The following is a 70,549-nucleotide window of genomic DNA, read 5'->3' as shown; positions in this document are numbered from 1 at the left end:
AAGATAAACTTAATTTTCAATCTTTTTTTTTTTTTTTTTTTTTCTGAGATGGAGTCTTGCTCTGTCGCCCAGGCTGGAGTGCAGTGGCGTGATCTCAGCTCACTGCAATCTCCGCCTCCCAGGTTCGAGTGATTCTCCTGCCTCAGCCTCCTGAGTAGCTGGGATTACAGGTGTCTGCCACCATGCCCGGCTAATTTTTGTATTTTTAGTAGAGATGAGGTTTCACAATGTTGGTCAGGCTGGTCTTGAACTCCTGACCTCAGGTAATCCACCCGCCTCGGCCTCCCAAAGTGCTGGAATTACAGGCATGAGCCACTGTGCCTGGTCTCAATCTCATAAGGAATTCAAAAGAATAGAGAAAAGCCCACAAGCATATGAGAAATCTCATTATGGCACAGCACAAATTTGATAAGTGATAAATCAAACCAAAGTATCCTTATAACAATTTTTTATTTTTTGAGACAAGGTCTCACTCTATTGCCCAAGCAGGGCCCTGATCTCAGCCTCTCGAGTACCTGGGACCACAGGTGCACACCACCACACCCGGCTAATTTTTTTATTATTTGTAAAGATGAGGTCTAGCTATGTTGCCCAGGCTGGCCTTAAACTCCTGGGCTCAAGTGATCCTCTCGCCTCAGCCTCCCAAAGTGCTGGGACAGCAGACATAAGAAACTGTGCCCAGCCTATTTTTAATTTATTTTTAGAGAAGGGGCCTCACTATGTTGCCCAGGCTGCAGTGCAGCAGCTATTCACAGTGTGATCATAGGGTACTACAGCCTCGAACTCCTGGCCTCAAATGATCCTCCCTCCTCAGCTCAGGAGTAGCTGGGACTACAGGTTTATGTCACCTTGCCCGGCCTAATAATATTTTAAATTAATAAAGTCTCAAAAACTTGAAAAAGAAGAACAAAGTTGGAGGACTCACACTTCCTGATTTCAAAATGTACCACAGAGCAAGAGTAACCAAGACAGTGTGATATTGCATAAAAACAAACATATAGATCAGGCCGGGTGAGGTGGATCATGCCTGTAATCCCAGCACTTTGGGATGCCAAGGTGAGCGGATGGCCTGAGATCAGGAGATCAAGACCAGCCTGGCCAACATGGTGAAACCCAGTCTCTACTAAAAATACAAAAATTAGCCCGGCGTGATGGCACATACCTGTAGTCCCAGCTACTCGGGAGGCTGAGGCAGGAGATCGCTTGAACCCAGGAGATGGAGGTTGCAGTGAGCCAAGATCGCACCACTGCACTCCAGCCTGGGCGACAGAGCAAGACTTCATCTCAATAAATAAATAAATAAACAAACAAATGTATAGATCGATGTAATAAGCAAATTCAAAAATAAACATTCCCATTAATAGTCAATTGATTATTAACAACTCAATAGGGAAAAATGGTCTTTTCAACACATGTTGCTTGGACAGCTAGATAACCATATGCAAAAGAATTAAGTAGGACCCCTATCTAACATCATATAGAAAAATGTGTATATATTTTTTAAGTCACAGAAACTTTTATTGGAAAGGAATGAGCTGCAGTAAAGTGACAACCAGTGCATGCGAACAAATGGGTGAGGTGGGGGTACAGGTGGGCACCAAGGGCTGGTCCAAGACCAGAGCTGGTGACCGCTGGGGCCTGATGGTGGGGCCTTGAGCCATAGGCCCTTTGGGCTGGAGTGCGTGGGCCAGTAGAAATACAAAAATAAACTCTGGGCCGGGCGTGGTGCCCCCGCTGGGATTACACCTGTAATCCCAGCACTTTGGATTAGTACAGACGGGGTTTCACCATGTTGGCCAGGCTGAGGCGGGCACATTGCCTGAGGTCAGGAGTTCCAGATCAGCCCGGCCAATGTGGTGAAACCCCATCTCTACTAAAAATACAAAAATTAGCTAGGCGAGGTGGCAGGCGCCTGTAATCCCAGCTACTCGGGAGGCTGAGGCAGGAGAATCACTTGAACCCAGGAGGCGGAGGTTGCAGTGAGCCAAGATTGCACCGTTGCACTACAGCCTGGGCCACAAGAGTGAAACTCTGCCTCAAAATAAATAAATAAATAAATAAGTTGCCTTTTGAACCCCTGGGGTCCTCTAGCCCATTTTCTCCCTTCCTATCCCTTCCTACCCCTTCCCCACTTCCTATCCCTTCCACATCTTCCCCCTGGCCCCCAACACTACACCTGGCTAATTTATTTTTTATTGTTTGTAGAGACTAGGATCTCACTATGTTGCCCAGGCTAGTCTCGAACTCCTGGCCTCAAGCAAACCTCTGGCCTCAGCCACCAAAAGTGCTGAGATTATAGGCATAAGTCACCACATCTGGCAATAAATTTCTTGAATTTCATCCTTCTACTGTGGTTATATAAGTCAATATTCTTGTTCTAAGAAAACACAAACTATTTGGGGATGAAGTGTTATAATATCTGAAATTTACTCTCAAATATCTGTTTAAAAAGAGAAAATATAGAATGTTAAATGAAATGTGGCTAATGCTAACAATTGTTGTATCTAGGTAAAATGTACACACAGGTTTATGAGCTTACGCTTGCAACTTTATGTAGTTTGAAATTTTTTTTTTAAAAGGTTAAAGTAAAACAAAAAATGTTGAGTGAACAGCAAATATAGAAATCAACAGCGTTAGCCTGGGCAACATGGTGAAACTCTGTCTCCTCAAACAATACAAAAAATTAGCCGGGCATTGTGGCTCATGCCTGTAGTTCTAGCTACTCGGAAGGCTGAGGTGGGAGGATTGCTTCAGCCCGGGAGGTGGAGTTTGCAGTGAGCCAAGCCTCACTACACTCCCAGCCTGGGCAACTGAGCGAGACCCTGGCTCATAGAAAAAAAAAAAAAACAACTTTCATATATTACAACCAGTTGAAAAATGTAATGGCAATATTTTAACACACCATAAAATAATCTGAAGAGGAAGATATCTGTAGAAAGTACGACTTGGGCCAGGCGCAGTGGCTTACGCCTGTAATCCCAGCACTTTGGGAAGCAGACGTGGGGAGATCACCTGAGGTCAGGAGTTCGAGACCAGCCTGGCCAATGTGGTGAAACCCCGTCTCTACTAAAAATACAAAAATTAGCTGGGCATGGTGGCAGGCACCTGTAATCCCAGCTACTTGAGAGGCTGAGGCAGGAGAATTGCTTGAACCCAAGAGATGGAGGTTGCAGTGAGCCGAGATTGCGCCATTGCATTACAGCCTGGGCTACAAGAGCAAAACTCTATCTCAAAAAAAAAAAAAAGAAGAAAGTACCGACTTGGTTTAGCTGACTTCCATCTCAGATAAGCCACTTCTTATGTAACTTTGAGCAAGTTCATTACTTTTGTGCTTTTTTTTTTGGAAAATGAAGACACCGAAGGTGACCTATCTCAGAAGTTGAGGTTTAAATAAGCTAATGCACGTAAAGTCCTTAGAATAATGCCTAGCACTCAATAAATGTAAACTGGGTGCATAAAGATTCAGGGCGACTTGAATTGATGCTCTCGGCAGGAAATACATGAAAGGAAGGTATTATTATAGAAAGGTTTAAAAATATACCTAAATACTAGCCAGGCGCGGTGTCTCATGCCTATAATCCCAGTACTTTGGGAGGCCAAGGCAGGCAGATTGCCTGAGGTCAGGAGTTCGAGACCAGTCTGGCTAACATGGTGAAACCCTGTCTCTACTAAAAATACAAAAATTAGCTGGGCATGGTGGCACGCGCCTGTAGTCCCAGCTACTTGGGAGTCTGAGGCAGGAGAATCGCTTGAACCTGGGAGGTAGAGGTTACGGTGAGCAGAGATGGCATCACTGCACTTCAGCCTTGGTGACAGAGCGAGACTGCATCTCAAAAGAATACTAAAAGACATGTGATATGTAGAATTAATGTTTTCATTAATTTACAAATTTAACATGATTGCAATAAAAATAAGTTGCCTTTTTTAACTAGTCAGTGATTTTCAAGCTCATACAGAAAAATAATAAAAGTTAGCTTTGCTACTAGGAACGATTTGTAAGTTATAACAAATGCTCCGCCGGGCATGGTGGCTCATGCCTGTAATCCCAGCACTTTGGGAGGCTGAGGTGGGTGAATCATCTGAGGTCAGGAGTTCAATACCAGCCTGACGAACATGGTTAGACCCTATCTGTACTAAAAAATACAAAATTATCTGGGCGTGTTGGCACATGCCTGTAATCCCAGCTACTCCGGAAGCTGAGGCAGGAGAATCGCTTGAATATGGGAGGCAGAGGTTGCAGTGAACTGATATTGTGCCACTGCACTCCAGCCTGGGCAACAAGAGCGAAACTCCATCTCAAAAAAAAAAAAAAAAAGAAATATAACCAATGCTCAAGTCTGCCCCACATTTGTCCTTGCTGGTAGACCATGTTAAATTTAGTTCTTCAGTGGGGTAACTTCTGATGACCAAACTTGGCAGTGTGGTCCTGCACTCCAGCCTGGGCAACAAAGTGAGACCCCATCTCAAAAAACAAAAAAACCACAAAGAAATCACTGGATAGCATCTTCTTGGGTTATTACATATCATGCAGATATCCTTTCCAATTCTCCCTGTGATATTATGAAATATATTTGTCCTTAAGTTACCATTTCCTGTCACATAGCTCCTAAAATCTTCAAAATCTCTGGAGTGATAACTTTCGCATGCTAATGGTGACTGCTTTGCTGGGGGCTCCAAGATAGCCTCAGCATGTGGGCTGGTTGCCAGGAGAAACCACCAGGTGATTGGAGGGTTGAAAGTTTCACTCCCATTCCGGGACCTCCAGGGGAAGGGACAGGGGCTGAAGGTTGAGTTGATAAACCAATGGCCAGTGATGTCATCAATCATGCCTACCTAATGAAGCTTCCCTAAAAACACAAAAGGAGTGAGTTGAGGGCTCCTGAATAGCTGCACACATGGGGACTCCTTAAGGGTGGTTCACCCTGCTTGTCTTTTCTCCTATACCTCGCCCTATGCATCTCTTCCATCTGGTTGTTCATCTATATCCTTTGTAATATCCTTCACAACAAATAAGGTGTTTCCCTGAGTTCCATGAGCCACTAGAGCAAATTAATCAAACTCAAGCAAGGGGTCAAGGGAACCCTGATTTGTAGCTGGTCAGTCAAAAGCACAGGTAAGACAACCTGAAGCTTGTGATTGGCATTAGAAGTGCAGGCAGTCTTGTGGGACTGAGCCTTCAACCTGTAAGATCTGGAGCTATTTCCAGGTAGACAGTGCTGGAATTGAATTAGACACCCAGCTGATATCTATGGCAGAATTGCTTGCTTGGAGGCCAGGTGCCGTGGCTTACACCTGTAATCCCAGCACTTTGGGAGGCCAAGGTGGGCAGATCATCTGAAGTCAGGAGTTCCAGACCAGCCTGGCCAGTATGGTGAAACCCTGTCTCTACTAAAAATACACAAATTAGCCAGGCGTGGTGGCAGGTGCTTGTAATCCCCGCTACTCAGGAGGCTGAGGCAAGAGAATCGCTTGAACTCAGGAGGTGGAGGTTGCAGTGAGCTGAGATAGTGCCATTGCACTCCAGCCTGGGCTACAAGAGTGAAACTGTGTCTCAGAAAAAAACAAACAAAAAAGAATTGCTTGCCTGGTGTGAGGACTCCTGCATATTTCCTATCAACAACGTAGTAAGCTCCACTTCTGTTCTACCTCCTTCCGATTTCCACATCTCTAATGGGAAGTTGATATTTGCAAATATCTGTGCCTGTGTTTTCCAATCTCACCCAAATGTGGGAAGATATAAAATATTAGAATGCCAGATATTTACATTCTAGGAATGTAATAAAACTATTGTTCATCTAATTGTTAGCAAGAACAAGAATCAAATCAAGAACAATTTTTAAAAGGTACTCAAATGTCAACTTTATTGTTTCTATATAAACACCTTTTTGTACTGAAAACTGTAAAAATAAAGTTTGCTGTGATTGCAATTCAAATTTTTGAAAGCCAGAAAATCTAATTATGCTATAGCCAAACTACCTAATGCTTTCTTTATCCACAAGTAATTTTGCTTCAATTTCTTGATGTTGGGTTTCATCTCACTGACTTTGGGCTTCTAAGACACATGGGAATACTTGTATCATCTTGGCTTCTTTGGGTCAAATCAAACAGTAGAGCTAAAGTTATTCAAATACATTCAGATTACACAGATCCTTTATGAATTACTAGTATCATAGTAGGAAGAAAAAGATACAAGAAGAAAAATACATCCTAGAACTCATTACCAAAATTATTGGTGTATAGTCTATACTAGCACAGAGTAGCTTTCTCAACCTGCTATATAAAATTACCAGCAAGAAAAAAAGGTTCAAGAATAAGATTTATGGCTGAAGTGGCTTGGTGTCTTGATTCCCTATTCTAGCATTCTCAGAAGGATCCCATCCGTTAGACACGCAGAAACTGCAGGGACATTTGAATGGTCTTGATTCCTTCTGAAAAAAAAATGATGAAATGGATTAATTGGAATATTGTACCCGAGACAAATGTAATAAACCCTCAACTATGTTGTTTATTTAGGTAAGTGTTGGAACGGGGAATACACACAAAAAGGCCATATGGGCCAAAAGCAAAACATTTTAGGAGAAAAAAAGAGGATCAAAATATGGGTACCACAGAATGGCAGCTTGTGGGTCATTTTGTAATGGTAACAAGTGCAGATTGTCAATAAAACATTCTAGTCTCAGTTCTCTGAATGCCTTAAATGTAACTCATTCTGCTGCTAGACACTCTGCTGAAGTGTTTGTCCTCTTACTATAGAGTGCTACTGTGAAGATATTTGTGACAGCACGTGAAAGTATCAACCTAACACCAAGAGTGACCCCTAGTGTAAACTATGAACTCTGGATGATAATCCTGTCAGGGTAAATTCGTCAGCTGCAAAATGTGCAATTCTGGTGTGTGATGTCAATTCTGGTGTGTGACGTTGACAGTAGAGGCGGCATGTGTGGGGTGTGGGGGAAGGGCTATGAACATAAAACTTCTCTGAAAAATAAAGAATAAAGAATATATTTTTAAAAACTACAAACATGAACTGACTTATCCAGAGTTCCCGGGGATTCAGAAAGTCCAAGCAAATTCCCTAATTCCCTATTCCGACAAAAGGAAATAAACCAGATACCCATCCACATGTATAGCCAAAAAAAAAAAAAAAAGGAAAATAAAAATAAAAAAAATTATACTTACCTTAACTCCCTTAGGCCCCTTGTTTGTTGGTATTCTTTCATGCTTCATGGGAAGAAAAAAATATATGTTTATTGAAAACTCTATCAAGAAAAAGATTACTAATATTACACATCTATATAAGGGAGAGAAGCTAGGGAATTTGTTATTGAGACAGGGTCTTTCTCTGTTGCCCAGGCTGGATTGCAGTGGAGCAATCATGGCTCACTGCAGCCTTAACCCCCCAGGCTCAAGTGATCCAGCTGCCTCAGCCCTCAGCCACCCACCCCACAGCAGCTGGGACTTACAGGCATGCACCACTACACCCAGCTAATTAATTTTTTGTAGAGATGGCTGATTTTATTAATTTTTTATATTGCCTAGGCTGGTCTGGAACTCCTTGAGCTCCAGTGATCCTCCCACCTCAGCCTTCCAAAGTGCAGGGATTACAGACGTGAACTGGGAGTCTTTTTTTGAGACTGAGTTTTGCTCTTGTTGCCCAGGCTGGAGGGCAATGGCACAACCTTGGCTCACTGCAACCTCTGCCTCCAGGATTCAAGTGATTCTCTAGCCTCAGCCTCCCGAGTAGCTGAGATTCCAGGTGCCTGCCACCAGGCCCAGCTACCTTTTTGTATTTTTAGTAGAGACAGGGTTTCACCATGTTGGCCAGGCTAGTTTCGATCTCCTGCCCTCAGGTGATCCACCCGCCTCAGCCTCCCAAAGTGCTGAGATTATAGACCTCAGCCACCGCACCGGGCCTAGAGCTAGGGAGTCTTAATTAGGTCTTAATTTATGTGTGTCACTCCCCGGAATTGGGCAGCCCCGGCCACATCACATCAACACATACCGTACGAACTCTGCCGAGTAACATGTATCTCAATCTTGCCATCTTTTCTCTCTGCACAGACAGCAATGTTCTTACTCCTCTCCCGCTGTAAAGCCACTCATCTTCGATTTCCTTGAGGACTGCTGCTCTTGCAGACTGTCGACGGAGTAAAGCTTCCGATAGAGGGGAAGCAGTTTGGCTACTAGCGTTGATAGTCAAGTTACTAAGGTGCTTTATCAATGTCTCGGAGCAGATTTGAGAGGCCCCTGAAAGACAAGGTTAAAAACCATTACATTAAGGGGATCTTCAACATTCACACTTCAACTAGGTCTGCCCTTAAGCAGGGTAACAGGGCGCTGTGTGGGAATTCCTCAGGGTGGAAGGTCACAGCAAACAACGCACAACCTCTAGTCTTTTCTCAAAAACCGTAAAGTTAGCCCAGCGCGGTGGCTCACGCCTGTAATCCCAGCACTTTGGGAGGCCGAGGCGGGCGGATCACAAGGTCAGGAGATCGAGACCATCCTGGCTAATACGGTGAAACCCCGTCTCTACTAAAAATACAAAAATTTAGCCGGGTGTTGTGGTGGGCACCTGTAGTCCCCGCTACTTGGGAGGCTGAGGCAGGAGAATGGCGTGAATCCGGGAGGTGGAGCTTGCAGTGAGCCAAGATCGCACCACTGCACTCTAGTCTGGGCGACAGAGCGAGACTCCGTCTCAAAAAAATAAATAAATAAATAAATAAATAAATAAAAATAAAAATACAAAATTAGCCAGGCGTGGTGGTGCATGCCTGTAATCCCAGCTACTCGGGAGGCTGAGGCAGGAGAATCGCTTGAATCCGGGAGGCGGAGGTTGCAGTGACCCCAGATTGCGCCACTGCACTCCAGCCTGGGCAACAAGAGCGAAACTCTGTCTCAAAAAAAAAGGAAAGTCAAGGCAGGAAGAAATCACTTGTACAGGGGCACATGATAACACAGTTGACCCTTGAACAACACGGGTTTAAACTTTGGGTCCCACTTACACGAGAATTTTTTCCAACCAATCACAAAATTCGAAATCCCCACACACAGTTAACCTTTATCGAAGGTTTCGCAGGGCCCACTGTGGCACTTGATCACTTACAGATTTTGGGGATGTCCTGGAACTAATTCCCAGAGTATAACTGAGGGATGACTGTAATCCCTTGTTCTCTAGACTGTTATTATTATTATTATTGTTATTAAGACGGAGTCTCGCTCTGTCGCCCAGGCTGGAGTGCAGTGGCGAGATCTCGGCTCACTGCAAGCTCCGCCTCCCGGGTTCACGCCATTCTCCTGTCTCAGCCTCCCGAGTAGCTGGGACTGCAGGCACCCGCCACCACGCCCAGCTAATTTTTTTCTATTTTTTAGTAGAGAAGGGGTTTCACCGTGTTAGCCAGGATGGTAGACTGTTATTTTTTGAGACAGGGTCTTGCTCTGTCACCCGGGCTGGAGTGCAGTGGCACTATCATGGCTCATTGCAGCCTCTACCTCCCAGGCTCAAGCAGTCCTCCCACCTCAGCGTCCAGAGTAGCTGGCGCTACAAGCGTGTCCCACACGCTGCCCTGAGCTAGCTTTTATTGTTCACTTACACTTAGAGATCTACTGAGTATCTCACAAGCATTACCTACCGTACATTCTGCGGAATCTTGTGAAACAGACAAGAAAAACCCATATACTATTTTCTCCCAGAATCCTCATCCTTAAGCAAAACTGGGCAGTCGAAGTAAGTGGCTGTTACCCTCTCCAGTTAGCCCTAATTTAGTTGCCCAGCTCCTTCATGGTATTAGATCTCTTCACTCAAACTCAATTATTTTGGGAAATCAACCACTCATTCTTGTCTCTCCCATCCGAACTGTGAGGCGTATCCCATACATACGCATATCTCATACAATAAGGTTATCGTTAACTGCCCCCTGTATGAGTATTTTGTTTTGTTTTCTTGCCCCCATATGTGAAAGTATTAAACAATATCAAAGTTCGAGATCGATTCTCAAAGTCTGGGGACCTGTGCACATAGAAACGAGGATCCTTTGTGGAACTGTGAGGTACTAAGGCAGACGCAAGAAAAGAGAGAGATTGGGGATTCATTCATTTTTCTTTCCCACTCGGATATATGGACCAGCATTCTTTCTTCTGGACCCAGGGGACACAGCTAAGACCAGGCGCAGAGGGCGTCAGCGCGCCAGCGGCCCAGTTCCCAGACCTCCCGGCGTCAGGGAGTCGCAGGTGTTGGCTCCAGGGTTTCCGCCGCCACCACCCTAGACACCCAGCCCCGCTGTCAGGGTCGTAAACAAGACTTCAAACCACGTGGAGGGCCTCTGTGGCCAAGCCCGCCCTTGGGTGCTGCTGTAAGAAAGGAGTTCTCCACCGGAAGACCCGGCCTATCAGGGAGCAGAATTACCCAGGCAGTTTCTAGATAAGCCGCCCTCCGGTGTAGGTCCTGCTACTAATTTACATTACGGAGCACGTTTACGGCCTCTCCCTTCCATTTTCCCAGTAAAGCTGTTAGTCTGTTTATTAACATTCCTGAAGGGTACATTTTAGCTGGAAAGCCAGTCTCGAAAATGTTGGCTTAGAGCCCGGACTCGGTGGCGCACGCCTGCAGTCCCAGCTACGCATGAGGATGGCCTGAACCCAAGTGTTCGATACCAGCCTGGGCAACATGGAGAGACCCACTGTCAAAAATAAAAATAAAAAATAAAAATAGGCTGGGCGCGGTGGCTCACGCCTGTAATCCCAGCACTTTGGGAGGCAGAGGTGGGCGGATCACGACGTCAGGAGATCGAGACCAGTCTGGCCAACATAGTGAAACCCTGTCTCTACTAAAAACACAAAAAATTAGCCGGGCGTGGTGGCACATGCCTGTAATCCAGCTACTTTGGAGGCTGAGGCAGGAGAATTGCTTGAACCCGAGAGGCGGAGGTTGCAATGAGCCGACATCGCGCCACTGCACTCCAGCCTGGGCGACAGAGTGAGACTCCGTCTCAAAAAAATAAATATAAATAAAAATAATGCTGGCGAGAGATTAAGAAAAACTTTAGGTTCAACTGAAGTTAAAGTTTCTCATATTCTTTCATTTTTTCTTTTCCTATCTTTTGTTTATTTGGTCTCTGTATTTGTTCCTTTTTACCGTTCCTGACATGTATTGCTGTTGCGGAAGATACTGATGCAACGACGCTATGAGCCGAGTTCTCTGATTCCAATTATTTCTCCCCAGAAACTGGTCTTAGAAATCTGAAATACTGGCCGGGCGCGGTGGCTCAAGCCTGTAATCCCAGCACTTCGGGAGGCCAAGGCGGGCGGATCACGAGGTCAGGAGATCAAGACCATCCTGGCTAACACGGTGAAACCCCGTCTCTACCAAAAATACAAAAAAAAAAAAAAAATAGCTGGGCGTGGTGGCGGGCGCCTGTAGTCCCAGCTACTTGGGAGGCTGAGGCAGGAGAATGGCGTGAACCCGGGAGGCGGAACTTGGAGTGAGCCGAGATCGCACCACTGCACTCCAGCCTGGGCGACAGAGCAAGACTCCGTCTCAAAAAAATAAATAAATAAATCTGAAGTACTCCTAAGCATAGTGAATAAAATAATACAATTCTCACCACCACCATCATCGTTTTTAATAAAGTCTTTGACCTCTGTGTTTTCTCACTGGAGGAAGCTGGACTCCCTCTGGTTTGAGGTTTACCTAAATACATTCCTCTTGCAAAGACTGAAGTCAACATTAAAAAAAAAAAAAACAAAGAAGACGGCAACCTTTTGACCTCCCAACCCCCCTATAGTCATATAGTCAAGAAGGGCATTATCTGGCTTACCTGAATCGTCCCGGGAATTTTCTTCGGTGAACATTTGTGGAGACTCTGGGATGTAGGTTGGATTAAACTTCTGTGATGGGTCCATCGGCGTCTTGACACACTAAGCTTCTCCTGGATCTTTGAAACCTAGCAGAAACTGATGACGGAGCCTCAAATTGCTACAAGGTAGCCCGGAAAGAGGCTGAAAACCGGAGCTCCAACGAATGGTCAAAGAACTGACGTAAACTATAAGTCCGGCTTCCTCTTAAAATACAGCTAAGCCAATCTTCCAGGATATTTGAATGTTAATGATCCAATGATTAGAGGATTAAGGGATCCAAATGATTAAAGGTTAATGGGCGTAGTTTAGACTAATAGGGTAGTTCTTCATCTGCTTTGCATTAAAATAATATGTCCTATGTCATATCTGCTAGAAAATTTATTAAACTCTTCTCTTTTTGTGGTTCTGTCTCCCTAAGGTTGCCTTACGTATAAGTTGTTTTTTTCTTGTTGTTTTTTTGTTTTCCCAAACTCTACTCCTGGAGATGGCTTCTGTTTTGTGAACTGGGCTTAAGTGTTCTAGTGCAGAGAGGAGAATGGCAGTTTTTACCGCCCCCGCCCCACCACCACCACTGCCCATAAACTCCCAATTAAGCTAACTGAGAACGTTTCCTTTAAGTTTTCCTTGCCTCAATCATCTTAAACCTTTGCTGCTACTAAGAAAGAAGAGAGGAAAAATGAACAAGTATCTGTTATGGACACTTTCATAGCTTGATATTTTAGGTACATGTATTTTTTATTTGTTAATTTGTTTTATAAACTATAAACAGTACCTAACATTTCTGAGCAGCTGAAATTAACTAAACTTACAAATTGCTACTCCCTCCCCACAAAAAAATGCTTGTATTTGTAGCAAAGCACAACAACATTTAACCACTGATTGTCTGCAGGAGGTGGAAGAACAAGTCCCGAGCTGCCCCTCTCATCTTTTTCCCTCTTATTCAAATACGCACCCTCCCGCATTCCGTCTCTAGGTGGAAACCACGAGAAAATACTCAAAGGCAACCGTGTTTAGGTTTGGTAAAAAGCAAAAATTGAAGTTATGATTAAGAAATATTTTCATAGAGAATGAGCAGCCATAGGCATAGATCATGTCCCAACACTTTACGCAAGTGATTCTCAAAAGTGTGGTCTCCAGGATCGCTTAATCACCCAGCAGTTAAAGGCTGCAGTGACCTGTGATCATTCCACTGCACTCCAGCCTGGTAGACAGGGCAGGACCCTGCCTCTTGAAAAAAATAATAATAATAAAAGTGCAGTTTACGACAAGCACCTAGTTAACTTAGATATACAAATTCTGAGCTCCGACCCAACCCTACTGAATCAAAGACTGGGGCCCAGTGGTAATGCTTTAACAAGCCTCCCAGGCAATTCTGCATTTAGCCAGAAGACCCAGAAGTGATCCCCAGGTGATTCTGATGGGTGCTCAAGTTAAGCAGCCCTGCTTTACGGCACTGTGAACTTTCTACTTATGTTGTTCAGCTCTTGGCTAATCTCCCTCTTGCCTGGGGAATCTCTCTGATAATCAGTCCCCAAGAATTTCATTGGAGAGATAAATACAAAAAAATCCCATTGTAGAGGGTTTAGGATCAGGAGGTGAGATAATAAAAAGGGCTGAAATAGACTCTTCATTTGTAAAAAGCCTAGGCTGGGCTCAGTGGCTCACGCCTGTAATCCCAGCACTTTGGGAGGCTGAGGCAGGTGGATCGCTTGAAGCCAGGAGTTCGGGACTAACCTGGCCAACATGGTGAAACACTGTCTCCACTAAAAATACAAAAATTAGGCCAGGCACAGTGGCTCACACCTGTAATCCCAGGACTTTGGGAGGCCGAAGTGGGCAGATCACAAGGTCAGGAGATCAAGACCATCCTAGCTAACACAGTGAAACCCCATCTCTACTAAAAATACAAAAATTTAGCTGAGCGTAGTGGCACGCACCTGTAGTCCCAGCTACTCAGGAGGCTGAGGCAGGAGAATTGCTTGAACCCAGGAGGTGCAGGTTGCAGTGAGCCGAGATCACGCCACTGCACTCCAGCCTGGGCAACAGAGCAAGACTCCATCTCAAAACAAAACAAATACAACAATTAGCCGGGCATGGTGGCAACCACCTGTAATCACAGCTACTCAAGAGGCTGGGGCAGGAGAATCACTTGAATCTAGGAGGTGGAGGTTGCAGTGAGCCAAGATCGCGCCACTGCACTCCAACCTGGGTGACAGAACAAGACTCAGTCTCAAAAAAAAAAAAAGACAAATAAAAAAGAAAAGCAAATTAGAAGGATGAGGAACCAAATTTGAAATATGTTAATACATGATAAGGAAGAGGAAAAAAGCCACATCTGCACGTTAGAAGTCAAGAAAGAATGCCTAAATGGAAAAAATCAAGATATATCATTACAAACTTGCTCTATAGACCAAGCACGGTGGCTCATGCCTGGACTCCCAGCACTTTGGGAGGCCAAAGTGGGTGGATCACCTGAGGTCAGGAGTTCGAGACCAGCCTGGCCAACATGGTGAAACCCCTGTGTCTACTAAAAGTACAAAAATTGGCCAGGCGTGGTGGTGCACACCTGTAGTCCCAGCTATTCTGGAGGCTGAGGCAGAAGAATTGCTTGAACCCAGGAGGTAGGGGCTGCAGTAAGCCGAGATCGTGCTATTGCACTCCAGCCTGGGCGACAAGAGTGAAACTCCATCTCAAAAACAAAACAAAACAACAACAAAAAAACTTGCTCTATAGAAATACACAAAGGCTGGGCGTGGTGGCTCCTGCCTGTAATCCTAGCACTTTGGGAGGCCAAGGTGGGCAGATCACTTGAGACCAGGAGTTTGAGACCAGCCTGGTGAACATGGTGAAACCCCACCTCTTCTAAAAATACAAAAATTAGCCCGGTGTGGTGGCAGATGCCTGTAGGCCCAGCTACTGGGGAGGCTGAGGTGAGAAAATCGCTTGAACCCGGGAAGCAGAGGTTGCGGTTAGCCCAGATCACACCACTGCATTCCAGCCTGGGCAACAGAGTGAGAGGCTGTGTCTCAAAAACAAAAACAAAAAAAAGAAAATAAAAGAAATACACAAATGCCCCCCCAAAAGCCATCCAAACCAAAGTTTAAAGTGGGTGCTTACAGGAAAAAGAAAATGAAGAATGCAGCATAGGACGGCAGTTGGGACATGTGTCTGTTTTAAGAAACTTAGAACTATTTGCTACTTTATAGTATAGGCACATACAACTTTTTGAATTTAAGAAGTGGGGGGAAAAAGGGGCAAAGGGGCCAGGCACGGTGGCTTATGCCTGTAATCCTAGCACTTTGGAAGGCCAATGTAGGGGCAGATCGCTTGAGGCCAGGAGTTTGAGACCAGCCTGGCCAACGTGGCAAAAACCCATCTCTACTAAAAATACAAAAATCAGCGGGGCATGGTGGCATGTGCCTGTAATCCCAGCTCCTTGGGAGGCCAATGTGGGAGAATCCCTTGAACCAGGGAGCAGGAGGTTGCAATGAGCCTAGATGCGCCACTGCACTTCAGCCTGGGCAACAGAGCAACACTCAGTATCAAAAAAAAAGGTGGGGAAGGAAAGAGGAGAGTAAGAAAAAGAAAAAAATGGGGGAGAAAACAATTATTAGATGTAAAACACATAAGAGAAGGGGAAAGGGGAGCAAGAATGAATGTAGGGAAATCCACAAGTACATTGCATTGCAGGAGTCTGTATAAGTAATGAAAATTATTTAAGTGTTTAATGATACATGGTAAAGAGTTATAATTTTATTTATTTTATTTATTTTTTTTTTTTTTGAGATGGAGTCTCGCTCTGTCCCCCAGGCTGTAGTGCAGTGGCGCAATCTCAGTTCACTGCAAGCTCCGCTTCCTGGGTTCACACCATTCTCCTGCCTCAGCCTCCCGAGTAGCTGGCACTACAGGTGCCCGCCAACACGCCCGGCTAATTTTTTGTATTTTTAGTAGACACGGGGTTTCAACGTGTTAGCCAGGATGGTCTCGATCTCCTGACCTCATGATCCGCCCGCTTCGGCCTCTCAAAGTGCTGGGATTACAGGCGTGAGCCACCGCGCCCGGCCCAAGAGTTATAATTTTAAAAAGTTCATAAGTTCAGTTATGAAAATCTGTTATGTGTATAGAGGAAACAGGGCTGGGCCTGGTGGCTCAATCCTATAATTCTAGCACTTTGGGAGGCGGAGGCTGGAGGATCACTTGAGCCCAGGAGTTCAAGACCAGCCTTGGCAGCATAGTGAGACCCCCGTCTCTACAAAAAATACAAAAATTATCTGGGCATCTTGGCTCATGCCTGCAGTCCCAGCTACTCTGAAGGCTGAAGTGGGAGCAGAACTTCCGCCTCCCAGGTTCAAGCGAGTCTCCTGCCTCAGCTAGGATTACAGACATGAGCCACCATGTCCGGCTAATTATGCATTTTTTTTTAGTAGAGCCGGGGTTTCACCATGTTAGCCAGGCTGGTCTCGAACTCCTCACCTCAGGTGATCCGCCCGCCTCAGCCTCCCAAAGTGCTGGGATAACAGGCGGGAGCCACCATGCCCAGCCTCATACCTGACACTTCTATAACAGAAGACAGATTAATAAGAGGTAAGCATAACAAATTTATTTAATCGTGTTTTAAGTGGACCGACCATGGCGGTTCAGGCCTGTAATCCCAGCACTTTGGGAGGCTGAAGTGGGAGGATCTCGAGCCCAGGAGTTTGAGGCCAGCCTGAACAACAAAGCGAGGCAAGGTCTCCACAAAAAAAATGTACAAATTAGCTGGGGCTGATGGCACAGGCCTATGTTCCCCGACATGAGTACCCAATATGGGTCACTGAGGCAGGAGGATGGCTTGAGCCCAGGAGTTGAAGGCTGCAGTGAGCTATGATCGCACCATTGCACTCCAGCCTGGGCCACAGAGACCCTGTCTCAAAAATATATATATTTTTGACTTCTCATTTTGAAACAAATTCATATATATATACATACACACATGTATATGTGTGTGTGTACGTGTGTATGTGTGCTTGTATGTGTGTGTATGGTATTCCAGAGAGGGAAAGCCTGGTAAGGGGAAGAGGAGGGCTGCTATTTTGGAAAACCCTACCAGACATGCAGCTATTTTTCTTTCTTTCTTTTTTTTTTTTTTTTGAGATGGAGTTTTGCTATTGTTGCCCAGGCTGGAGTGCAATGACACAGTCTCGGCTCACCGCAACCTCCGCCTCCCAGGTTCAAGCGATTCTCCTGCCTCAGCCTCCTGAGTAGCTGGGATTACAGGCATGCGCCACCACGCCCAGATAATTTTGTATTTTTAGTTAAGACGGGGTTTCTCCATGTTGGTCAGCCTGGTCTCAAACTCCCGACCTCAGGTAATCCGCCCGCCTCGGCCTCCCAAAGTGCTGGAATTATAGGCGTGAGCCACCGTGCCCAGCCCGCTATTTTTCTTTTTTTTTGTTTTTTGAGACGGAGTTTCGATCTTGTTGCCCAGGCTGGAGTGCAATGGCGCCATCTCGGCTCACTTCAACCTCCGTCTCCCGGGTTCAAGCGATTCTCCTGCCTCAGCCTTCTCAGTAGCTGGGATTACAGGCACGCGCCACCACGCCAGGCTCATTTTGTATTTTTAGTAGAGACGGGGATTGCTCCATGTTGGTCAGATTGGTCTGGAACTCCCGACCTCAGGTGATCCGCCCGCCTCGGCCTCCCAAAGTGCTGGGATTACAGGCGTGAGCCACCGCGCCCTGCCGACACGCAGCTATTTTACTTAAGCTCTTTCCATGCTTTCTGACCGTGGCGGCCCGGGCCTCCCCCGGGCCTGTCCGTTTGCCCCGGCAGCCCCACCCCAATCGAGCCTCTCTTTGCATTCGCTCTCACTCTCCACCCTAGCATATGTGCTGTTCAAACCGGACGTTTCCACCTGGCTTTGAAGGTTACCCGCCTTGCATTCCTGCAGTGGAAGCCCAAGGGGCACGATGGAGTGGAGCAGCCCTGCTGGGGTGGGGCGGGAGGGTCCGGAGTTCACCTAGGCGGGACGCCGCGGGGCGTGTGAGCAAAACAGCTCCTGGCGTCCACGCCTCCTCTTCACCTCCCACAGCCTTCAGTTGCCTTCCTCTTCAGGAATCCTCCTTAGTTTTTGGAATTCCACAGTGAGAAATTAATACTCCCAGGGACAATTGTTTAATAGCTTAGTGGAAAATACTTAATGATGACTTAATACGATGACAGCCCTCTAAAGAGCTTGCTGAAAGAAATGGTGGCTCTGATAGAAAGAGCGGAAGATGGGTGGTAGATTTCCCAAAATTCGCTGTTTGAGTGAAGCTATCTGGAACCCTGACTAAAGGTCACTTGGGCCTCTCAGAGGAGGGTAGTAAATACTGTTAGCATTCCTAGATTTGCTTAAGGATGAGATTTCAGGAAAGACTTGTTTTGTGTATTTATACAGCTCCACAGAATGTACAGGAAGTAATGTTGGTGGGGTGTTGCCTAAGAATAACTTTGTGTTTCATTGTTTCTTTTTCTTTTTTTATTTTTTGAGACAGAGTCTCGCTCTGTCGCCCGTGCTGGAGTCCAGTGGCGCGATCTCGGCCCACTGCAACTTCTGCCTCCCGGACTCAAGCGATTCTTGTGCCTCAGACTCCCAAGTAGCTGGGATTACAGGCAGGTGTCACCACGCCCGGCTAATTTTTGTGTTTTTACTAGAGACGGGGTTTCGCCATGTTGGCCAGGCTGGCCTGGAAATCCTGACCTCCGGTGATCCGCCGCCTCGGCCTTCCAAAATGTTGGGATTACAGGCGTGAGCCACCGCACCCGGCGAGATCTTACTTTCTAGTAACATTCTCCAATAAAAAGAACGAGAGCTCCTTGGAGAAATGGCTAATTCTAGAACTGGGAAGAAAATATGTAAGATAAGAGCATTGTCAGACTAGGCGTGATGGCTCACACCTGTAATCCCAGCACCTTGGGAGGCCAAGGCAGGTGGATCGCTTTGATACTGCTCAGGTGAATGAAGGAACACCAGGGCTCTTGTCTCTCCTTGAATTAGATAAAACAACATGGCCGGGAGTGGTGGCTCATGCCTGTAATCCCAGCATTTTGGGAGGCTGAGACGGGCAGATCACAAGGTCAGGAGTTTGAGACCAGCCTGGCCAATATGGTGAAACCCCGTCTCTACTAATAATACAAAAATCAGCTGGGAGTGGTGGCACACGCCCGTAGTCCCAGCTAGTCGGAAGGCTGGGGCAGAAGGATCACTCTAGCCCAGGAAATCAAGGCTGTAGTGAGCTTTGTTCATACCACTGTACTCCAGCTTGGGTGACTGAGCAAGACTGTCTCAAAAGAAAAAAGAACCAAAAACAACACACCTGTTGGTAGGAGCATAGGAGCCAACTAAAAGACCTGGAACAGCTTGAGCCACAAAATAAATAAGTAGTATTGGATTATCACCCAAAGTTTAAAATAAATATTTATGAGGTCACTCTGATATAAATAAATGATAAGACAAATTAATAATTGGACAGGAAGTGACAACTCTCTCTCTGGGCTGTTTTTTGTTTGTTTGTTTGAGAAAGAGTCTCGCTCTGTCTCCTAGGCTGGAGTGCTGTGGCGTCATCATACCTCACTGCAGGCTTGAACTCTTGGGCTCATGCGATCCTCCCACCTCAGACTCCTGAATAGCTGGGATTACGGGCATGAACCCCAACAGTCGGCTAATTTTTTTAAGTTTTGGACAAGAATTCCAACTCTCTTTAGAATTGCAGAAGAATTCCAAACAATGTATGCTCAAGGCAGGGTGCGGGGGGGCACACCCAACTACCCACTTCTTAGGTGTGAGCTGCACATGGTGACTCCTTTCAAAGTGTACAGTATGGCCGGGTGTGGTGGCTCATGCCTGTAATCCCAGCACTTTGGGAGGCCAAGGCGGGTGGATCACGAGGTCAGGAGTTCGAGACCAGCCTGACCAACATGGTGAAACCCCATCTCTACTAAAAATACAAAAATTAGCCGGGTGTGGTGGCGCATGCCTGTAATCCCAGCTACTTGGGAGGCCGAGGCAGGAGGATCACTTGAACGTGGGAGGCAAAGGCTGCAGTGAACCAAGATCACACCACTGCACTCCAGCCTGGGCGACACAGTGAGACTCTCTCAAAAAAAAAATAAAAATAAAAATAAACCCCCAAAATCAAAGTGTACAGTATGGAGCCAGGCACGGTGGCTCATGCCTGGAATCTCAGCACTTTGGGAGGCCGAGGCAGGCAGATCATTTGAGGTCAGGGTTTCAAGACCAACCTGGCCAACATAGTGAAACCTGTCTGTACTAAAAATACAAAAATTAGCCAGGCCTGGTGGTGTAGGCTGAGGCACAAGAATCACTTGAACCCAGGAGGCAGAGGTTGCAGTGAGCCAAAGTTGCACCACTGCACTCCAGCCTGGGCAACAGAGCAAGACTCCATCTCAAAAATAATAAAAGAAAAAAAGAAAAGGAAAAGAAAAGAAAAAGAAAAAAAAGAAATCATGTATTGGGATTATAGGCGTGAGCCACCATGCCTGGCCCTTTATGTACCCTGAATTGATAATTAGACATAATTTAATAAGAAGATAATATGGCTGGGCTCGGTGGCTCGTGCCTGTAATTCCAGCTAGGAGGCCAAGGAGGGCGGATCACAAGGTCAGGAGTTCAAGACCAGCTTGGCCAACATGGTGAATCCCCATCTCTACTAAAAATACAAAAAATTTGCCAGGTGTGGTGGCGGGTGCTTGTAATCCTAGCTACTTGGGAGGCTGAGGCTGAGGTAGGAGAATCGATTGAACACCCGGGAGGTGGAGGTTGTGGTAAGCCAAGATCACACTACTGCACTCCAGCCTGGGCAACAGAGCAAGAATCCGTCTCAAAAAAAAAAGATAATATAAAATGTAGATTTTTTTTTTTTTTTTTTTTGAGATGGAGTCTCGCACTGTCACCCAGGCTGGAGTGCAGTGGCACAATCTCTGCTCACTGCAGCCTCCACCTCCAGGGTTCAAGCAATTCTCCTGCCTCAGCCTCCCAAGTAGCTAAGATTACAGGTGCCTGCCACCATGCCCGGCTGATTTCTTTTCTTTTCTTTTTTACATTTTTAGTAGAGTCGGGATTTCACCATGTTCGTCAGGATGGTCTGGATCTCTTGACCTCGTGATCTTCCCGTCTCGGCTTCCCAAAGTGGTAGGATTACAGGCGTGAGCCACCGTGCCTGGACGTGAGATTCTTTTCAAAAGTTAGTTCTGGTATGTTGGCTTTGTATGTACCCTCGGCAAATTCTATTCAACCTATTTCGATAATGTCTCATTGCCTGTGCTCATTTCCTTTCTTTGAAAACTAGTAAGAAAGGTAGAAATGTTCACCAGGGCATGGCATGTAATTAGTACAGGACATCTCAAGGAGTTTTCCTTAATTTCTGAAGATTCTTCTAAACTTTCTTTCTTTTTTTTTTTTTTTTGAGACCGAGTCTCACTCTATTGCCCAGGTTGGAGTGCAGTGTCATGATCTTGGATCACTGCCACCTCCGCCTCCTGGGTTCAAGGGATTCTCATGCCTCAGCCTCCCAAGTAGCTGGGATTACAGGTGTGTGCCACCATGCCCAGCTAATGTTTGTATTTTTAGTAGAGATGGGGTTTCACCATGTTGGCCAGGCTGGTCTCGAACTCCTGACCTCAAATGATCCACCCGGCCGCTGCGCTTGGCCGATTTTTATTTTCTGATTTGGGCTCAAAGTCCAGAATTACAGTGGCTTTGCTTATAGAATCTTTTTTCTTTTCTTTTTTTTTTTTTTTTGAGACAGCGTCTTGCTCTGTTGTCCAGGCTGGAGTGTGGTGGCGTGGTGGCGTGATCTCGGCTCAATGCAAACTCTGCCTCCTGGGTTCAAGCGATTCTCCTGCCTCAGTCTTCCGAGTAGCTGGGATTACAAGCGTCTGCCACCACACCCCACTAAGTTTTGTATTTTTAGTAGAGATGGGGTTTCACCATGTTGGTCAGGCTGGTCTTGAACTCCTGACCTCAGGTGATCCACCCATGTTGGCCTCCCAAAGTGCTGGGGTTACACACGTGAGCCACTGCACCTGGTCTGCTTGTAGAATCTTTAAAAACAACAAAATTCAATCCTATGATTTCTTAGGTAGGCAAAGTGAGTCCCAAATAGGTTAGCCCTGTATGACATATCAGACCATTCCAATTCTTCACTTTGAAAAATTTCCATGCCTGAGTATATATCATAAAAGACTGAGTGAATTGCCTAAGATTACATTGTTTATTTATTTATATATTTATTTATTTTTGAGATGGAGTTTCACTCTTGTTGCCTAGGCTGGAGTACAATGGTGCGATCTCAGCTCACTGCAACCTCCGCCTCCTGGGTTCAAGCAATTATCCTGCCTCAGCCTCCTGAGTAGCTGGGATTACAGGCATGCGCCACCACTCCAGGCTAATTTTGTATTTTTAGTGGAGACGGGTTTCAGCATGTTGGTCAGGCTGGTCTCAAACTCCTGACCTCAGGTGATCTGCCCACCTTGGCCTCCCAAAGTGCTGGGATTACAGGAGTGAGCCACCATGCCCAGCCTACGATTACGTCGTAACTGGAAATGCTGTGCTTAACTCAGATCCCCTGGCCGATTTGGTACTTTTTCTGCTAGGCAACTGCACATTCTCTATTACTTCTTTTTCCCTCCATGATCAAACTACCTCTCTCCCTGCCTTTTTTTTTTTTTTTTTTTTTTTTTTCTTTTTCTCTTAGCTTGTGCTGTGCTGAACCTTTTTTTTTCCTTTAGGAACTGGGTCTTGCTATAGTACCCAGGTTGGCGTTGCACTCCTGAGCTCGAGGGATCCTCCCACCTCAGGCTTCCAAGCGTCTGGGACTACAGGCACAAGCCACTGCACCTGATCAATCTTTAATTAATAATAATAATAGCTAACTTTTATTGAGTGCTTTCCATTCGGCAGATATTGTCCTGAGTGTCGTCTATACATTATTTTACGAGTTGCCCTCAGCGCCTTAACAAAGAATTTTATTTATTTATTTATTTTTTTTTTGAGACGGAGTCTTGCTCTAGCCCAGGCTGGAGTGCAGTGGCGCGATCTCGGCTCACTGCAAGCTCCGCCTCCTGGGTTCACGCCATTCTTCTGCCTCAGCCTCCCGAGGAGCTGGGACTACAGGCACCCGCTACCATGCCCGGCTAATTTTTTTGTATTTTTGGTAGAGACGGGGTTTCACCATATTAGCCAGGATGGTCTCGATCTCCTGACCTCGTGATCCACCCGCCTCGGCCTCCCAAAGTGCTAGGATTGCAGGCGTGAGCCACCGCGCCCAGCAACAAAGAATGTTTTATTCCCATTTTACACTTGAGTGGCTCGCTCATGGTCACATAACTGATCAGTAGTGGAACCAGAATTTGAACCAGTTAGTCTGATTTCTGACCTTAAGTCAGGAAAGTCAAATAAAGAAAACCCAAATACAACCTACTCTTATTGTTGAAAAAAGGTTAAGATTGTAGATTAATTTAAAAGTGTTAAATAAGATACAGGAGACAAGAGAAGTGGGACCTGCGAGCAGTGGCATGTGCCTGTAGTTCTACTTACTTCGAGGCTGAGGCAGAAGATTCCCTTGATCCAGTAATTCAAGGCCAGCCTGGGCAACACAGTGAGACACTCCCCAAACCTAGTCTCTAAAAAAAAAAAAAGAAATGGGGAAAACCTCACTATATAAAAGAGTGAGACCTCTAGAAATAGCAACCAATTAATTCCTTAATTTATTTTTTGCACAGATATTTATCAAATGTCTGCTAACTGCCAGACACTTTCCTCACCAGTGGAGATACTTTGGGGAAAAAGACACACTGAAGATACTTAGGCAAAGAGACACAGTTCTGATCCTCAAGGTGTGAGTTGTCTGAAAAGGAAGGAGGCAAACACAGTAAAATGCACTGCAAAAACTCTAATGGAGGGCCGGGCGTGGTGACTCACACTTATAATCCCAGCAGTTTGGGAGGCCGAGGTGGGCGGATCACCTGAGGTCAGGAGTTTGAGACCAGCCTGACCGACATGGAGAAACCCCATCTCTACTAAAAATACAAAATTAGCCGGGCATGGTGGCACATGCCTGTAATCCCAGCTACTAGGGAGGCTGAGGCGGGAGAATCACTTGAACCTGGGAAGCGAAGGTTGCGGTGAGCTGAGATCGTGCCATTGCACTCCAGCCTGGGCAACAAGAGCGAAACTCCGTCTCAAAAAAAAAAAAAAAAAAAAAAAAAAACTGTAATGGATGCCCAAGTACGGCTCAGTGGGAAAAAGAAGTATCTCAATCTATTTTGGTGAGTCGAAATTGTGGAAGTAGAGGTGACCTTTGAACTTGGTCTGTGTAAAGACTCTGAGATGAAATGAGCTCACGGAGCTACAAATAGGTCAATATAATTAAAGCATCCACACTAAGGATGGTGGATGGTGAGAAACAAGGCTGGCGGCAGGGTGTAGTGGCTCATGCCTACAATCCCAGCACTTTGGGAGGCCGAGGTGGGAAGACTGCTTGAGGCCAGGAGTTCAAGACCAGTCTGGACAACATGGCAAGGCCCCATCTCTGTAAAAAATAAAACAATTAGCTGGAAGTGGTGCCCTACGCCTGTAGTCTCAACTACTCCAGAGGCTGAGGTGGGATGATCTCTTGAGCCCAGGGGGTCGAGGCTTGCAGTGAGCCAAGATCAGGCCACTGTACTCCAGCCTGGGTGACAGAGCGAGACCCTGTCTCAAAAATAAATAAATACATAAATAAAAATAAAAATAAAATAATGAAATCTGCTTGGGTATTTGTCTAATCCAGGGGTGTCCAATCTTTTGGCTTCCCTGGGTCACATTGAAAGAAGAGTTGTTTTGGGCCACACATAAAATATACTAACCCTAATGATAGCTGATGAGCTTAAAAAAAAATCACAAGAAAGTTTCATAATGTTTTACGGAAGTTTATGAATCTGTGTGGGGCTGCATTCAAAGCCATCGTGAGCCTCATGCGACCCTCGGGCCGCAGGTTGGACAAGCTTGGTCTCTGCAGATGATTAATTTTACATCTATGAATTATTCACTACTCTATTCCTAGCACCTATCTCAGCACCTTGCACATAATAGATGCTTAATAACTGTTTGTTAAATGAATAAATGCATGTCTCCTTTTCACTCTGTCTACTGCTGACAACCTCACATTGTTGTAGAATTTATGTCCATGCATTGGTAATCTTTGTTCTGTGAACTTTTTCCTGGAAGAGTAGAGCAAGAGAAGAGAAAAAAAAAAAATTCCGTCTTCACATCCAATGGCCTTTGAGGAGCTGGGAAGAGAGCAATTCACACTTGATTATCTTACATCAGATAAATTAGCAGCCCCTGAATTGTTGGGCAGTCTGGCAGTGGAGCTCTCCCCGGTCTGACGGCCACTCCAGAGGCCATGCTTCGTTTCTTGCCAGATTTGGCTTTCAGCTTCCTGTTAATTCTGGCTTTGGGCCAGGCAGTCCAATTTCAAGAATATGTCTTTCTCCAATTTCTGGGCTTAGATAAGGCGCCTTCACCCAAGAAGTTCCAACCTGTGCCTTATATCTTGAAGAAAATTTTCCAGGATCATGAGGCAGCAGCGACCACTGGGGTCTCCCGAGACTTATGCTACGTAAAGGAGCTGGGCGTCCGTGGGAATGTACTTCGCTTTCTCCCAGACCAAGGTAAGGAAATGGGAGTGTTATCCAGAAAAACATCTGGAACTGGGTGGTGTGAAGAAAGGAAAGGACAATAGGAAATGACAATTACTGATGGCCTTGTGCTGGTATTTTTCATATTTTATCTCATTTAATTCCAGCCCACGATCCTGAGAGGAAGTTAGATATTCTTATCAAGTTTCTAACAGTAAGGAAATGAGGCTCAGACAGTAGGTAACCTGTAATCTATTCAAGATCATACAGCTAGTGTGTGAGAACAAAGTCAGGATTTGAAATAGGTTTTTGTTTTCTGAATCAACTGCTTTGTGCTTCAGTTGAGATGAAAGAGGTGAGGGAGGAATCAGAGCTCAGTCTCCCACTCTTCAGCCCATATATACACATCCTGCCATCTTCCGTGTGGCAAGCAGGGTATGAAAATTTTGAGGTTGGTTTGCCCGGGAGTCCTGCTTCCCTTATTTGTACCTCCTGGCTACTCTTGTTGGGTGGCAAAGGTTATTCTAGATTTGTGAATAGAGAGCAATAATATATACAATTGTCATATCCTTTTAAAAGGATCCCAGTGAGTGGGATCCAATACTGTCCCAAACTGACCACCCACCAAATAACTTAGGTCTTCCATTAACAGTAGATCCTCCAACCCCATTCCTGACCCTAGTTCTCCCCACTCAATTCTTATTCAAAGTCTGAAATGGGTGTTGAGAATCTGCATGTCTATACAACCTCCCGGGTGTTTCAGATGCAGAATTTAGAGCCTTGGTTAGTTTTACAGCAACTGGAGAGAAGATTTGAATATTTATTTGTCCAAGAAGCACTTATTGGATACCTACGGTGAGCCAGGAACTGTGTATGGCCTTGAGAATACAAGATAAAGTTTGCCTTTTTTTTTTTTTTTTTTTTTTGAGAGTCTCGCTCTGTCTCCCAGACTGGAGTAGAGTGGCACTATCTCAGCTCACTGCAACCTCCGCTTCCTGGGTTCAAGTGATTCTTCTGCCTCAGCTTCCCAAGTAGCTGGGATTACAGGCGTGTGCCACCACGTCCAGCTAATTTTTTGATTTTTTAGTAGAGACAGGGTTTCACTATATGTTGGCCAAGCCGGTTTTGAACTCCTGACTTCAGGTGATCCGCCTGTCTCAGCCTCCCAAAGTGCTGGGATTACAGGCCTGAGCCACCGCACCCAGCCCAGAATTACCTTTTAAAAATACATATTGAGTCATACTGCTCCTCCCCATAAAATTCTCGTCTGCAAAATTCTGCAGGAGTTGACCCACCACGCCCTGCCTATTCTGACCCTGCTGCTTACTTCCCCAGCCTCACGTTTTACAACCTTTCCTTGCACACTCAACTCCAAGCTCATAGTAGTCTATTCCTTCTAGAGCATGCATTCTTGTCTCATCTTCAAACATGCTGTATCCAGGCTGCCTGAAGTACTCCCTCAGAATTTGCCTGGTCAAGTACTTCAGGCTTTTCTTCTTCCTCTTTTTTTTTTTTTTTTTCCTTGAGACAGGTCTTGCTGTGTCACCCAGGCTGGAGTGCAGTGGCACAGTCTCGGCTCACTGCAGCCTCCACCTCCTGGGCTCAAGCGATCTTCCCACCTCAGCCTGCCAAGTAGAGTAGTTGGAACTACAGGCTACAAGTGCACGCAACCACGCCAGGCTGATTTTTGTATTTTTTTATAGAGATGAGGTCTCACCATGAGGCTGGTCTCTAACTTCTGAGCTCAGGCAATGGCCTGCCTTGACCTCCCAAAGTGCTAGGACTATAGGCATGAGCCACCACGCCCAGCCAAATTTTGTTATGTTTTGAATGACGCTTGAGAAAGAAGAGGTGTGGTGTTGGGGTGCTTAAGAGTGTTTTGGTTTCAGTTGTAATTTCTCCCTAAGCTGAATGACCTCAGAAAATACCTACTTAAGGCCGGGCGCGGTGGCTCACACCTGTAATCCCAGCACTTTGGGTGGCCGAGGCAGGCAGATCACAAGGCCAGGAGTTCAAGACCAGCCTAGCCAACATGGTAAGGCCCTCCCCACCCCCGACCCCTGTCTCTACTAAAAATACAAAAAAAAAAAAAAAAAAAATTAGCCGGGTGTGGTGGCGGGTGCCTGTAATTCCAGCTACTTGGGAGGCTGAGGCAGGAAAATCGATTGAACACCTGGGAGGCAGAGGTTGCTGTGAGCCGAGATCACACCACTGCACTCCAGCCTGGGTGACAGAGCAAGACTCCATCTCAGGGGAAAAAAAAAGAGAGAAAATACCTATTTAAGTGTGAAGTCATCCTACCAAACAAAATGATGGCATTAGGCCAAATGAGTTATTTGTGGAAAGGGAGAAATTGAAGACGCAAAAAATAAAATAGTAAAAGTATACTGTATTGGGTCTTTTCCTAGAGGAATAGGTAAAATTTGAAAATTCAGACAGGAAAGTTAGCTTAGAAAACAGGGAGAGCACATTTGTAACTTCAGAAGAGGGGCATCCGTGGACAAAAATCAAAGAATTACATCGTACTTCAATATAAGGAGAGGCTGGGCACAGTGGCTAACGACTGTAATCCCAGCACTTTGAGAGGTGGGAGGATCCTTTGAGCTCAGGAGTTCTCGATAAGCCTAGGCAACAGAGAGAGACCCTATCTCTACAAAAACTTAAAAAAAAAAATTGGCTGGAAGTGGTGGCTCACGCCTGTAATCCCAACACTTTGGGAGGCCGAGGTGGGCGGATCACCTGAGGTCAGGAGTTTGAGACCAGCCTGGCCAACATGGTGAAGCCCCGTCTCTATTAAAAATACAATTAGCCAGACGTGGTGTGCACCTGTAATCCCAGCTACTCCGGAGGCTGATGCAGGAGAATTGCTTGAACCCGAGAGGCGGAGGCTGCAGTGAGCTGAGATCAAGCCACTGCACTCCAGCCTGGGCAACAGAGCAAGACTCCGCCTCAGAAAAAAAAAAAAATTAAAGCCAATCTGAATGATTGGACTTTGGCCAACAACACCTGACTGTCTAGGTTGCTCTTTTTTTTTTTTTTTTTTTTTTTAACTGAGACAGAGTTTTGCTCTTATTGCCCAGATTGGAGTACAATGGTGTGATATCGGCTCACCACAACCTCTGCCTCCCAAATTCAAGTGATGCTCCTGCCTCAGCCTCCTGAGTAGCTGGGATTACAGGCATGTGCCACCCTGCCTGGCTAATTTTTTTGTATTTTTAGTAGAGACAGGTTTTCTCCATGTTGGTCAGTCTGGTCTCCTGACCTCAGGTTACCTGCCCGCCTTGGCCTCCCAAAGTGCTGGGATCACTGGTGTGAGCCACCATGCCCGGCCCAGTCTATTGACTCTTTCTCAGAATAATGGTTTAAGTGCCTGAAGTAAAATATTTAGGATTTCAAAATAAACCAATTAAATATTGAAATATATTTTTTTAATTTTTTTAAGCTTTTTTTATTTTTTATTTATTTTTTACTTTTTGAGGCAGAGTCTTGCTCTGTCGCCCAGGCTGGAGTGCAGTGGCGCGATCTTGGCTCACTGCAAGCTCCGCCTCCTGGGTTCACACCATTCTCCTGCCTCGGCCTCCCGAATAGCTGGGACTACAGGCACCCTCCACCTCACCCGGCTAATTTTTTGTATTTTTAGTAGAGATAGGGTTTTACCGTGTTAGCCAGGATGGTCTCGATCTCCTGACCTCGTGATCCACCCGCCTCGGCCTCCCAAAGTGCTGGGATTACAGGCTTGAGCCACTGCGCCCGGGGAACCTCTGGCTTTCAGGAATAGAGAAACAAACCCTCCCAAATGATAGGGCTTGTGTCCTTCCCTGCCCTTATATTGTATATGTGGGTATCTGACATTTCTATCATAGAGGTGGATATGAAGTAAAATACATTATTATGACTCTGACATGTCTCTTTTCCCATCTAGGTTTCTTTCTTTACCCAAAGAAATTTTCCCAAGCTTCCTCCTGCCTGCAAAAGCTCCTCTACTTTAACCTGTCTGCCATCAAAGAAAGGGAACAGTTGACGCTGGCCCAGCTGGGCCTGGACTTGGGGCCCAATTCTTATTATAACCTGGGACCAGAGCTGGAACTGGCTCTGTTCCTGGTTCAGGAGCCTCATGTGTGGGGCCAGACCACCCCTAAGCCAGGTAAAATATTTGTGTTGCGGTCAGTCCCATGGCCACAAGGTGCTGTTCACTTCAACCTGCTGGATGTAGCTAAGGATTGGAACGACAACCCCCAGAAAAACTTCGGGTTATTCCTGGAGATACTGGTCAAAGAAGATAGAGACTCTGGGGTGAATTTTCAGCCTGAAGACACCTGTGCCAGACTGAGACGCTCCCTTCATGCTTCTCTGCTGGTGGTGACCCTCAACCCTGACCACTGCCACCCTTCTCGGAAAAGGAGAGCAGCCATCCCTGTCCCCAAGGTTTCTTGTAAGAACCTCTGCCACCGTCACCAGCTATTCATTAACTTCCGGGACCTGGGTTGGCACAAGTGGATCATTGCCCCCAAGGGGTTCATGGCAAATTACTGCCATGGAGAGTGTCCCTTCTCACTGACCATCTCTCTCAACAGCTCCAATTATGCTTTCATGCAAGCCCTGATGCATGCAGTTGACCCAGAGATCCCCCAGGCTGTGTGTATCCCCACCAAGCTGTCTCCCATTTCCATGCTCTACCAGGACAATAATGACAATGTCATTCTACGACATTATGAAGACATGGTAGTCGATGAATGTGGGTGTGGGTAGGATGTCAGAAATGGGAATAGAAGGAGTGTTCTTAGGGTAAATCTTCTAATAAAACTACCTATCTGGTTTATGACCACTTAGATCGGAAATGTCAATATATCTGTGTTTATAATTTGTCTTCCTGAAAAACCCACCATAATTAATGATGGCCCCATGGCCGGGCGCGGTGGCTCATGCCTGTAATCCCAGCACTTTGGGAGGTCGAGGTGGGTGGATCACAAGGTCAGGAGTTGGAGACCAGCCTGGCCAATATGGTGAAACCTCGTCTCTACTAAAAGTACAAAAAAGTTAGCCGGGCATGGTGGCACATGCCTGTAATCCCAGCTACTTGGGAGGCTGAGGCAGAAGAATTGCTTGAATCCGGGAGGCAGAGGTTGCAGTGAGCCGAGATCACGCCACTGCAGTCCAGCCTGGGTGACAGAATGAGATTCTGTCAAAAAAAAAAAAAAAAAAAATTAACGATGCCCATACTTGCATGCGCGTGCACACACACACATCCTGGAGCCCTAATAATCGTAGTTAATTTCTGTTCTAACATACTCATTATGCGTATGACAGTATGGACACTGGCATTTACTGATGGCCGATTATGGGTAGGCATTATCCTATGTGTTACTTTACAAACATTTCACTGTTCTTTGAGGGAAGCATTGTTATTTATGCTTTATAGACAAAGAAGCTGAGGTTTGAGAAGCTTACAAATTTTCCTAAGGTCAGCAGCTCTCCCTGGTAGATCTGATATGCTAACAGTGTTACATTAAAAAAATTTGAGGCCAGTCGCGGTGGCTCACGCCTGTAATCCCAACACTTTGAGAGGCTGAGGCGGGCGGATCATGAGGTCAGGAGATCGGGACCAGATTGACCAACATGGTGAAACCCCAACTCCACTAAAATACAAAAAATTAGCCTGGCATGGTGGTGCGTGCCTGTAATCCCAGCTACTTGGGAGGCTGAGGCAGGGGAATTGCTTGAACCCAGGAGACCGGTTGTAGTGAGCTGAGATCGTGCCATTGCACTCCAGCCTGGCAACAGAGCAAGACTCTGTCTCAAAAAAAAAAAATTTAATTTTTTTAAAGGAAGCCTCGGCCTCTCAAAGTGCTGGGATTGCAGGTATAAGCCACTGTACCTGGCCCTAGTTAGACCAGACCCGTTCTGGTCTTTTATTGATGTTCCATATGATTCCTACAGTGCAGATCACATTGTACATATAATTTTTTTTTTTTTTTTGAAACGGAGTTTCGCTCTGTCGTCCAGGCTGGAGTGCAGTGGCGCGATCTCGGCTCACTGCAAGCTCCGCCTCCTGGGTTCACGCCATTCTCCTGCCTCAGCCTCCCGAGTAGCTGGGACTACAGGTGCCCGCCACCACGCCCAGATAATTTTTTGTATTTTTAGTAGAGACGGGGTTTCACCATGTTAGGCAGGATGGTCTCGATCTCCTGACCTCGTGATCCGCCCACCTCGGCCTCCCAAAGTGCTGGGATTACAGGCGTGAACCACCGCGCCCAGCTCATTGTACATATAATCTTATTTTATTTTATTTATTTAATTTTGAGGGCTGGGCACAGTAGTTTCACCATTTTGCCCAGGCTGGTCTCAAACTCATGAGCTAAAGCAATCCGCCTGCCAGAACTCATAAAGCGCTGGAATTACAGGCGTAAGCCACCGTGCCTAGCCTAGCTTTCTTATTTGTATCATATGTCAAACCCGCTTCCTAAAGCCTCCTAAAGCGCTGGAATTACAGGCGTGAGCCACCGTGCCTAGCCTAGCTTTCTTATTTGTATCATATGTCAAACCTGCTTCCTTGGGCTTATATTGATTGGTGTAATCCTAAATCATGTTGGCCAAACATTACAAATCATAGCACAGATTATTTCTGAAGTAAATTATCTGCACAGTTTCACTTTTATTTCATTCAACTGATATTTATTGTGTGTCTATTATATGCCAATTACTGTACTAGGTCCTCGGAAATAAGGATAAATGGTCACTTTCATTGTAGAGGTTAAAATCTAGCACTTTTTTTTTTTTTTGAGAGGGAGTCTCACTCTGTCATCCAGGCTGGAGTGCAATGGTGGGGTCTCGGCTCACTGCAACCTCCGCCTCCTGGGTTCAAGCAATTCTCCCGCCTCAGCCTCCTGAGTAGCTGGGACTACAGACATGTGCCACCACACTTGGCTAATTTTTGTATTTTTAGTAGAGACAGGGTTTCACTATGTTGGCCAGGCTGGTCTTGAACTCCTGACCTCATGATCTGCCCATCTCGGCCTCCAAAAGTGCTGGGATTACAGGTGTGTAACACCACACCTGGCCTTTCTAGCACTACAAATTATTTGACTATAAATTATTTGAATATGTACATGTGAAAAAATTTAGCATATATCCCAATGTAGGCATATTTAATTATTCACAAACTGTATGTATTATTTTTAATTAATATATTGTGCATATTTGAAAATGCTCACATTAAAGTTTTTTTTTCTTTTTTCAAGTCAGAGTTTTGCTCTGTAGCCCAGGCTGGAGGGCAGTGGTGTGATTATGGCTCAACTCATCTTGCTTGAGCCTGCAGCCTCAACCTCCCAGTCTCAAACAATCCTCCCATCTCAGCCTCCTGAGTAGCTGAGACCACAGGTGTGCACCACCACACCCAGCTAATTTTTGTGTTTTATATATATATATATATATATATATATATATTTTTTTTTTTTTTTTTTTTTTTTTTGTAAAGATGGAATTTTACTATGTTGCTCAGGCTGGTCTTGAACTCCTGGACTCAAGCAATCTGCCTACCTCAGCCTCTCAAAGTGTTGGGATTGCAGGTATGAGCCACTGAGCCCAGCCTAAAATTTTATTTCTAGGTTTAGTAAATATTAAATTAAAAAGTTCTAATACTTTCTTCTGGTGCATCAATGTTTCACGGATAGAAGTTCTAATATTTACCTTCTTTCTTTCTCTTTTTTTTTTTTTTTTTTTGAGACAGAGTCTCACGCTGTAGCCCAAGCTGGAGTGCAGTGGCGCGATCTCAGCTCACTGCAACCTCTGCCTCCCAGGCTCAAGCGATTCTCCTGCCTCAACCTCCTGAGTAGCTGGAATTACAAGCACCTGCCACCACGCCCTGCTAATTTTTTTTTTTTTTTGAGATGGAGTCTCACTCTGCCGTCAGGCTGGAGTGCAGTGGCACAGTCTCGGCTCACTACAACCTCTGCCTCCCGAGTTCAAGCAATTCTTCTGCCTCAGCCTCCCGAGTAGCTGGGACTATAGACGCACACCACCAGGCCGGGCTAATTTTTGCATTTTTAGTAGATATGGGTTTCACTATGTTGGCCAGGATGGCCTCGATCTCTTGACCTTGTTATCCACCTGCCTTGGCCTCCCAAAGTGCTGGGATTACAGGTGTGAGTCACCGCGCCTGGCCTAATTTTTGTATTTTTATTAGAGACCAGGTTTCATCATGTTGGTCAGGCTGGTCTGAACCTCCTGACCTCAGGTGATCCTCCCGCCTCAGCCTTCCAAAGTGCTGGGATTACAGGCATGAGCCACTACCTCTGGCCTACCTTCTTTCACTGGGATGTTTCAAGATGCACATCCCCTTGGCTGTACACACCCTACTTTAGAGACTTCTGCTTTGTCCGGGACCTGGCTTTGCTCCTGTTTACTGAATATGACGTTGACTTACATGATCCTGGTCTCCTGACTACAGCCTGATGCAGATTTCCTTTCATGACTTCCTTACTTTAAACCTTGAATTCTTTGGGCTAATTTCTAAAGTTGCAAGTAGTGTGTGGCAAAAGCCCAGCTGATCACAATTTCTGAGGCTACATTAGTAAATTTACTTTAACTGCCAGATTTCCTTAGTCTAATAAATAGATTTTTATTTTTGGGTTCGTTGTTTAATTAATAGCCTCATATTATTAAAAACTTGTTCAAAGAATAGTGGCTACTGACCAGGTGCGGTGGCTCACACTTGTAATCCCAGCACTTTGGCGGGCACAGGCAGACGGATCACCTGAGGTCAGGAGTTTGAGACTAGCCTGACTAAAGTGGAGAAACCCTGTCTCTATTAAAAATACAAAATTAGCTGGGCATGGTGGCACATGCCAGTAATCCCAGCTACTCGGGAGGCTGAGGCAGGAGAATCACTTGAACTGAGGAGGCGGAGGTTGTGGTGAGCCAAGATCGCGCCATTGCACTCCAGCCTGGGTAACAAGAGTGAAACTCCGTCTCAAAAAAAAAAAAAAGAATAGTGGCTACTGCCTTTTTCCAGTTGTTCTGTGTTGACTGGTTTGTTCTGTTCCTGAATGAATCAGATTATCTCCTGAGGTCATTATCATGCCTAAAACTAAAGAAATGCATGCATAACTGCCTTCGTGGTTTTGGGATCCACATTATTCTATTTCTCTACTAGAATCTTCATGTTTGTCAGACCAGTCTACAATAGGCAGAGTATGCACCCTGTAGGCCAAGTGATAGGCTGTGATTTGGGCAGGTTGGGGCAAGATAGGACTCTTTATTCTAAAATTTAAGTGAATTAAGCATATGTGTACAGCACAGCTATTTTAGAACATTTTAAGACTCATGATCTTATTTAATGGCAGGAATTTTTACTATCAGTTTAATTTATTTCTATTCAATTTCACATTTACTGAATGCCTTTGTGAGGGAAAAGAGATTTCTTTCTTTACCCATTGCTAAATTCATGGCTGATGCACACATAAGAAAAGAAGGATTGGTCGGGCACGGCGGCTCACACCTGTAATCTCAGCACTTTGGGAGGCCGAGGCGGGCAGATCACGAGGTCAGGAGATAGAGACCATCCTGGCCAATATGGTGAAACCTCGTCGCTACTAAAAATACAAAAATTAGCCAGGCGTGGTGGCATGTACCTGTAGTCCCAGCTACTTGGGAGGCTGAGGCAGGAGAATCGCTTGAACCCAGGATGCGGAGGTACTTCAGTGAGCCAAGATTGCGCCACTGCACTCCAGCCTGGTGACAGAGCGAGACTACGTCTAAAAAAAAAAAAAAGAAAAGAAAAGAAAAGAAGGATTAACAAGAGAAAAGCAATCAAATTTATTTAACGTTAAGTTTTAGTGAAAGGAGAACCTTCAGAAATGAAGACTCAAACAGGGAAACTTGTGCTAAGTTTGATAAAGGGTAGACAGTTGTGCACAAGTATGATTGGACAAAGGGGGTCTGATCTAATGGTAATATACTGGGAATGGCTGGGCACTGTGGTGTGAGCCTGTAGTCCTTGCTGCTTGGGGGACCAAGGCATGAGGATCACTTTAACCCAGGAGTTCAAGACCAGCTTGACCAGCTTGGGCAGCATGGTGAGACCCCCACCTCTTAAAACAAACAAACAAACAAAGGAACTGGAGGAGTACTTAGCAAGCCTGTTCGTTCAGATTCTTCGTAGTGCCTCTGTGTCTTTAAGGATAAAGATGTTCGTTTTCTTTGGGTATAGAGAGGATACATCTAGAATGAAGTTTTTATGCAGAGGAAGGACAGAGAGTTCTTTCACAGCCTGCTTTAAGAAGAAGGGCAGGAGAAAGTGCAAGAGACTTTCGGGCTTCTGTTTCCTCAGTTACCAAGGTGCTGTATTTTGGGATAGTATGTCCTGAACCCCATCACCTTGAAGGGAGAAAGAAAAATAAGATAGAGATTCTGCCTTTGAGTAGTAGTTTATCGTAAAACTATACTTCCTAAATTCAGACTGGGCCTAATTTTTGTTTTCCCTATTTATTTATTTATTTATTTATTTATTTATTTATTTATTTATTTTGAGATGGCATTTCACTCTTGTTGCCCAGGCTGGAGTGCAATGGCATGATCTCAACTCACCGCAACCTCCGCTTCGTGGGTTCAAGCGATTCTCCTGCCTCAGTCTCCCAAGTAGCTGGGATTACAGGCATGCACCACCACGCCTGGCTAATTTTTTTGTGTTTTTACTAGAGACAGGGTTTCTCCATGTTGATTGGGCTGGTCTCGAACTCCCGACCTCAGGTGATCCGCCTACCTCGGCCTCCCAAAATGCTGGGATTACAGGCTTGAACCACCACGCCCGGCCTTTTTTCTTTTCTTTTTTTTTTTTTAAGACGGAGTCTCTCTCTGTCGCCCAGGCTGGGGTGCAGTGGCACCATCTCAGCTCACTGCAACCTCCGCCTCCCGGGTTCAGGCAATTCTCCTGTGTCAGCCTCCTGAGTAGCTGAGATTACAGGCACATGCCACCATGCCCAGCTAATTTTTGTATTTTTATTAGACCTGGGTTTTCACCATGTTGGTCAGGCTGGTCTCAAACTCCTGACCTAGTGATCCACCCACCTCAGCCTCCCAAACTGCTGGGATTATAAGTGTGAGCCACCGTGCCTGGCAATTTTTGTTTCTTTTAAAATAAAACAACCTTTGCTCCTTATCCACTCCCACTGCTTCACTTGACTAGCCTAAAAATAAATAAGTAAATAAAATAAAACAAGCCAGGCTCAGTGGCATGCTATCAGCTACTCAGGAGGCTGAGGGGGAGGATCACTTGATGCCAGGAGCTCCCCTCCATCCTGGGCAACATAGCAAGAAATTAAAATCTCTAAAAAATTAAAAATAAAGGGATTCATTTTTATGAAATGAAGGGACTCATATAGGTTCATGCCTATAATCCCAGCGATTTGGGAGGCTGAGGCAGGCAGTTCACTTGAGGTCAGGAGTTGGAGACCAGTATGGGCAGCATGGTAAAACCCCATTTCTGGAAAAAAAAAAAAAAAAAATTTGCTGGGTGTGGTAAAGTGGGCCTATGGTAAGATGGGAACATTGCTTGAGCCTGGGAGGTGGAGGCTGCAGTAAGCCGAGATTGCACCACTGCACTCCACCCAACTTCGGTGACAGAATGACGCCCTGTCTCAAAATAATAATAATAATTAAAAATGAAAAAATTAAAATTACATAAAACAAAAAAGCAATGGAGCATAAACATCAGTACACCAGGGGTGGTTGTAGGATTGTTTCCTCAACATTTTATTCTCTCCTCAAAATGATATTGAGCACTTCAAATTTTATCGCAGTGGTTTCTGTGCTTTGCTTTTGAGTGGAATATTTGGAGCATGTGTCTTTAAATATTTGAATCTGTTGACTTTTGACAAGAGTTTTGACTGAAAACAGGCACCTGTTTCAACAGGAAAGGGGTATGTTCTGTTGTTTTTTTCCACTCTTGGTAGGGCAGAAAGCACTGTCAGTGATTGCACATGCTGAGATTTTCTCCTGGACCAAACTTTGGTCGGGCTCTTCTGAGCTTGCTTTTCTACTCAGCCTGAACTTGGGCTTCTGTGTTCAGTTCTGGAAAGAATTCCCAACCTTGATATAGGATCACTGTCTTTAAGCGACCAAATTCCTCATCCTGCATTGCCCCCAGGTGATGTCTGATCACCTTGGCTTGTCTTCAGCAAGAATTCTAGTCTGAAAAAAAAAAAAAAAAAAGAATTCTGTTAGGTCGATTTAGCCAGAATCCCCCCTTACTCCTGATGTTTTTTCGTAGTAATTTTCCATCAGAGATGAAAGTTTTCCATCAGCGATTGGAAAATTACTGGTCTTTGGTACTTCATACATTCATACCCATTTTTCCTTGTTGTATTTGGAATTAAGACCATTATAAACTAGGCCCCTTTTTCCCTATTGCAATCGTCCTGAATAAAATCTATTTTTACCACATCAGCTACTGTTTAGCTCTGGGTTTTCTTCAATACATGCAAACATAAATGCATTCCTTTAGGTCCGGGCACAGTGGCTGTGCACGCCCAGGCTGGGGTGCAGTGGCACCATCTCAGCTCACTGCAACCTCCGCCTCCCGGGTTCAAGCAATTCTCCTGCGTCAGCCTCCTGAGTAGCTGAGATTACAGGTACGTGCCACCATGCCCAGCTAATTTTCGTATTTTTCCTTTACATTACAGGCATGAGCCTGTAATCACAGCACTTTGAAAGGCTGAGGCGGAAGGATGTCTTGCGCCCAGGAGTTTGAGACTAGCCTGGGCAACACAGGGACATCCCATCTCTACCGAAAAAAAAAAAAATTAGTCGGGCGTGGTGGCACGCCCTGTAGTCCTAGACTGGGACTACAGCCGCATCTGAAATAGGAGGATCACTTGAGCCTGGGAGTCGAAGGCTGCAGTGAGCTGTGATTGAGCCACTGCACTCCAACCTAGAAAACAGAGCAAGACTCTGTCTAAAAAAAAAAAAAAAGTGTATCACACAGACAGACATATACACACACATATGCATACGTATATACATATATATTCAAGTGGGTTTGATGGACAGATAGATTCTTTCTTCTCTCTTTTAATAACAAAAAGCATTAAATAACAAGAGTAGGGGCAATTCTTTCTGATCAAAAATTTATCACTGCAATCATTATTACCCTGTTGCTATAATGTAAAATTTATCTTTCTGATATAGTGAAACTTACTTGAGAATTGTTTTAGCCACAAACTATTTCCTCCTCCTCCTCCATTTTTTTTGAGACAGAGCCTCACTCTGTTGCCCAGGCTGGAGTGCAGTGGCTTCATCTCGGCTCACTGCAACCTCTGCCTCACGAGTTCAAGCGATTCTCGAACCTCAGCCTTCCGAGTAGCTGGAATTACAGGCGTGCCACCACACCCGACTAATTATTGTATTTTTAGTAAAGACAGGGTTTCGCCTCATTGGCCACGCTGGTCTCGAACTCCTGACCTGAAGTGATCCGCCAGCCTCGGCGTCCCAAAGTGCTGGGATTACAGCTGTGAGCCACCGGGCCCGGCCCTATTTTCATCTTTCAAAAAGTAAATAATATATAATAATTATGTGGTAAGTGATATGGGAGCTGTAGGCTCCTCATGGGGTAATTGTTCAAGGTCTCCTGGAACAATAGTAATTAAAACAATATCTGTTGTGAAAGAGAATATGATAACTACCACAGGTGTAAACAGAAATGAGAAAATTAAATTCTTCTGGAAAGATGATTTAAAAAAAGAAAAATGCAAATTATAGACTGAGTCCAACTAAATAAAAGAAGAGGTAGGACGCAGTGGCTCACGCTTCTAATCCCAGCACTTTGGGAGGCCGAGGGGGATGGGTCACCTGAGGCCAGGATTTCAAGACTAGCCTGACCAACATGGTGAAACCCTGCCTCTACTAAACATACAAAAATTAGCCAAGCGTGTTGGCGGGTGCCTGTAATCCCAGCTACTGGGGAGGCTGAGGCAGGAGAATTGCTTGAACTCGGGAGGTAGAGGTTGCAGTGAGCCGAGATCACGCCATTGCACTCCAGCCTGGGTGACAGCAAGACTCCGTCTCAAAAAAAAAAAGAAGGACTGCTTATCTTGATATGGTTATTCAGAGATAGTAGTATGTTGACAGAGGGAGATGTCAAATACTAGACATCTAGAGCAAAGGCAGGAAACAGATGGCAGAAACTGAGAGGGACTGGAGGAGTTTTAGCAATTTCCGTGTTGCGGTTGGCTCTGCTAATTCTATTGTTTTTCTGCCCTCTGCTGATTTAAATGGGGAAAAGCAAATCTATGAAAACATTGTTCCTTACGTCTGGGGGATTGAAGGACCCATTAAGAACCTGATAAAACATATAGACACTCCCCCAGAAAATAATGCACATAAACACAAAATGTTTTGCATATAATTTCAGTGGCTTCATGGATAAACTATGGGATGATGAAAAGCACACTCCTCTTGAGTCAGGTATTTTTCCTTTTGTCTCTGTTTATGATTTTGTGTGCGTGAGTACATGTGAACTCTTTTGCAATATTCAATTCCTTTTAAGTAACCTATTTCCCACTCCAACTTTTTCTATTTCCATATATCTATGGCAGGTTTGTTATGACAATTGCCCTTTAACCTATTCCCTACACTGCAGCTGTGGTGGTTCTTTGAAAACCCGATTCTGGACCAGGTGCTGTGGTACACGTCCAGCACTTTGGGAGGCCCAGGCAGGAGGATTGTTTGAGCCCAGGAATTCAGATCAGCCTGGGCAACATAGCGAGACCTCGCCTTTACTAAAACAATTAAAAAAATAAAATAAGCTTATGCAGTGTTGAGCACCTATAGTCCCAACTACTTGGGAGGCGGAGGAGAGAAAAATCACTTGAGGCTAGGAGTTTGAGCTTATGGTGAGCTTTGATTGCACCACTGCACTCCAGCCTGGTGACAGGGTAAGACCTTGTCTCAAAAAAATAAATAATAAATAATAAACCAATTCTAGTCATGTTACTTCCCTGTGGTACTGAATTATTTTTTGCCTTAGGGAAGACAACCCCCTGACTTTCCTTAGAACACTTATTTCACTTTTGTTTGCCTTACTGCAATTAATTTTTTAATTAAAAAAAAATAAACAAAAAAACCCCATACATACTCAAAAGCATTTCCTGGAAGAGAATTGAAGTCTATGACAAAAACTCACGGACTGATCAAACGTCTCTAATTTCTTTCAATTTCTGAAATTTCTCCTGGAAACTGGTTTGTTTTGTTTTGTTTTGAGACAGTCTCCCTCCATCACTTAGGCTGGAGTCCAGTGGTGCGACCTCTGCTCACTGCAACCTTTGCCTCCTGGGTTCAAGTGATTCTTGTGCTTGAGCCTCCCGAGTAGCTGAGATTATAGGTGTGTGTCACTACATCCGGCTAATTTTTTTTTTTTTTGAGACAGAGTCTCGCTCTGTCGCCCAGGCTGGAGTGCAGTGGTGCAATTTCAGCTCACTGCAACCTCCGCCTCCCGGATTCAAGCGATTCTCCTGCCTCAGCCTCCCAAGTAGCTGGGATTACAGGCGCCTGCCACCATGCCAGGCACTTTTTGTATTTTTAGTAGAGACGGGGTTTCACCATCTTGGCCAGGCTGGTCTCAAACTCCTGGTCTCATGTGATCTGCCCCCCTCAGCATCTCAAAGTGCTGGGATTACAGGCGTGAGCCACCGTGCCTGGCCAAAATTGGGTTTTTATTTCAGGTTTGATAGATGATTAAATAGTTGTTGGAGTCCTTGGTTACAGGTACATTATTTTTCAGACTCAGGCTGCATTTTGAGAAAGGCAGTACAGGAATTGGAGACTAAAGATTTTGATTTATGGCTTGATTACCCAACAGAGGTGTCACAGTGCCAGATGGTCTCAGAATCAGTGGCATGAAGGAAAAGGAAGTCTGTGAGATGTCACTGTAAGAGGCTCATGACAATAAAATTGAGTCTGAGAACTCTTCTCAAGCAATATTTTAAAATAATAACCACTTGGCACATATTGATTGAAAATTTAGGTCAGGCGCGATGGCTCACACCTGTAATCCCAGTGACTTAGTACAAAATGCAGTTGGTTCAAATGATTCTGGCTGAGATGCCAAATATATAATTCAAATGTTTATAAGTATTATTGTTTCCCTTTTTCCTCGGTTAAATAGCTATTTACACACACACACACACACACACACGTATATACAATACACTAGGACACCAAGTGGGTATTTTTTGCAACCCAAACTAAAAATCCGTAAGCATATGCATGGCAAACCAAATAAGAGATAAGAAAGAGAAGTATTCTTACACAGAAGGTTCTCACCTCCTCAAAATTCCCAAGTTGACATTTAATGTCAATGATGTTCTTGCCATTGAAATAAACATAAAACAGGAATCACTCTGTTGCCTCGGCTAGAGTACCGGTGGTGTGATCATAGCTCACTTCAGCCTTGACCTCCTGGGTTCAAGCAATCCTCCTGCTTCAGTTCCTAGTAGCTGGAACTTCCCTGAGGAACCTGAGTGCAGTTTCTCATACCCGTAATTCCAGCATTTTGGGAGGCTGAGGAGGGAGGATTGCTTGAGCCCAGGAATTTGAGACCTGCCTGGGCAACACAGTGAGACCCAGTCTCTACAAAAAATAAAAAATAGCTGAGCATGGTGGCAAGTATGTGTATTCACAGCTACTTGAGAGGCTGAGGCAGACTCTTGCTTGAGCCCAAGAGTTCAGGATGCAGTGAGCTGTGATTGTTTCACTGCACTCTAGCCTGGGCAACAGAGACCTTATCTCACTTAAAAAAACAAACACAAAAGAAAACAAAAAATTTAGAGGAATCTCAGAGAGATCTTTGCATACCTAGGTCCGTAGTGCCACAATTCACAATAGCCAAAAGGTAGAAGCAATACAAATGTCATTGACTAATGAAAACAAAATGTGATATACACATATAATGAATATTATTCAGGCTTTAAAAAGAAACAAATCCTGTCACATGCTACAACGTGGATGAATCTTGAGGATATTATGTTAAGTGAAATATGAGTGGCCGGGTGTGGTGGCTCACACCTGTAATCCCAGCACTTTGGGAGGCCGAGGCAGCTGGATCATCTGAGGTCAGGAGATCAAGAATAGCCTCACCAACATGGTGAAACCCTGTCTCTACTAAAAATACAAAAAATTAGCCAGGTGTGGTGGTGGGCGCCTGTAAATCACAGCTACTCAGCAGGGTGAGGCAGGAGAATCGCTTGAACCTGGTGGGGCTGAGGTTGCAGGGAGCCGAGATCACGCCATCGTACTCCAGCCTGGGTGACGAGAAACTCCATCTTAAAAAAAAAAAACTTACTGGCTGGGCGCGGTGGCTCACGCCTGTAATCCCAGCACTTTGGGAGGCCAAGGCGGGCGGATCACGAGGTCAGGAGATCAAGACCGTCCTGGCTAACACAGTGAAACCCTGTCTCTACTAAAAATACAAAAAATTTGCCGGGCGTGGTTGCAGGCGCCTGTAGTCCCAGCTACTTGGGAGGCTGAGGCAGGAGAATGGCCTGAACCCGGGAGCCCATTGGGCCATTGGGAGGCGGAGCTTGCAGTGAGCCAAGATCGCGCCACTGCACTCCAGCCTGGGCGAGTGAGACTCCGTTTCAAAACTAAAAAAATAAGAAATAAAACTTACTATAAATTTATGATAATCATAACAATGTGGTGTAAACATAATAATGGACATATAGATCAATGGAATGAGAGGATTCCAAAATGAATTCATGCACATATATGGCCAATTAGTTTTGTTTGTTTGTTTGTTTTGAGATGGAGTCGCACTCTGTTACCCAAGCTGGAGTGCAGTGGCACGATCTTGGCTTGCTACAACCTTTGCTTCCTGGGTTCAAGCGATTTTCCCACCTCAGTCTCCTGAGTAGCTGAGACTACAGGCACAGGCCACCACACTAGGCTAATTTTGTATTTTTAGTAGAGACAGGGTTTCACTATGTTGGCCAGGCTGGTCTCAAACGTCTGACCTCAAGTGATCCACCCACCTTGACCTCCCAAAGTGCTGGGATTACAGGCGTGAGCCACCGCACCCAGTTTTTTTTTTTTTTTTTTTGAGATGGCGTCGCACTCTGTCACCCAGGCTGGAGTGTAGTGGCACAATCTTGGCTTACCGCAACCTCCACCCTCTGGGTTCAAGCGATTCTCCTGCCTTAGCCTCCTGAATAGCTGGGATTACAGGTGCGCACCACCATGCCCAGCTACTTTTTGTATTTTTAGTAGAGATGTAGTTTCACCGTGTTGGCCATGCTGTTCTTGAACTCTGGACCTCAAGTGATCCACCTACCTTGGCCTCCCAAAGTGCTGGGATTGCAGACCTAAGCCATTGCGCCTAGCTGCCAATTGATATTTTATTTTTTGTATTTTTTATTTTTTGAGACTGAGTTTTGCTCTTTCACCCAGTCTGGAGTGAAGTGGCTAGATCTTGGCTCACTGCAACCCCCGCCCCTCGGATTGAAGAGATTCTCTTGCTTCAGCCTCCCAAGTAGCTGGAATTACAGGCACCCGCCACCATGCCTGGTTAATTTTTGTATTTTATTTTTTTGAGATGGAGTTTCACTCTTGTTGTCCAGGCTGGAGTGCAATGGCTCGATCTTGGCTCACCACAACCTCCACCTCCCAGGTTCAAGCGATTCTCCCATCTCAGCTTCCCGAGTTGCTGGGATTACAGGCATGCACCACCATGCCCGGCTAATTTTTGCATTTTTAGTATAGATGGGGTTTCACCATGTTGGTCAGGCTGGTCTCGTACTCTTGACCTCAGGTGATCCGCCCGCCTCGGCCTCCCAAAGTGTTGGGATTACAGGCGTGAGCTACAGCGCCCAGCCTAATTTTTGTATTTTTAGTAGAGGAGAGGTTTCACCATGTTGGCCAGGCTGGTCTCGAATTCCTGACCTCAGGTGATCCATCCACTTCTGCCTTCCAAAGTGCTAAGATTACAGGTGTGAGCCACGGTGCCCAGCCTGCCAATTGGTTTTTTAATAAAGGTGCCAAGATTATCCAATGGGAAAAGTGTATACACACACACACACATATATATGTATTTCTTTCTTTTTTGAGATGGAGTCTCACTCTGTCACCCAGCCTGGAGTACACTGGTGAGATCTTGGCTCCTTGTAACCTCTGCCTCCCAGGTTCAAGGAATTTTCCTGTCTCAGCCTCCCGAGTAGTTGGGATTACAGGCATGCACTACCACGCCCGGCTAATTTTTGTATTTTTAGAAGAGACAGAGTTTTACCATGTTGGCCAGGTTGGTCTTGAACTCCTGACCTCAAGTGGTCTGCCCGCCTCGGTTTCCCAAAGTGTTAGGATTACAGGCGTGAGCCATGGTGCCTGGTTGGAAAAGTATATATTTTTTAAAACAAATGATGCTATAAAACTAAATATCCATACGAGGGAAAAATAATGCAGATATTCATATGTACAGAAAAGAATCCTGGCCAGGCACAGTGGTTCATGCCTGTAATCTCAGCACTTTTGGAGGCCATGCAGGGTGGATCACTTGAGGTCAGGAGTTTGAGACCACCCTGACCAACGTGGTGAAATCTCGTCTCTACTAAAAGTACAAAAAAAAAAAAATTATCTGGGCATGATGCTGCACACCTGTAATCCCAGCTCCTTGGGAGGCTGAGGCAGGAGAATCGCTTGAACCTGGGAGGCAGAGGTTGCAGTGAGCCGAGATCGTGCCATTGCACTCCAGCCTGGGTGACAAGAGCGAAACTCTGTCTCAAAAAAAAAAAAAAAAAAAAAAAAAAAGCAGACGTGGACTTGGCCACACACTTAATCTTAGATTCAAGGATGAAGAGAGCACCAAAGACCTGTACACAAATTAGCTGACTCAGAGGCCAAGGTCCTTCTCATTTTGTATCTAATAGTTCCCCTCCCCTCTCCAACACAGATGTGGGACAAAGAGCAAAATGAGAGGAAGTTGGAAATAGGTGAATAATAGCTGAAAGCCAAGGCCACAGTGTGCTCACCAGATAACATAAAAAATTTCAAGCTATCGTTACAGGTTAAGTCTCTCTTAACTTTATTCTTCCTCTCATCTCTCCATTAAAGAATGATGCATCCTAGGCTAGGCACGGTGGCTCATGCCTGTAATCCCAGCACTCTGGGAGGACGAGGCGGGTGGATCACCTGAGGTCAAGAGTTCAAAAACAGCCTGACCAACATGGTGAAACCCCGTCTCTACTAAAAATACAAAAAATTAGTTGGGCGTGGTGTTGGGCACCTGTAATCCCAGCTACTCGGGAGGCTGAGGCAGAGGAATCGCTTGAACCCGGGAGGCAGAGGTTGCAGTGAGCCAAGATCGTGCCATTGCACTCCAGCCTGGGTGACAAGAGCAAAACTCTGTCTCAAAGAAAAAAAAAAAAAGAATGATGCATCCTTGATGCGGAGTAGGAGATAATGAAAAATAAATAAATAAAACAAAAAAAATAAAGAATGATGGATCCACCTTGCCTTATTATTTAAAGAAAGAGAAAGTTTACCAAATTCAGATGTCATTGAAGAACTTTGGAATTTGGTAACCCCAGTGATCCACTCTACAGAATTCATGTCATTTGCATCATAGGCTTTCTCATCACTAAAGATGCAAATCTCCACGATAATGTCCTTCTCAGTCTGCTGCCTGTTTGTACAGACAGCCCAGATTCCCATAACTGCCTGAGATGCGGGAATGAGTCATCCTCTGCCCAAGCAGGTGGCAGTGGGCACACCTGAAGAAACAAAGTCCAGGAACAATCAGCACAACTTATGACTCCAGAGGAGGAAGTCCAGAGACAGAGCACCATGACTTCTGAGAAAGGTAAAATGGATCCGGGGGCCTGGCAAGTATTCTTGAACAATGCAAGAACGGTGTGTGTGTGTGTGTGTGTGTGTGTGGTGTGTGTGTGTGTCCTGCTGATTCTTGCATCTATGGGTGTTTTCAAACTTCCCCATTATTGATTAATGTATTAGTCTTAAATAAGATGTTTTATTATTAAATATTTACATCTCCAAGTGACTTTAACCAAATCAGTGTTTGTTTCAAGATTATAAAAAATTAAGTAGCCAGGTGCTGTGGCTCACACCTCTAATCCCAGCACTTTGGGAGTCCAAGGAGTGTGGATCACTTGAGGCCCAGGGTTCGAGACCAGCCTGGCCAACATGGTGAAACCCTATCTGTACTAAAAATAAAAACATTAGCCAGGCATGGTGGTGCATGCCTGTAGTCCTAGCTACTCAGGAGGCTGAGGCAGGAGGATTGCTTGAACACAGGAGGCAGAGGTTGCAACTGAGATCATGCCATTGCACTCCAGCCTGGGCAACAGAGCAATACTGTCTCAAAAAAATTTTAAAAAAAGTTAAGTAAAAGTACAACTTTTTAAATAACAGTTTAAGGTAACAACAGACGTGCTAGCATGAGAACAGTGTGCTAATTGATAAATGAATTGACAATAACTAATTGATAAATTAGTGCAGAGTAAGTGTTAGAAAAATGCATGGGAGACGAAGAACACTTCAGGCTGAAGGAAATAATTTCAGCTGAGGTAGGATTTGAGCTGGATTCTAAGAGAAGTGTAGACCTAAAAAAAATTTTATTTTATTTTTAGAGACTAGGGGGTGGGTTCACTACTTTGCCCAGCCTGGTCTGGAACTCCTGAGCTCAAGCAATTCTCCACCCTTGGTCTCTCAAAGTACTAGGAATACAGGCATGAGCCACCATGCCTGACCAAATATATATATATATTCTTAAGACTCGCCCTGTTGCTTATGCTGGAGTACAGTGGTGTGATCACTGCTCACTGCTGTCTTGATCTCCTGGGCTCAAGAGATCCTCCCGCCTCAGCTTCCTGGGTAGCTGGGACAACAGGCATGGGCCACCAGCCCTGCTAATTTTTTTGTAGAGATGAGGTCTTGCTTTATTGCTCAGGCTGGTCTTGAACTCCTGGGCTCAAGTGATCCACTAGCCTCGGCCTCCCAAAGTACTGATTACAGGTGTAAGCCACCATGCCAGGCCAGAAGGGCAGACTTTGGATCGACAAAGAAGAGGAGATTCCAGGTTGATTGAATCCTATTGATGAACAGAATCTAAAAGCTTTTATAGAGACTTGTGTCTGGAATACAATGAATAAACTGGTTAGGCTAAAAAAATTTATGTAAACAATTTGCAGTAAGACAAGAAAGCAAATTTGAAGTGTTATTATACTACAGACGACTTTGAATGCCAGGCTCAAGGAATGAAAGTTTTTCTTTATGGTAGAGGGAATATCTTTGGAGAATTTATGAATAGCACAGAGATATGACTAAAATAGTGCTTTAGACACATTTACTTGACATGTGATGGGTTTTGGACTGGAAGCAAGGAGACCAGTTAGAAGACTATTGCAATAGTGTGAGTGTGATGGGGCAGGAGGTAATATAGATATCAGTTTGGAGTTCAAGCAACAATTTATTTTCTCCTTTATGTTCTCCATCTATTAGAATTATTTTTTAAGGTCGGGCGTGGTGGCTTACACCTGTAATCCCAGCACTTTGGGAGGTCAAGGCAGGCAGATCACCTGAGGTAGGGAGTTGGAGACCAGCCTGACCAACATGGAGAAACAACGTCTCTATTAAAAATACAAAATTAGCCGGGTGTGGTAGCACATGCCTGTAATCCCGCTACTTGGGAGGCCAAGGCAGGAGAATCACTTGAACCAGGGAGGCGGAGGTTGTGGTGAGCCGAGATCGCGCCATTGCACTCCAGCCTGGGCAACAAGAGCAAAACTCCATCTCAGGAAAAAAAAAAAAAAAAAAAGAATTCTTTTTTAAGTGGCATACTGGGGGAAAGACCAAACACATTATCTGCCTGTAGTATCTAATACCTTCCCTGGACTTTTCTTATGAAGGTGGTGTGTTCTATACCTCCAACTGTCCCCAGTCATGTGGCTGGTATCTTTGTCTTTGCATCCCAGGAATAATATTGATCAGCGTAGACATAGCATATATCTCACTGTCCCTTTCTGAACTTCTCACTGCTGCTTCAGCTCTTTCAGAGAAAGTGTCTTCCCATCATCAATATGCCTTTTTCCTATGATACGGCCTCTGTTTTTGTAAGGCTCCCTTGGAGTGGATTACTAGTTCAAGGGCCCCAATTTGTACTAAGATCTGAGAAGAACTCATTCCAATGTGCCATCCACCCCCTTCCTCCTTCCTCCCAATGCTCAAATTCCCCATTCCTTCTTTAAAAGTAAGAGATTTGTTCTTCAGGTCACACTTGGAATAGTGTTTCCTGACTTCGTCCTATTTCCTAGATATCTGGCTAATTTCTCATTTTAGTTCCTCTCACCAGCTAGAACCACTCTCCATCTACAAAAAAACCATGCCATGCCTGAGTCCTTTCTACAACTCCTCTACTATCCAGTGCAAATGCATAAAAAGTAACACACACAAACAGGTACACATACAGCCTAGGGTAAAGCATGCTCTGTTTTAAAGGAGGTGTCTCCCAGAGCCTGTGACTCTTCTTTGTTCAAAAATAGCATCTGCGAGTTAAGGTTTGGCAAGGAGCGTGGGATGAATTTCTTGCCTGCATCTCCCCAAATCACCCTTAGAGGTTCAGGCCTTGTCAGTGCCCATTTTATTGCTAGGAACATCCCCAAGGCTCTGAGTCCTGAGAGGCGCAGGTCTCTAAAATCCAGTACTTTCCCTTCAATCATCCCCATGCTCTCTAATGGCTTCTTACACTTAGCATACTATCCAGAGCTGGTAAGGCCCTGTGGCTTACCCCCTCCATTGCTCATCTCCCTCCATTGCGGGTCTTGATCACTCCAACCCAGCCAGGCTGACTTGCTTGCTCTTCCTTGAACAAGTCAAGGTCCACACTTCAGGTTGTTTGCACCTGCTGTTCCCTGTGCTTGGAAAGCTCTCCCCTTCCCTGATGTCCACATGTCTTGCTCTCTAACTTTACATTCAGGTCTCAGCTTTAATGTCCCTCTTTACAGATGTCTTCTCTGACTGCCATCTCTGATATGGTCGATATGGTGCCCCCACCACCTTTTGTCTCCTTCCAGTACTTTTCTTCTTCCTTTTTTTTTGAGACGGAGTCTCTCTTGCTCTGTCGCCCAGGCTGGAGTGCAATGGTGCGATCTTGGCTTACTGTAACCTCCACCTCCCGGGTTCAAGTGATTCTCCTGCCTCAGCCTCCCAAGTAGCTGGGATTACAGGCACGTGCCACCACCCCCAGCTAATTTTTGTATTTTTAGTAGAGATGGGGTTTTGCCATATTGGCCAGGCTGGTCTGTAACTCCTGACCTCAGGTGATCCACCTGCCTTGGCCTCCCAAACTGCTGGGATTATAGGTGTGAGCCACCGTGCCTGGCCGTCTTTTTTCAAATTTTTAATTTTTTTTATTTTTTAAAGACAGGGTCTTGCTCTGTCACCTAGGCTGGAGTGCAATGGTGCGATCATGGCTCAATGTAGCCTCGAACTCCTGGGCTCAAGTGATCCTCCCACTTCAGCCTTCTGAGCAGTTGGGACTACTGGTGCACACCACCATGCCCGGCTAATTTAAAAAAGGTATTGTTTTGTTTTGTTTTGTAGAGATGGGGTCTCGCTCTGTTGCTTAGGGTAGTTTTAATTTCCTAGCCTCAAGCAATCCTCCCGCCAAAGCCCCTTGAAGTGTTGGGATTATAGGCATGAGCTATGGCACCCAGCCAGGGCTTATTTTGACTAAAGCAGAGATGAAGATAATCCCCTCTCCCTGAAGCCCTGTGCATTGGGAATTTAGATGACTGCTCATATCCACATCAATTGTTACTTCCCATCTCTCAATTCTAGTGCTGGACCTACTATTAGGTTCTATACCTAAGAGCAGTAATTGTTGCTTTTTTCTCTTTCCCTTCCAGGTTAGCATGATTCAAAGGGAGAATCTGTGCCCCACTTGAGATCCCTTATGTAGCAGGATTGCGCTGTAAATGTCTTCAGGAACCACTTGGCTCCAGTTGGAGCCTGGTCCTTTTTTGCTAGTTCAATAGGATCTTTCCATATGTTCTTTACAAGTATCTTTTTACACTTATTACTCATTCAGTTATCTTTTCTCCTTCCTCTTGAGTTGTGGTTTAAAATATGTATAATTATAATTATATAAAGATATCTATCTATCTATCTATCATCTATCGTCAAAGATATCCTGGCTTCTCTCCACACTACCAAATACTCTTTATTATTTTTTAATTATAATTTTAATTTCAGATTCATGGGGTACGCGTGCAGATTTGTTACAAGGGTATATTGTGTGATGCTGAGGTTTGGGCTTGTATTGACTCTGCTACCGAGATAGTGAACATAATACCCAATGGGAAGTTTTTCAGCTCTTTACCCTCTCCCTCCCTCAGTCCTTTTGGACTTTCCAGTGTCTATTGTTCCTGTCTCTTTTTTTTTTTTTTTTTTTTGAGACGGAGACTCGCTTTGTCGCCCAGGCTGGAGTGCAGTAGCGTGATCTCGGCTTACTGCAAACTCCGCCTCCCAGGTTCACACCGTTCTCCTGCCTCAGCCTCCGGAGTAGCTGGGACAACAGGTACATGCCACCACGCCTGGCTAATTTTTGTATTTTTAGTAGCGACGAGGTTTCACCATATTGGCCAGGATGGTCTCTATCTCCTGACCTCGTGATCTGCCTGCCTCGGCCTCCCAAAGTGCTAGGATTACAGGTGTGAGCCACTGTGCCCGGCTGTTCCCGTCTTTATGTCCATGTGTACCCAAGGTTTATCTCCCACTTATAAGTGAGAACATGCAATATTTGGTTTTCTGTTTCTGTGTTAATTTGCTTAGGATAATGGTCTCCAGCTGCATCTATGTTGCTGCAAAGGACATGATTTCATTCTTTTGTATAGCTGTATAGTTTTCCATCAAATACCCTTTCTTTCTTTTTTTTTTTTTTTAGACGGAATCTCATTCTGCCACCCAGGCTGGAGTGCAGTGGCACATTCTTGGCTCACTGCAAGCTCTGCCTCCTGGGCTCAAGTGATTCTTGTGCCTCAGCCTCCCGAGTAGCTGGGATTACAAGCATGGGCCACCATGCCTGGCTAGTTTTTTGTATTTAGTAGAGATGGGGTTTCACCATGTTAGTCAGGCTGGTCTCAAACTCCTGACCCTCAGGTGATCCACCCACCTCGGCCTCCCAAAGTGCTGGGATTATAGGTGTGAGCCACTGTGCCTGGCCCAAATACCCTTTCTTTCTTTCTTTCTTTCTTTTTTTTTTGAGACAGAGTCTTGCTCTGTCACCCAAGCTGGAGTGCAGTGGCACAATCTCGGCTCACTGCAACCTCTGCCTCCCAGGTTTAAGCAATTCTCCTGCCTCAGCCTCCAGAATAGCAGGGATTACAGGTGCTCACCACCACACCTGGCTAATTTTTGTATTTTTAGTAGAGACGGGGTTTCACCATGTTGCTCAGGCTGGCCTTGAACTCTTGACCTCATGAACCACCTGCCTTGGCATCCCAAGTGTTGGGATTACAAGCGTGAGCCACCGTGCCTGACCCAAATACCCTTTCTTTAAATTGAAACTTTAATTGGGATAATCATAGATTCGCATATAATTTAAAAAAATAATATGGAGAAATACCTTCCTGCTAGTGAAGTTAAAAAAAACGAACAAACAAAAGACAAAAAAAGGAGAAATTCCTTGTACACTTTCCTCAGTTTCCCCAATGGTTACATTTTGCCAAACTATGGAATAATATCAGAACCAGGATTTTAATATTGAAACAATCCACCAATTTTATTCAGATTTCCCTAGTTTTACTTGTACTCATTTGTGTATTTAGTTCTATGCAATATTGTCACCTAAGTCCATGTATTCACTCCCACAGTGAGCTACTGAATAGTTCCCATAGCACAGATGCCTTTTGTCACCCTTTTATAGTCAAACCCTCCTCCCTTCTGCCCCACCCCATTCCTAACCCTTGACATCCATTAATATGTCCTCATTTCTAAAATTTTATTGTTTCAAAGTGTTATATAAATGGAGTCATATAGTATGCAACCCTGTAAAATTGGCTTTCTTTTATTCAGCATACTTCCCTAGAGAGCCATCCAAGTTGTTGCATGTATCAGTAATTTGTTCCTTTTTATTGCTGAGTAGTATTCCTTGGTATGGATGCACCACAGTTTAAACATTCACCTACTAAAGGACATCTGGGCAGATTCCAGTTTTTAGATATTACAAATAAAACAGCTATGAGCATTCATGAACAGGCTTTTGTGAACCTCTGTTTTCTTTTCTCTGAGATAAATACCTAGGAGTGCAATTGCTGGGTACTATAGTAGTTGCTTTTTTTTTTTTTTTTTTTTTTTTTTGAGACAGAGTCATGCTCTGTCACCCAGGCTGGAGGGCAGTGGCACGATCTCAGCTCACTGCAAGCTCCGCCTTCCAGGTTCACACCATTCTCCTGCCTCAGCCTCCTGAGTAGCTGGGACTACAGGCACCCGCCACCACGCCCGGCTAATTTTTTTTAATTTTTAATTTTTAGTGGAGACGGGGTTTCACCGTGTTAGCCAGGATGGTCTTGATCTCCTGACCTCGTGATCCACCCACCTCAGCCTCCCAAAGTGCTGGGATTACAGGTGTGAGCCACCATGCCCGGCCAGTAGTTGAATCTTTAGTTTTTCTTTTTTTAAATAAATTTGCAAACTGTTTTCCAACATGGCTGTACCAGTTTACATTCCCACCAGCAAAGTATGAGAAATTCAGTTTCTCTGCAACCTTACCAGCACTTGGTGTTTTGCGTGTGTGTGTGCACACACACACATATATACACACACACATATAGCCATTCTGATAGGTGGGTAGGAATATGGCTAGCCCTCTATATGAAAAATAAAACGTCAGAAAGTGTGCAATCCACCTCTCTCCAGCCTTAAAGGTGTAAAAAGCCTCAGATTCACTTCAAAAGTGTTCTGACTTTGGAGACATATTCCAAGGATTGGTTCAACTTAGGTTCTATGTTATGCAACTAAGTGTTCAGCTAACAATTTGGCAGTCATGGCGAGGAAACATACACACTAGGCTCAATTCAAGGGTAGTAAATTAGTACAAAATGCAGTTGGTTCAAATGATTCTGGCTGGGATGCCAAATATATAATTGAGATGTTTATGTTACAAGTATTAGTTCCCTTTTTCCTCTGTTAAATAGCTATTTACACACACACACACACACACACACACACGTATATACAATACACTAGGACACCAAGTGGGTATTTTTGCAACCCAAACTAAAAATCCATAAGCATATGCATGGCAAACCAATTAATATAGATAAGAAAGAGAAGTATTCTTACACAGAAGGCTCTCACCTCCTCAAAATTCCCGAGTTGATGTTTAATGTCAATGATGTTCTTGCCATTGAAATAAACATAAAACAGGCATCTTTCTAACCCTCTGAAAGGCTGCCGTAATAACAATGCTTAACGTTTATTAAGCATCTGCTGCGTCAGGCACCTGGCAAATGTTTTCCATTCGTTGTGTTATGTGAGTCTTCCGACCACCTTGTGGAATAGGCAATCTTAGGATCTACATTTGACAAATGGGGAAACTGAGGTCTAGAGAGGTTAGGAAACTTGCCAAATGTGTTAGAGCAAGTAATTGGCTAAACTGGGATTATAACCCATTTTTCTCTGACCCTAGAGCCTAAGCTCTTGATTGCAACACTGTGTTGCTTCTCCAGACTAGACTGAGGTTCATGGACGCTTTAAATTCATAACCCCCTTTGAGAGTCTGAACGGAGGACATGGTTTTGCCTGGTTTTACTTCCTCATCTGGAGGGTGGGGTCCACATTCCTCTGATGATAAGGGCCAGGAGAGCCATCTAAACAAAGTACTGCTTAGATCACTCCAAAGCCGGGGCCGCTCACACAGCACCCCAGGAAACTGAACCTCTGTCCTTTCCAGCCCAGACTTTCTTCCACGGAGTGACACTGATTAGTTTGTAGGCCAGGTGAGGCATGATTTCATAACCATGGAGTAATCTGACCAGAGTCATGCAGGGGAGCAGCAGGCATGCGGTATATAAATTCTCAAATACACATCTTCCATTTATTTCCTTCTCTCTCTTTTTAAAAATTTTGGCCTAGGCATGGTGGCTCATGCCTGTAATCCCAGCACTTTGGGAGGCTGAAGGAGGAGGGTTTCTTGAGCTCAGGAGTTCGAGACCAACCTGGGCAACACAGCGAGACCATGCCTCCCCAAAAAAAGTAACAAATGAAATAAAATTTTAATTTTTTAAGAGACAGGGTCTCACTGTATTACCCAGGCTAAAGTACAGTGACATAATCATAGCTCACAGTAACCTGGAACTCCTGGGCTCCAGTGATCCTCCCTCCTCAGCCACTCAAGTAGCCACAGGTGTGTGCTAACACACCCTGCTAATTTTACATTTTGTAGGAATGGGGTCTCACTATGTTGCCCAGGCTGGTCTCAAACTTCTGGCTTCAAGAGATCCTCCTGCCTTGGCCTCTCAAAAAGCTGGGATTATAGGTGTGAGCCACTGCACTCAATATACATATAAAATCAAAGCCCCACCAACGCCACCTCCTTTTCTATTTTCCAAACTACTCCACCCCCAGGGTCTGCACCACTCCCTGTGAGGCCCCTCGAAGCTGTCCATTCCCATGTCTACATTAGGCTTCTCTACCCATCGTGTCATAACATTTCCTGTATTTCCATTTCTTTCTTTCTTTTTTTTTTTTTTTAAGGAGTCTTGCTCTGTCACCCAGGCTAGAGTGCAGTGGCATGATCCTGGCTCATTGCAACCTCCGCTTCCTGGGTTCAAGCAATTCTCCTGCCTCAGCCTCCCGAGTAGCTGGGATTACAAGCGCCCGCCACCGCGCCTGGCTAATTTTTGTATTTTTAGTAGAGATGGGGTTTCACCATGTTGGCCAGGCTGGTCTCAAACTCCTGACCTTGTGATCCACCTGCCTCGGCCTCCCACAGTGCTGGGATTACAGGCCTGAGCCACCGCGCCCGGCCCTGTATTTCCATTTCATATCACAGAGACTGACAGGTCATCTGAGCTACTTGGCACCTTGCAATGTTTTCCTAGTGATAAACCCAATGCTAAAGTTAGTTCTTCCACATGTATGCAAAAAATGTAGTGATAAACCCAATGCTAAAGTTAGTTCTTCCACATGATGTATCCCACATCATGCTTGTGGGATCCAAATTACATGACGTACTCGACCTTAACTTTCTGATTTAGTGTATAGACAACAAGTGGTATTCAACTGACATCCTTTGTTTGATTATCTTTTTTCTCCAGTTCTGTTTTTTAATGCAAGCCAATTTTTCTTCAAATTATTTTTCTACTTATTTATAAATAAATACTTGAAGTCGAACATACTATATTAGTTTACTGTCAGCTTTGTTCTTCATATGTTAACTCCTTAAAAAACAGGATTTTAAATTGTTGATTTGCTAAAATTAATTCTCTAGGGCTTACTCTTTTACTAGGAGACCATCTGGTACAGTGAAAAGAACTTTGGCATCAGGCTGGGCGTGGTGGCTCATGTCTGTAATACTAGCACTTTGGGACGCCGAGGCATGGGGATCACTTGAACCCAGGAGTTCAAGACCAACCTGGGCAACATGGTACAACCTCATCTCTACAAAAAGTATCTGGGCGAAGTGGCGTGCGCCTGTAGTCCCAGCTACCTGGGAGGCTTGAGATTGGGAGGCGGAGGTTGCAGTAAGCCAAGGTCGCACCATTGCACTACAGCCTGGGTGACGGGAGTGAAACACTGTCTCAAAAAAAGAAAAAAAATGCCATCAGATATGTTGATAGAATTACCATTTCTTTTCTTTGAGACGGAGTTTCACTATTGTTACCCAGGTTGGAGTGCAATGGCATGATCTTGGCTCACTGCAACCTCTGCCTCCTGGTTTCAAGCAATTCTCCTGCCTCAGCCTCCCAAGTAGCTGGGATTACAGGTGTCTGCCACCACGCCCAGCTAATTTTTGTATCTGTAGTAGAGATGGGGTTTCATCATGTTGGTCAGGCTGGTCTTGAATTCCTGATCTCAGATGATCTACCTGCCTCGGCCTCCCAAAGTGCTGGGATTACAGGCGTGAACCACCATGCCTGGCTGACAAAATATTTTAATGGTTAAATGTTTTTTGAAGTGTATAAAGATGCTACTGCTATTGGATTTCATCATAAGATCTAAGGCATAAGCAAAAAAGAGAAAGGTTAAATAAGGTAGAAAAATAAAGAAGGGGACTAGGCCTGGTGACTTACACCTGTAATCCCAGCACTCTGGGAAGCCAACGTGGGAGAATCTCTTGAGGCCAGGAGGTCAAAACTAGCCTGAGCAACATAGTGAGACCCCTGTCTCTACAAAAATAAAAATAAAAGCAAAAATAAAAATAAATTAGCCAGGCAAGGTGCTGTGCCTGCAGTCCTAGCTACTCTGGAAGCTGAGGTGGGAGGATCACTGGAGCCCAGGAGTTCAAGGCTACAGTGAGCCATGATTGCACCACTGCACTCCCACCTGGGTGACAGAGTGGGACCCTATCTCTATTTAAAAAAAGAAAGAAACAAAGAAAGACAAAGATAGAAATAAGGAAGGAAGGAAAGAAGGAAGGAAGGAATAAATGAAGGATGGAAGGAAGGAAGGAAAGAAGAAAAAAGAAAGAAAGAATAGAAGGAAGGAAGGAAAGAAAGACGAAAGAAGAGAAGAAAGAAGAAAAAGAAGGAAGGGGAAAATATGTTTGTAGTGGACAGTAGTGAAGTTCATTTAATCATTTATTCAGTAATTTATTCAAATCTATTGCTAACTAACAAGTTTCAGGCAGTGTGATAGGGTCTGGAACAAAATGTACAAAATCCATATCTCACGTAATTTACAATTCAGTGTTATTACAGGTGTGTAAACAGGCAATCATGATATAGAATGATAATGACTATGATGAAGGAAGTACAGGAGACTATGAGGTCACATAGAAATTACACCTAGGAGCCTTTATTATTTAAATTTAAATTTATTTTTATTTTTAATTATTTACTTTTTTGAGACAGAGTCTCGCTCTGTCGCCCAGGCTGGAGTGCAGTGGCGCTATCTCGGCTCACTGCGAGTTCCGCCTCCCAGGTTCATGTCATTCTCCTGCCTCAGCCTCCTGAGTAGCTGGGATTACAGGCATGCGCCACCACGCCCAGCTAATTATTTTTTTGTATTTTTAGCAGAGACGGGGTTTCTCCATGTTGGTCAGGCTAGTCTCGAACTCCCGACCTCAGATGATCTGCCCACCTCGGCCTCCCAAAGTGCTGGGATTACAGGCGTGAGCCACCATGCCCGGCCTATTTTTAATTTTTATTTTTGAGACAGAGTTTTGCTCTTTTGCCCAGGCTGGAGTGCAATGGCGCGATCTTGGCTCACTGCAACCTCCTCTCCCCAGGTTCAAGTGATTCTCCTGCCTCAGCCACCTGAGTAGCTGGGATTATAGGTGCCTGCGACCACACCTGGCTAATTTTTGTATTTTTAGTAGAGACAGGGTTTCGCCATGTTGGCCAGGCTGGTCTCGAACTCCTGACCTCAGGTGATCCACCTGCCTTGGCCTCCCAAAGTGCTAGAATTACAGGCGTGAGCCACCGCGCCCAGCCTCTAAGAGCCTTTAAGAAATGACTTTCCTATTGTGCTTAATCATTTTTGTTGAAGTCTTAAGGCAGACTACCTTGTTTGGGATTGGGCATCTGGGAAAACAGATTTTGGTAGAGTCCTTAAAAATCTTGCTTTTCTTGGGTACAATGAGCTGGTCCAATACAATTAATCCATGAGAGAATCTTCAAATTCCATTTTCTGAGATGATTTGCAGGTTTGGAATAATAGAGCACTTTTTCTTAGCAACTCATTTGATATTTGAGTGTTGTTTGACATAATCATATCTTGGTCAACAGGTCCTTCAACCGGTGACCCCACTCTGAGGTAAGAATAATACTATCACAGTGCCCATTTAATTTGATCAAGAATCAATGGGTATTTAAGAGCTGTGCATGGTGGCACATGCGCCTATAGTCCCAGCTACTCAGGAGGCTGAGGCAGGAGTGGGAGGATCGCTTGAGCCCAGGAGGTCAAGGCTGCAGTGAGCTATGATTACACCACTGCACTGCAGCCGGAGTAACAGACTGAGACCCTGTCTCAAACAAAAAAAAAAAAAAAAAAAAAAAAGGAACTGTGGATATAGCTTTCTTTATTGTTCCTTTTCTCTTTTGCCATTTTCCATTCTTTCTTTCATTTTTGCCCTTTCCAATTTCATTTTCTATGGTTATTGTTTTTTGTATCTTTGCTCTTATGTCTTTTGATCTCTTTAAATAAATGATTTTCTAGCTTGCTTATCTGTTACTGTCTTACGATTTCTCTTCTTTTTTTAAATCGCATGCTTTTATAGCCATTAGTGAAATACCTGGGAAACTCATTTGTCACTTTAACTTCATCTTCATTTTATAATGTCTGTCCATTTTTCTGACATGTGACAGGGAAGTCATGTCAAGGAATATATTATCTCGTGATAGGTGGAAGGATTGATCTATGTAATAAATAAATGTGATACTTTAGGGATGAGTGGGAACTATTAGGATGTGATAAGCTTGTGACTTAACCATATTGCAAAGAAGAGTCTGCAGCTCAATTCTGAGTTTCCCTTGAGTCATGGCTTTCAGACATAGAGAGTGTTAAATCTAAAGACACCACTGAGAGCAATTAGAATTTCTTTCTTATAGGAGTTAGTATATAGAATCCTAATGTGGAAGAATCTTGAGGCTAAATTGCTCTTTTGTCTGTTCTTGACAATACAATCTTGTTGGCAGTTTGAGGCTTCAACACTTGAGAAAATCTGGTTAGAGTCCATTGAGGAATAGAAAAGATAAGGATTGGAACATGGCACCTCTAGGTGTAAAATAGAAAAGTTAGAATATAGCTAGGCGTGGTGGGGCACAGCTGTAGTCTCAGCTACTCAGGAGGCTGAGGCAGGAGAGTAGCTTGAGTCCAGGAGGGGAGACCAGGCTGGCCAGCTTAGAGAGACCATGTCTCAAAAAAAAAAAAAAAAAAAAAAAAAAGGGTTAGAATATAATGAAGGAAACTTTAAAAGAGAAACAAAGACACACTTATACCTGAATTCAAGACTAAAACATAATGGTATTAGAGAGTGGTCACCAAATAATGTGACTGGGGGAAAAAACCTGTGCACTATGTTTGTGAGAAAAAAAATCTGATAATTCAAACAGACCTCTTCAGATAACTTTGAGACATATACTAGAAAAAGAAGTTTCCTCAGATGTTATGTCTCAGATTAGCCTGATAGAAGAGGGGAGCAGAGGCTGGGCGTGGTGGCTCACGCCTGTAATCCCAGCACTTTGTGAGGCTTAGGTGGGCGAATCACGAGGTCAGGAGTTCAAGACCAGCCTGGCCAACATGGTGAAACCCCATCTCTACTAAAAATACAAAAAATTAGCTGGACATGGTGGCAGGAGCCTGTAATCCCAGCTACTCGGGAAGTTGAGGCAGAAAAATCACTTAAACCTGGGAGGCAGAGGTTGTGGTGAGCTGAGATTGCACCACTGCACTCCAGTCTGGGCAACAGTGTGAGACTCCATCTTAAAAAAAAAAAAAAAAAAGAAGAGGGGAGCAGGAAAAGATTTCTAAGATCTCTCTAAATATGGCATGACAGCGTGGGCTGCTTTTTGTATTTCAGGAGAAGAATCGAATCCTGGGAGTTTGATGTCTTCTATGACCCCAGAGAACTTCGTAAAGAGACCTGTCTGCTCTACGAAATCAAGTGGGGCATGAGCTGGAAGATCTGGCGAAGCTCAGGCAAAAACACCACCAATCACGTGGAAGTTAATTTTATAAAAAAATTTACGTCAGAAAGACGTTTTCACTCATCCATCAGCTGCTCCATCACCTGGTTCTTGTCCTGGAGTCCCTGCTGGGAATGCTCCCAGGCTATTAGAGAGTTTTTGAGTCAGCACCCTGGTGTCACTCTAGTGATCTATGTAGCACGGCTTTTTTGGCACATGGATCAACGAAATCGGCAAGGTCTCAGGGACCTTGTTAACAGTGGAGTAACTATTCAGATTATGAGAGCATCAGGTAAAAACAGTAAACAAAGAAACTTCATTGTTTACAACAGACTGTGGTGATAGTAGCTGTTTTTAGGCCAGAAGATTGGTTAGCCCAGGCTGGAAGTCTCAGAAGTAAAAGTCCAAAATAATGTCATAAAGGACTAGGTCTGAAATTCATGACAAGGAAAGTTACAAAAATACAACTCCTGGCTATGCATGGTGGCTCATGCCTGTAATCCCAGAACTTTGGGAGGCCAAGGCAGGAGGATCACTTGAAACCAGGAGTTCAAGATCAGCCTGGGCAACATAGTGAGACCCCATCTCTAAAAAAAATTTAAAAATCAGGCCGGGTGCGGTGGCTCACGCCTGTAATCCCAGCACTCTGGGAGGCCGAGGTGGGCGGATCATGAGGTCAGGAGATGAAGGCCATCCTGGCTAACACAGTGAAACCCCGTCTCTATTAAAAAATACAAAAAAATTAGCCGGGCGTGGTGGCGGGTGCCTGTAGTCCCAGATACTCGGGAGGCTGAGGCTGGAGAACGGCATGAACCCAGGAGGCGGAGCTTGCAGTGAGCCGGGGTCGCGCCACTGCACTCCAGCCTGGGTGACAGAGCGAGACTCTGTCTCAATAAATAAATAAATAAAATAAAATAAATAAAATTAAATTAAAAAAATCAGACAGCCGTGGCGGCATGCACCTGTAAAGGCTGAGGTAGGAAGATCTCCTGAGCCCAGAAGTTCAAGGCTGCGGTGAGCTATGATTGGACCACTGCACACTGGCCTAGTTGACAGAGTGAGACCGTGTATCAAAAAACAAAAACAAAAACACACAACAACAACTCTTTTTTTTTTTTTTTGAGATGGAGTCTCGCTCTGTTGTCCAGGCTGGAGTGCAGTGGTGCGAACTCGGCTCACTGCAAGCTCCACCTCCCGGGTTCATGCCATTCTCCTGCCTCAGCCTCCTGAGTACCTGGGAATACAGGCGCCCGCCACCACGCTCAGCTAATTTTTTCTATTTTTTGTAGAGACGGGGTTCCATCGTCTTAGTCAGGATGGTCTCGATCTCCTGACCTGTGACCAACCCGCCTCGGCCTCCCAAAGTGCTGGGATTACAGGCGTGAGCCACTGCGCTTGGCCAACAACTCTTTTCTCTAGTCTTGCCTCTCAGCCATCTTTAAATGAACTGCTTTATTCTTTTTAGGGAGTCTAATGTCCAGCAGCAACTAGACCAGAGACTAGAGGCTTTCTATATGGTAAACTAGGTTGGGGATCTTCTTAAGTAATTTGCCATTGTTGCTTGTTGAATGAGCCAAGATTTGTGTTTCCTTAGAGTATTATCACTGCTGGAGGAATTTTGTCAACTACCCACCTGGGGATGAAGCTCACTGGCCACAATACCCACCTCTGTGGATGATGTTGTATGCACTGGAGCTGCACTGCATAATTCTGGTAAGTCACTTTAGCGACACAAATGCTGATGCAAAAAGAAGCATCCTTCTTCAAAGTCCTTTCCTGAGAATTTTGACTCATATCTTCTTTTTGACATTTATATTAAGATTTAGTTATTTAACTAGCTAGCACCTCTTAAGAAAATCTCAGAGCCAGGTATGGTGGTGCACACCTGTAGTCCCAGCTACGCAGGAAGCTTGAGTCTAGGAGTTGCAAGCTGCAGTGAGCTATGATCACACCAATATGCTCCAGCCTGCGTGGTATAACAGGATCCTGTTTCTAAAAAACAGCTGGGTACAGTGGCTCATGCCTGTAATCCAAGCACTTTGGGAGGCCAAGATGGGAGGATTGCTTGAGGCCAGGAGTCTGAGACCAGCCTGGCCAACATAGTGAGACCCCCTCTCTAAAAACAAGAAAATTATGTATCAAACAAACTAAACAAGCAAACAAACAAACAACATCTAAGCCTAAGAACAAGAAGTATGTTTGTGGGAAGTAAGTGGGAGAAGGGAATTTGGGTAAACCGATCTAAGATATGGGTGGTCCCTGTATTAATTACATTTTATCATTTTTATTCTTCTTTTATTATTACCATCTTTCAAGCCACAGGGTCTCGCTGTGTTGCCTAGGCTGGGGTGTAGTGGCTATTCACAGGCATCATCACAGCACACCACAGCCTCAAACTCCGAATTCCTAGCCCCAAGCAATCCTCTGACCTCAGCCTCCTGGGTAGCTAGAACTACAGGCATGTGTCATCATGTCTGGCTTTATCATTATTACTGTTCTTGTTACTACAACACATATTGGCTCTACTGTATTTCAGATATTCTCCTTTCCCTTATTAGTGTGTGTAATCTTATTGAATGTACGTGTTCCATTGGATTCTCTTGAAAGTAGTTCAGGCCGGGTGCAGTGGCTCATGCTTGTAATCCCAGCACTTTGGGAGGCAGAGGGGAGTGGATGGCTTGAGCCCAGAAGTTGGAGACCAGCCTGGGCAACATGGCGAAACCACATCTCAACAAAAACACAAAAAAATTAGCTGGGTGTGGTGGTGCGTGCCTGTAGTCCCAGCTACTTGGGAGGCTGAGGTGGGAGAATTGTTTGAGCCTAGGAGGTTGAGGCTGCAGTGAGCTGTGATTGCACCACTGCACTCCAGCCTGGGTGAATGCAGTGAGTCCAGAACAAGACTCTGTCTGGGGAAAAAAAAAAAAAAGAAGAAATAGTTAAATCGTCTTCCAACTGACATTTTCAAATGTTTGTGGTGATAATATTATTAATTAAAATATTTAACCTAAGGATTAAATGTAATCCTTTTTTATTCCAGAGTCTTCCACCCTGTTTAAAGATTTCAAGAAGATGGCAAAATCATCTTGCATTTTTCAGACTTCATCTTCAAAACTGCCATTACCAAATGATTCCACCACACATCCTTTTAGCTACAGGGCTGATACATCCATCTGTGACTTGGAAATGAATAGAATGATTCCATGTGTGTACTGATTCAAGAACAAGCAATGATGACCCACTAAAGAGTGAACGCCATTTAGAATCTAGAAATGTTCACAAGGTACCCCAAAACTCTGTAGCTTAAACCAACAATAAATATGTATTACCTCTCACAGTTTCTGTGGGTAAGGAATTTAGAAGCAGCTTATCTGTATGTTCCCGTCTCAGGTGCCCCACGAGGTTGCAGTCAAGATGGCAGCCAGCCCTGCAATCATTTGAGGGCTTGACTGAGGCTGGAGAATGTGCTTCCCAGGTGGCAAGCTCAGATGGCTGGCAAGTTTGTGCTAGTGGCTGGTAGAAGGTTTCAGTTTCTTGCCACATAGGCTTCTCCACAGGGTTGCTTAAATAACCTCAGGACATGGCAGTTGGCTTCCTACAGATTAAGTTACCTTTTGAAAAATTACCTGTAGAGATGGAGTTTTGCCATGTTGCCCAGGCTGGTCTCAAAGTCCTGGACCGAAGTGATCCACCAGCCTCGGCCTCCCAAAGTGCTGGGATTACCAGTGTGAGCCACCATACCTGGCCCAGAGCAAGTGATCGAAGAGAGACCGAGGTGGAAATTTCCATGACTTTGATGACTTCATCTTGGAATCACACCCCTATTTCTTCTGCAGTATTCTATTTGTCACACAGGCCAGCCATGATTCAGAGTAAGAGGGGACTTATACACAAGGATTTGAAACTCAGGACATGAAAATCACTGGAAGCCATCTTGGATTTTCCCTGTAGGGGCTTTCTCTGTTTTCAGACAAATAATTACATGGAACTAATTTCTGAAGACACAGCTAGAGGGAAACAAAAGACAAAGTAGTAGCATCTATTTTTATTTGTTTCTTAATTAGAATATCATAAGACGTATAGGTGATTTATAGAGGACTGGATGACCAGATGCAGAGAGGAGCCACCCTCTCCATGAGAGCTTCGGAGACCTGCAGAAACATTGCACGACTTGCCTGCGGAAGCTGTTTGATAGGAATTCTCATTGGTTTACAGAAATAATATTGGTTAGTGATTGGCTATACATGGTGTCCAGCACAGGGCATTTTGTGGCTGCTTGGTGTCAGTCTAGAGCCCATGCTGCAAGGGGCTTTAAGAGGTAATTAGCTCAAGCAGAGAGTGAGATGTGATTGCTGTCACTTTTTTTTTTTAAGTTTTTTTTTTTTTTTTTTTTTTTTTTTTGAGACAGAGTCTCACTCTGTTGCCTAGGCTGGAGTGCAGTGGCACAATCTCTGGCTCACTGCAAGCTCCGCCTCCCAGGTCCAAGCGATTCTCCTGCCTCAGTCTCCCGAGTAGCTGGGACTACAGGCGCCTGCCACCATGCCCAGCTAATTTTTTGTATTTTTAGTAGAGACGGGGTTTCACCGTGTTAGCCAGGATGGTCTTGATCTCCTGACCTCATGGTCCACCGGCCTTGGCCTCCCAAAGTGCTGGGATTACAGGCGTGAGTCACTGCACCTGGCCTGCTGTCACATTTTAAATGTTCCTCTGGGCTTGATAATTTAAAGGAGCTCACATTCCTCAGATAAAATGTTCATTTTCTTTCTCAAACCTAAATATAATATTAACCACCGCTATTAATAATAGGATGAGAAGGGCCAAATCAGACACAATTACAAAAAACTCTTAGCCTACTCATCAATTACTCATATAAGCTGAATAACAGCAATTCTAATTTATAACTCCTTTATAATAATATTAAATCTACTAATGAGGCTGGGCGCGTTGGCTCATGCCTGTAATCCTAGCACTTTGGGAGGTTGAGGAGGGCGGATCACTTGAGGTCAGGAGTTCGAGACCAGCCTGGCCAACATGGTGAAACCCAGTCTCCACTAAAAATACAAAAATTAGCTGGGCGTGGTGGTGCACGCCTGTAATCCCAGCTACTTAGGAAGCTGAGGCAGGAGAATCGCTTGAACCTGGGAGGCGGAGGTTGCAGTGAGCCGAGATTGCACCATTGCACTCCAGCCTGTGGGACAAGAGTGAAACTCCATCTCAAAAAATAAATAAATAAATAAATAAATAATTTACTAATGAGAGAAGAGAGTGAAAAGTACCAGTTAGGCAGATAGCTAGGACACGTCCTTGGTAGAATTCCTTTCTAACAAAGAAACAGCTTGAAAGATCAAGTTGCAAGTACAGATCAGGGGGCAAGGTCCACCATAAAAATGCCTTCTGTATAACTAACAAGGGTCACATATACATGATAGGCTTCAGTGAACACATCCCTTTCTTTTTTTGGACATACTCAGATAAGGGAGCTTGCATGAGGGCGGAGGGCTTACTTGAAAGGTACCTGCAGCTGCACACATAAGGGGAGTTATATAGAACCAGACATGTCCACAATGGAGAATTCCATCCCGTAACACATGCATAGTAAGGGAAATTAAACCACATAGAGTCACTTAGGCTAAGAATATACATGTGCACTAAAAGGACAGGGCCAGGAATTCAAAGGAGCTGTCAGAAATTCACACCTTATGCAAATGAAGCACCTAGCCCTAACTGTTTTTTTATGCCTTATGTAAATGAAACATCCCTCCTACCAACCTGTTTATAAAAGGCTTTGTATTCAACTGCAGAACGACAACCCTCTTTCGGGCCCCCTCTTTGCTGTGGGGAGCTTTGTCCTTTCACTTATTAAACTCTTGCTCCAACCTCACCCTTATGTCCATGCTCCTTAATTTTCTCTGTTGGTCCTGAGACAAATAACTCTGGGTCCTACTTCAAACAACAAAATCAAAACATAGTGGTGCATTGGCAAGACTGCAACATGAATTTGTAATTTATATGATGTCAACATCAACTATGTTCATGTTATCTAAATATATGTACCACAGCATTATCATCATACACATGAAACAAATTATCACTCTAAGCAACCACAATCTGTTACCTTATTTTCCTTAAGAAGTCTACCATCACTTACTGAATTTTTACCTAAATGAATTATTATAAATGTCAAAGAACAATAGTATTATCATACCAACATATGTAGCTATCATAGCATTATTTAGTTTATATTTTTATGTATGACTGATTTACCCTACATCACTTACAATATTGCCAACCACCAACAACATAAAAACAAAATGCCCGGTCAAGAAAACAAACAAAATAGCCTTTTAATCACCACTTATGGTATTATCAACCCTTTCTTTCCCCCTTGCACAAATATTTTTAGCATTGGATTAAGAATTTAGGTTAGCCAGTACAAGAACCCTCAAAACCTTAAGCAAGTATGTTTGACTTAATTCCTGAAAAAATAGGGGTTGTAAAACTTTATCTTACATTAATTGAATGCTAATAAAACATTTTTATGAAGCAAAAGCCTCATTAGACTGGTAGGCTCCAACCTCATGAAAATTTAGTTAGTAGCTAAATATCCTAACCAACTGACTTTAATTTACCTTTCCCTCCCTGGAGGAAAAAAGGCAAGAGAATCTCCCCGCTTCTGCCCCCCACACTCCAGAATTGAAGTTGCTCTGTTAACCTTGCAAATTCAGTGTGAAATTTCACCTCATGACTTGGTAAAAAGAGGGTTTAATCTTTTTTTTTTTTTTTTCTTTGAGACGGAGTCTTGCCCAGGCTGGAGTGCAGTGGCAAGATCTCAGCTCACTGCAACCTCCGCCTCCCGGGTTCAAGTGATTCTTCTGCCTCAGCCTCCCGAGTAGCTGGGACTAAAGGCGGGCGTCACCACACCTGGCTAATTTTTGTATTTTTAGTAGAGATGGGGTTTCACCATATTGGCCAGGCTGGTCTCGAACTCCTGACCTCATAGTCTGCCCACCTTGGCCTCCCAAAGTGCTGGGATTACAGGCGTGAGCTACCAGGCCTAGCTCTAATCTCTGTCTTTAGATTTACAGACTAATGCTTACTCAGCCATTTTTGCCTTGCTTTTTCCTATGTTCATTAATTGTTGATTATTCTCAACAAACCACAAAGACATTGGCACATTATATTTACAATTTGGTGTCTAAGCCAGAATAGTGGGGACTGTCCTCCATTTTCTTTTTTTTTTTCAATTTTTATTTTTATTTAAGTTCTAGGGGTTCAGGATATGTCCATACTGAATTGAGTCAACCAGGAGCTATGTATGAGGAGATGATCAAACTGTAATGTTATTATTGCTGCCTATACATTTGTAATAATAATCTTTTTATGGTTTTACCTATTATAATCAATGGATTCAGTAATTGATTAATTCCATTAATAACTGGGGCACCAGATAAAGCATTCCCAGGAATACATAATAGGTTTCTGACTTCAGCCCCTATCATTCCTTCTCTTGCAATAGTCTAAGCTGCTGCTAAACAGAGTGAACGTTCTACCCATTTGTTTTCTTTAAAAAGGAGATAAAAGGCTGGGCGCAGTGGCTCACGCCTGTAATCCCAGCACTTTGGGAGGCCAAGGCAGGCAGATCACAAAGTCAGGAGTTCAAGACCAGCCTGGACAACATGGTGAAACCCCGTCTCTACTAAAAATACAAAATTTAGTTGGGCATGGTGGTGCGTTCTTGTAATCCCAGCTACTCGGGAGGCTGAGGCAAAAGAATCACTTGAACCCAGGAAGCAGAGGTTGCAGTGAGCCAAGATCACACCACTGCACTCCAGCCTGGGCTACAGAGTAAGACTCCATCTCAAAAAAAAAAAAAAAAAAAAAGAGATCAAGTATGATTTCATGAATCACATGGTTTATTGTCATACAAAAAGAATTTTTTCACAATACCTAAAGAGGGGAAGAATAACAGGAAGAAATTTCACTGGAAATACACTCAATACATGAGGTACGTTAGCCACATAGTTCCAATTTTGGTAGAATCCAGTGATTAAAGCCTAGTTGCTCCATTAGGCTGGAAGCAGGCCTCTGTGGAAAGTAAAATCTAATTGAAGTTTAAGATGTATCTTTATGTGGAATGTTCTCAGAGACAAATGATGCCTAAGGTCCCTCAACCAGTGGGCCACGTGTTGGCGGAATGAGGTTTCAGAGATTAGCCCAAAGGCTATCACAGTGAGGCTTTGCCACAGTCTGAGCTGTCAAAGTGTCTGTCAAAATCTTGGGTTTATATGTATTTTGGAGTCTAGTAGTTGAGGTCAATTACTCACATATGTGGTCTGATGAGGTGTGACATAATACTCTTGCAGGGAGGGGGAATTACAATCTATGTTCTTATCACAGCAATACATATATCCCTCATGTAGCAAGCTGTGGAAGTAGAATCATTTTAAAGCTTTAAAACAGCACTTTTAGCTGGAAATGTAGCCCAGGGAGGAGCCTCTGTATATCAAACCATTTTCTCATTACACTTAGCAGGTATTTCATCAATGTTAGGTGCTACTAATTTTATCACAACAACTATTAATATACAACCACAAATTATATCTCAATGTCAAAAATCATCATTTATTTGAGCTGCATTTATTACAGCTGTGCTTTTGCTACTTTCTCTTCCAGTTTTAGCATTGATATTACTATACCTGTGCTATTCACAAACATAACCTTAATACTGCTGTTTTATCCCACAAGAAGAGGCGACTCAATTTTATATCAATGTTGTTTTCTGATTCTTTCTCTCACAGAAGTTTATATTGTTATTTTACTCAGATGTAGAAGAGTTTCACATGTAACATATTCGGTTAATAGGAATAGTCTAAACCATGATATCTATTGGTTTCTTAAGATTCACTGTATAAGCCTGATACGGTTTAGATGTTTGTTCCCTCCAAATCTCATGGTGAAATGTGATTCCCAATGCTGGAGGTGGATCCTAATGGTGATATGGCTCTGATGAACGGAGGAACACCAGGGTCTTTGGTCTCCTGCTGATTTAGATAAAACAACACGGAAACACATGGAGTGGTTTTAAGGAGTAGAGAGTTTAATAGGCAGGAAAGAAGGAAGAAACTCTCCTGTACAAGACAGAGGGAGTGAGCCTCCAAGGGAGAAACCTCGTGTGTGGTAGGGAAGTAGTTGGTTATATTAGGAAACTGGAGGAGGAGGTGTCTGATTTGCATAGGGCCCAAGGGATTGGTTTGATCAGGTGCGTCATTCACGTAGACCTCAAAAAACCCTGGCACTCCCACCTTAGCCCTTTAATATCCAAATGCAGGCCACCATGATGTCCTGAGCATGTGTGAGTTATCTGGAGGTGGCCATGACACTTGGCACATGTGGTGACAATGAGAAGAGGGTGGGAATTGCCATGTTGGGTGGACCTAGTTGCTAATCACTGGCATTTGCATATCAAACTTGCCGGCCTGGTTTTTCAAGCTGCCTGTTAGAAAAGAAATGGTTTGGGGGTTGCTTCTCATGACAGGAAAATTTCCACTGAGAACTTTTACCCTTTTTAGCGGCCTAAAAATGATTTCCTAATAACTCCTGTATTATTCCCTGCCTCAAGAGAAGTAAACCTAACTGCTGTTAAGGGGTGTTGGATGACAATTGTTTCTGGCTACTTCCTGTTGAAAAGGCTTTTCATGTGAGGGACAGCAGTTGGTCCTCCTCCTGAGGTTGAGCTAAGTGTTCTAGGAAGAATGGTGTGTCCATGGGTGGCTCTGCTTGCAGCATTGTTTGAAGTTTGATTGCTTCTAGGTGAAAAGAGATAAATTTTACAAGAAGGTTTAAAATATAGGGTTAGAGTATGAGTATTAAGATGACCACCATTAGAGGGAATCCTGCAGACCATAACTGAGTTTGTTAGTTACACCAAAGGATTGCAATACTGGTTTTCGTCCACTAGATGCCGTTGTACATTACCAGAGACTTTAATATAAAAGTAACATTTTCCTTGAGAAAAGCATACATTTTCCTTGAGAAAAGCATACATTTTCCCCTTGACTTCCCATTAGAGAATAATTTTAGGCACAGGCCATTTTTATAAGTTGCAATATGATTGGGAGAAATATGATATTGGGTGGCTAAAATAACTTTAGCATTAATCTTGGCAATTCCTTTCCTTTAATTAGTAAATTCTT

At 44.4% G+C, this 70,549-nt stretch overlaps 3 protein-coding genes across 5 annotated transcripts; 2 read left to right on the top strand and 1 right to left on the bottom strand.

The window, feature by feature from the left end:
- Positions 1 to 5,833: 5,833 nt before the first annotated feature.
- Positions 5,834 to 12,046, bottom strand: DPPA3 (developmental pluripotency associated 3). 2 transcript variants are annotated; one of them, XM_054445036.2, is made up of 4 exons: positions 11,814 to 12,046; positions 8,003 to 8,247; positions 7,180 to 7,221; positions 5,834 to 6,428 (listed from the first exon to the last, which is right to left on the bottom strand). In XM_054445036.2, the coding sequence occupies exons 1-4, from the start codon at positions 11,896 to 11,898 to the stop codon at positions 6,318 to 6,320; spliced, it is 483 nt and encodes a 160-aa protein (XP_054301011.1). In that variant the 5' UTR covers positions 11,899 to 12,046; the 3' UTR covers positions 5,834 to 6,317. The 2 variants fall into 2 exon arrangements, with proteins under 2 accessions (XP_054301011.1, XP_063503308.1); XM_063647238.1 differs by having other exon boundaries at positions 5,966 to 6,425; positions 11,814 to 12,040.
- A 13,187-nt stretch (positions 12,047 to 25,233) lies between these two features.
- Positions 25,234 to 30,359, top strand: GDF3 (growth differentiation factor 3). The gene is made up of 2 exons (XM_054444287.1): positions 25,234 to 25,548; positions 29,438 to 30,359. Exons 1-2 carry the CDS (start codon positions 25,281 to 25,283, stop codon positions 30,262 to 30,264), a joined length of 1,095 nt encoding a protein of 364 aa, XP_054300262.1. The 5' UTR covers positions 25,234 to 25,280; the 3' UTR covers positions 30,265 to 30,359.
- Positions 28,726 to 63,689, top strand: APOBEC1 (apolipoprotein B mRNA editing enzyme catalytic subunit 1). Of its 2 annotated transcripts, XM_054444289.1 has the most exons (6): positions 28,726 to 28,743; positions 46,333 to 46,354; positions 58,461 to 58,488; positions 60,254 to 60,651; positions 61,954 to 62,072; positions 63,397 to 63,689. In XM_054444289.1, the coding sequence occupies exons 2-6, from the start codon at positions 46,339 to 46,341 to the stop codon at positions 63,544 to 63,546; spliced, it is 711 nt and encodes a 236-aa protein (XP_054300264.1). In that variant the 5' UTR covers positions 28,726 to 28,743; positions 46,333 to 46,338; the 3' UTR covers positions 63,547 to 63,689. The 2 variants fall into 2 exon arrangements, with proteins under 2 accessions (XP_054300264.1, XP_054300263.1); XM_054444288.1 differs by lacking the exon at positions 28,726 to 28,743 and having other exon boundaries at positions 46,303 to 46,354.
- Positions 63,690 to 70,549: the final 6,860 nt, after the last annotated feature.

This window comes from Pongo pygmaeus, chromosome 10 (genome assembly GCF_028885625.2).
Source record: "Pongo pygmaeus isolate AG05252 chromosome 10, NHGRI_mPonPyg2-v2.0_pri, whole genome shotgun sequence".
NCBI lineage: Eukaryota > Metazoa > Chordata > Mammalia > Primates > Hominidae > Pongo > Pongo pygmaeus.
The sequence above is the reverse complement of the archived record's forward strand: the minus strand, read 5'-3'. Positions and strand labels throughout refer to the sequence as shown.

What these genes read in the sequence shown, in the direction of transcription:
- APOBEC1 (XM_054444288.1), top strand. Translation starts at nt 46,303, where the DNA reads ATGACTCCAGAGGAGGAAGTCCAGAGACAGAGCACCATGACTTCTGAG. An exon ending in ACCGGTGACCCCACTCTGAG is followed by an intron (nt 58,489 to 60,253) that starts GTAAGAATAATA and finishes TTTGTATTTCAG; the next exon opens with GAGAAGAATCGAATCCTGGG. An exon ending in TCAGATTATGAGAGCATCAG is followed by an intron (nt 60,652 to 61,953) that starts GTAAAAACAGTA and finishes GTGTTTCCTTAG; the next exon opens with AGTATTATCACTGCTGGAGG.
- GDF3 (XM_054444287.1), top strand. Translation starts at nt 25,281, where the DNA reads ATGCTTCGTTTCTTGCCAGATTTGGCTTTCAGCTTCCTGTTAATTCTG. An exon ending in TCGCTTTCTCCCAGACCAAG is followed by an intron (nt 25,549 to 29,437) that starts GTAAGGAAATGG and finishes TTTCCCATCTAG; the next exon opens with GTTTCTTTCTTTACCCAAAG.
- DPPA3 (XM_054445036.2), bottom strand. Translation starts at nt 11,898, where the DNA reads ATGGACCCATCACAGAAGTTTAATCCAACCTACATCCCAGAGTCTCCA. An exon ending in AAATTCCCGGGACGATTCAG is followed by an intron (nt 8,248 to 11,813) that starts GTAAGCCAGATA and finishes CTTGTCTTTCAG; the next exon opens with GGGCCTCTCAAATCTGCTCC. An exon ending in TACTCGGCAGAGTTCGTACG is followed by an intron (nt 7,222 to 8,002) that starts GTATGTGTTGAT and finishes CTTCCCATGAAG; the next exon opens with CATGAAAGAATACCAACAAA.